General features: G+C 49.7%; 3 protein-coding genes across 5 annotated transcripts in view; 2 read left to right on the top strand and 1 right to left on the bottom strand.

The window, feature by feature from the left end:
- The window catches only part of PLCD3 (phospholipase C delta 3), a 17726-nt gene extending 12805 nt beyond the window's left edge, over positions 1 to 4921 (top strand). Inside the window, exons 8-15 of the mRNA XM_069481547.1 lie at positions 339 to 491; positions 1580 to 1723; positions 1852 to 2002; positions 2676 to 2792; positions 3457 to 3623; positions 3806 to 3941; positions 4037 to 4186; positions 4337 to 4921. Coding sequence (XP_069337648.1) covers positions 339 to 491; positions 1580 to 1723; positions 1852 to 2002; positions 2676 to 2792; positions 3457 to 3623; positions 3806 to 3941; positions 4037 to 4186; positions 4337 to 4425 — 1107 coding nt within the window. The 3' untranslated portion in view covers positions 4426 to 4921. The remainder of the gene's footprint in view (positions 1 to 338; positions 492 to 1579; positions 1724 to 1851; positions 2003 to 2675; positions 2793 to 3456; positions 3624 to 3805; positions 3942 to 4036; positions 4187 to 4336) is intronic.
- A 5256-nt stretch (positions 4922 to 10177) lies between these two features.
- On the bottom strand, positions 10178 to 41053 carry NMT1 (N-myristoyltransferase 1). The gene is made up of 12 exons (XM_069482721.1): positions 40918 to 41053; positions 28157 to 28265; positions 24405 to 24549; positions 19096 to 19214; positions 18098 to 18189; positions 17114 to 17230; positions 16147 to 16317; positions 15210 to 15318; positions 13137 to 13307; positions 12382 to 12549; positions 11254 to 11391; positions 10178 to 10530 (listed from the first exon to the last, which is right to left on the bottom strand). Exons 1-12 carry the CDS (start codon positions 41046 to 41048, stop codon positions 10510 to 10512), a joined length of 1491 nt encoding a protein of 496 aa, XP_069338822.1. The 5' UTR covers positions 41049 to 41053; the 3' UTR covers positions 10178 to 10509.
- A 240-nt stretch (positions 41054 to 41293) lies between these two features.
- DCAKD (dephospho-CoA kinase domain containing) lies at positions 41294 to 67289 on the top strand. Of its 3 annotated transcripts, XM_069481544.1 has the most exons (6): positions 41294 to 41505; positions 42900 to 43010; positions 59084 to 59313; positions 59699 to 59902; positions 63306 to 63393; positions 66001 to 67289. In XM_069481544.1, exons 3-6 carry the CDS (start codon positions 59202 to 59204, stop codon positions 66290 to 66292), a joined length of 696 nt encoding a protein of 231 aa, XP_069337645.1. In that variant the 5' UTR covers positions 41294 to 41505; positions 42900 to 43010; positions 59084 to 59201; the 3' UTR covers positions 66293 to 67289. The 3 variants fall into 3 exon arrangements, with proteins under 3 accessions (XP_069337645.1, XP_069337647.1, XP_069337646.1); XM_069481546.1 differs by lacking the exons at positions 41294 to 41505; positions 42900 to 43010 and adding an exon at positions 47454 to 47511 and having other exon boundaries at positions 59088 to 59313; XM_069481545.1 differs by lacking the exons at positions 41294 to 41505; positions 42900 to 43010 and adding an exon at positions 47460 to 47511.
- The last annotated feature ends 1998 nt before the right edge of the window (positions 67290 to 69287 follow it).

Below are 69287 nucleotides of genomic sequence, written 5' to 3'. Positions count from 1 at the left end.
AATTTCTGTCAAGGTGTACAAATCAACAAATGATAAGTTTGCAACATAACGGACAGGGTCAATGTCATTGACATGTAAAGAGCATTTATAAAAGAAAACCATGCCTGCAGCTGCCCTCAGCCTCCCAGCAGACCACGCCTGTCGAGGCCTCGGATCTGACCTCTGCCCTCCATGGACACACGGTGCCCACGTGTGTCCCACATCCCATCCACTCAGTCCCCCTCCAGTGGGTTCTCCAGAGCCCGGCCTTGCCTGCCTGTCCTGAAGGGGTTGGGGGCGGGGTGGGTACTGGCAGGGGAGGGAGGAGCGGCTCTGAGACTTTATCCCTCCCCCCACAGCTGTCCCCATACCCTGTCATCCTGTCCCTGGAGAACCACTGTGGACTGGAGCAGCAGGCTGTCATGGCCCGCCACCTCCGCACCATCCTGGGGGACATGCTGGTGACGCAGGTGCTGGACTCCCAGAACCCTGAGGAGCTGCCGTCTCCAGAGGTGATGTCCCCCAGGTCTCCAGCCTGAGTGGAGTCCCTGCTCGTGCCGCCTCTCTGTCCAGGACCCCTCACCTCTCTTTGCCTTGACCTTTCCCTGCTCCTCCATCACCTGACATCTGCCACCCCCAGTCTCGTCCCTCTGCTGCCCTCTGGCTCTCCATTCTTGTCTGGGCCCACCCCACACCCTTACCTGGCCTTCAAGGCCTTCCTCGACCTGGCCCTGCCCTGCCTGCTGTGTCCCTGCTCACAGAGTCCCTGCAGGCTCAGCCATTCCCCCTGCTGGTTGACACTGTCTTCTCCACCTGGAACTCCCCTCCCAGCCATCTACGTACGCCAAGTACCACCTGCTTAGGATTCCAGCTCAACTGAAACCGCCTCTTCCAGTGGCCTTACAAACTTCCCGAGCTCTCTGGCCCGAGGTGGCCTTCCTCCCTTCCTTCCCACCCCGGAACATTGTATCTGCCGTCTCAGGATGTTTATCCTGTTCAGACTCCTTGAGAAAACTCCCCTACCCCAGTCTCAAATGTGCAGGGAATGTTGCCTCACCCTTGTGAGATTTGGTTTCTGTTATCAGTATGAAAATCACATCCATATGGTAAAAAGCAAATCAAGCTGTACAAAGGGTGTGAAATGGAAAATGAGTTTCCTCCATTCAGGCTCACCCTGTCCCATTTTGCAAGAAGTAACCATCTTCGACAGTTTGTGCGTCCGTCCAGAATCGCACGGCATGTACACAACACACCCACGTGCAGAAACATCTTTTCTTGCAAATGTTGCCAGAAAGGGGCCTGTGATTGCATGTTCTACACTCCCTCCCTCCGTGTAAGCTTTTTGAAGAGGGCTTCTCCTCCTGCAGCCCCGAGCTGCCTCATTTATTTCAGCAGCTGCTGTGACTATTCTGATGTCTGAAGGGACAAACCTTATTAACCCTGCCCTGTTGGTGGCCTCCTAGGTTGTCCCCCACTTTTCCCTATGAGAAACACCCCTCGTCTGTGTGTCTCCTTCCTGCCTCTCACACGGTGGGGGGTGAATGACCCACCTGCTGCCATGGGGGCGAGAGGCCTTGACCCTCCCTATTGGCCTCTACAGCAGCTGAAGGGCCGGGTCCTGGTGAAGGGGAAGAAGCTACCAGCTGCTCGGAGTGAGGATGGCCGGGCTTTGTCAGACCGGGAAGAGGAGGAGGAAGAGGAGGAGGAAGAAGAGGAGGAGGCGGCTGCAGAGCAGAGAAGGCGGGTGAGTGGGCTAGAGGGCTGGGCCCGGGCTAGTCCCACTGCAGAGCTAGGGGCGGGGGGTGGGGAAGGGGAGGAGGGTAGGTGCCAGGGGGCTGGAGCCCGCTGACCCCGCTGGGGCTGGTCTCCCAGGCCAAGCAGATCTCCCCGGAGCTGTCAGCCCTGGCCGTGTACTGCTGCGCCAGCCGCCTGCGGACCCTGCAACCTGTCCCCGGCCCTGCCCAGCCCTGCCAGGTCAGCTCCCTCAGTGAGCGCAAGGCCAGGAAGCTCATTCGGGAGGCAGGTAGGCGCCGGGACGGAGGGCATCCGGAAGGCAGGAGGGTGGTGGGGGGGTCTCCTGAGGTGGTGTCGAAAGGAGATGGGGAGGGCTTTGGGGCTGGCCGGCCAGTGAAGAGGTCAGGGACCCGAGAGAGGGGCTTTTGGCGCAGGGAATGAGGGTCCAGGTGTGGCTGGAGGGGAGAGTCACAGGGATGAAAGCGGCCTGCTCTCTGCCCTCTCAAGGCTCACAGCCCAGTGGGGGCCAGACAGATAGGGGGGCCAGTCAGGGCCTGACAGGGGCAGGGGGAGTCCAGCAGAAGTGGGTGAGATCGGGGAAGGGTTCCCGGAGCAGGTGGTGCCCGGGAAGACACATCACTGGAAGGAAGAGGAGGGAGCAGCCAGGTGGGGCAGGGGATGGGGGCTCCTGGAGGGAGAAGTGGGCTGCAGGAAGGCCTGGAGGTGTGACCTATGAGCAGGGTTCCAGGCACCACCGTGTCACTGGAGGGGTGTGGGCAGGATGAGTGAGGAGTGGCAGGGAATGTCAGCCGGGGGCCAGGCTGTGTGGCCAGAGGGGTCGGGGGAGAGTGAGGAGGGGACGGGGAGCTAGGGATGGGACTTCAGCCTCTGCTCCCAGGAAGCCACAGGCATGGGTGAGGGACCCCGGGGGCCTGTCACAGTCCTGCCCCACTCCGCCCCAGGGAACAGCTTCGTCAGGCACAACACCCGCCAGCTGACCCGTGTGTACCCACTGGGGCTGCGGATGAACTCGGCCAACTACAGCCCCCAGGAGATGTGGAACTCGGGCTGTCAGCTGGGTGAGCAGGGCCGTGGGGACGTGGAGGGGGCCGGGTGCCTATGGGGGTGGCCTCTGGGAAGCCATGGGAGGCCTCAGCAGTGAGGGGGCCACACAGCCTTCCAGAAGGTGGAAAAGCGCATCTTGTTCCTAATAACTATTTAAAAAGCTGTCAGAATTTTGGTGGGGAAATGAGGTTTTCTTTGTTCTTGACAGTGTGGAAGTCTCATGTTTTAATGAGGTAGGAATGAAAACCTCCACTCCTATATGCCCGACACACTCACGCACACCCCTTAGTGGCAGCCCTGCCAAGTCTACACTGACGAGGGCTCTGGGGACACGAGCACTGCCCGAGGAGGGAGCGTGGTCCCCTTGGGCGGGTCCAGAAGCCCCAGGCTTCCTCAGCCCTGGCTGTGACCCCAGCTAGGCTGGGCCCTGAGGGTGAGGGCTTCTCCAGCACCCCTAGCCCAGCCCACGCTCCAGGGAAACCAGGGATAAGGTACAGCTGACAGTGAGGGCTGGGTCCCCTGGCTGCCATGACCCCCTCCCGATAAGTCACAGTGGGGACAGGTAGCACTAGCCAGACAGGAGGCCCGGGGCCCTCTGCAGAGAGGAGCTAAGTCCCCTGAAACTGCGCATGAGGCGAGGGCCACTAAGAGCCCTCTCTGGCCCTGCTGTGTCCACAGTGGCCCTGAACTTCCAGACGCCAGGCTACGAGATGGACCTCAATGCTGGGCGCTTCCTCGTCAATGGGCAGTGCGGCTACGTCCTGAAGCCTGCCTGCCTGCGGCAGCCCGACACAGCCTTTGACCCCGAGTGCCCTGGACTCCCTAGGACCACTCTCACCATCCAGGTCAGCAGCCCCGACCGTGCCCTCGGCTGGGGTCAGAGGTGGTTCTGGAGAGGCCCTTCCGAGCTGGAGGAGGACGGGAAGGTTGGGGATGGGCTTGTGCTGAGGGTGGTCCGAATGCCCACGGCAGGGGTGGGCGTGGGGCCTAGCGGGCCAGGCCGAAGCTCCCTCCCTTCCCCCCCCAGGTGCTGACCGCACAGCAGCTGCCCAAGCTGAACGCTGAGAAGCCACACTCCATCGTGGACCCCCTGGTGCGCATCGAGATCCACGGGGTGTCTGCCGACTGTGCCCGAAAGGAGACCAACTACGTGCTCAACAATGGTGGGGGCCCGCTGCTGGGAATGGGGGGCAGACAGCAGAGAGTGGAAGGGGTGCGGGCCGGGCGCCGGGCTCTGACTGCCACGCCTGCGCCCTAGGCTTCAACCCCCGCTGGGGGCAGACCCTGCAGTTCCAGCTGCGCGCTCCAGAGCTGGCGCTGGTCCGGTTCGTGGTAGAAGATTATGACACCACCTCCCCCAATGACTTTGTGGGCCAGTTCACGCTGCCCCTCAACAGCCTGAAGCAAGGTTGGTGGAGGCCGGTGGGGGTGGGAAGGGGCGGGGTCCGGCCTCCCTGTTCACCTCTGTGCTACCCGTTTCCTCTGAGTGCCCGGGCCTGGTTCAGGGCTGAGCCCGGGGCTGGGCAGAGGACCCAACACCTGGCTGCCCTCCTCACAGGGTACCGGCACATCCACCTGCTTTCCAAGGACGGGGCCTCGCTGTCACCAGCCACGCTCTTCGTCCACATCCGCATCCGGCGCTCCTGAAGGCCCCACTGACCTGCCTTGGGGGTCTGCGGATGCCGGTCTGCGTCCCCTGCAGAGCCCTCGCCCCCTCTGGAGTGGAGGGGTGGTGGGAGTACCAGCCACCCCCCCAGCCTGCCCACTGGGCCCGCTCACCTGGTGCTGGGCTCACCTGGGTGCTGACGGGTGCTGAGGGCTTCCTGGGTCCCTCCTGAAGAACAGGTATGATCTGTTCCCAGCATAGCTGCTCTCGTGACTTCAGTGAGCTCCAGCCCTGGGGCTCTGAGACAGCCCCAGCTCCTCTTGTCCTCAGCCCTCCTCCTCACCTCGGCTGATGAAGAGCCAGGCCTGTTGCTGCCAGGAGACTTGGGGAGCAGGACACCTGTGAGCCCCAGCCCCTCTCTGCCCGCCAGCAGGGCCATCCCCGCCTCCTTCCCCCAGAGGAGCACAGCTGCCCCCTTTCCCCCACCCGGGGCATTAGCCAGCTCCTGAGCCTCCTTTCCCCCCAGGCTTTCCTGGACTCCCCAGCTCTTGAACCTGAACTCCCCTTCCCTTCCCAAAGCAAGAAGGGAGCACCGATGCTCGGAGCCCTTGGGAACCTGGCAGTAGGTTTTTAACTTGTGTCCTACAAGAGTCCCGGAGAACAGTAGAAGGAGACTATCTATTTTAAAAAATAGACAGCCTGGCATGGTGGAAAGCCCTATAATCCCAGCTACTCGGGAGGCTGGGTAGGCACTGACCAGAGGCGGGAGGATTGCTTAAGCCCGGGAGTTCGAGTCCAGCCTGAGCAACGTAGTGAGACCCCACTCTAAAAAAAAAAAAAAGAAAAAATAAACAAGTTTATTTTACCACTGCCATCCCGAGTCCCTCTGTGATGCCACACCCACAGATCTATGGGGGGTGGCTTGGAGTGAGAGTCCCTTGGGCCTCTTCCCTCAGCAGGGCTTTGATTTAAGACAGCCAGAGAGTGGCAGGAGGAGATACCATAGCTCAAAATAGCCCTGACCCCTGCTCCCTGCTCTTGGCTTAAAGCTGCTGCCAGTATCACAAGACTGAGGACACCAATTCACAAGGTTACCCCTGCCCCTGAGAGCACGCACGCGCGCGCACACAGGCCTCGAATGGAGGGCAGGACTCAGGGACCCTCAGACAGACACCATTCCCCAGGCTCACCTGGGTGCAAGGCCCCTGTCTGCTCAGTAGGGCAAATCCCAGGGACTTGGGGCTCCCCTCCCACCAGCCAACCAGCCTTTTAAGCGAAGGTGGGAAAGCAGCAGGCCAAGCCAGGGTAGTGCCAGAGGGCGCATGGACACCAGATGACAGAATCCAGAGAAAGCCCTGGGCCCAGACCTGGCAGAAAGGTGACTTTATGGGGTTAAATGTGGAGCCTTGGCATTTTAGGTTCCATCAGGCAACAGCACCAGCACTGGACAAGGGCAGGGCTTGATGGCTGTCCCCACAGGGTGGCCCGGGATTAGGCAGGGCTAGGCCTTGAATTGGCCCCAAGCCCTGCAGGAACCCAAACCCAAGGCTGGAGCAGTCTCCCCCTTCCTGCAGCCCCATGACCTGACACAGAAAATGCCAGCCTCCCCTGCTCTCCGTTCATGCTGGGAGTGGCTCCTGGTTCTGATGAACTGGTGCGTCTGAAAGAGAACGATCATGGCTCTAAGGGCCCAGAAGGAACGGGCTGGGCAGCCCAGGCACCTGGCACACAGGGCTGTCAGGAGGGCCAGGCAGCCAAGCCGCAGCCCCAGGGGGAGGCACAACGAGGCTAAGTCCAGTTTTAGTGTGCAAAGAGCAATGAGTGTTATCCGGCCCCCACTGAGCCGGCTCCGGTCAGGGGCTGGCTGGGGTCCTATGTCAGGTGAGCACCAGACCCAGGACCTGGCCCCCATTCTGCTTTGCTTCTCCGGTTTGGTGTCACAAGAGGAAGGGCTGATGGCTAGGATGGGGGCCCAGCGCTGGGAAGACTGCCTTGAGAGGGCCATAGTCTTCAAGGCTAGGAAGCCGACAGGATCTGAATATGGGAGGTGGGAACAAGGGGGAAAGCACAGCTTTTAAGCCTGGAGGTCCCTGGGTGAAGAGTACCCACAGGGCTGTGTTCTCCCTGCCCAAAGCTCAGGGCAGGAAAGAAGGCATGAGCCTTCAGGAGCCAGGAGGGTGGGGTACCAAGGTGAGGGCTTAGCAGGGGTCTGGCAGGTCAAAGGGGCTCAAAGTCACCAGCCCCAGGGGCCTGAAAGGATCATGGGGTACAGAAATGGGCAAGTTAGAAAGGACAAGAACAGGAGCAATGGGCCCCAGCAATCTGCTGTGTTAAAATGCACCCCCTGGGGCCTCAACAGAACCACCTGGCCACAGTGCGAAGGCGCAGGGCCTGCACCCTGCATTGGAGCCACTGCTGACCTGGGCCGAGGGGGCTGCTCTGCTCCCAGCTGGGAAAGCCCAGTGGCCACCCTGCCAAGGTGCTCGGGTGCTGGCTCAGAGGCCCACCACTCCTGTTACGTGGAGTGAACCCGGGTCAGTACCGGCTCCTCTCTGGCATGTGGGAAAGGTTGGGGGGAAAGAGCCAAGTTTGCGCCAAAAGAAGGGCAGCCTTGCCAAAGGCAGGGCTTCCAAGGCTGGCCTGGCCCTATGGGCCCAAGGGCCCTTCTTGCAGGGCCCTGTTGACCTTGCTCCAGCCCAAGCCCCAGGACTCTGGCGGTCCGCTGTCACCTGCTGACCAGGAATACCAGGAGGGCAGAAGGGTTTGTTCAGCTGCTTCCTTTATTAGAAACAAGTGAGCTGTATTGAGCGGAACAACAATGCATTTGGTATTTCCTCCCCCACCCTGGAAATGGATGCCCCCCACAGCCCAAAGAAAAGGCAAGACAAAAAGGTGAAGCTCCCCGCTCCCTGTTCCCAGATGCGGCACCTGCCTACCCATCAGTCAATATTTTGGAATTTAATTGAATGAAATTGTCCTAAACAGCCTCCCTAGGAGCAGTCTGCTTGCAGGCCTGCCTTCGCCTTGCAGCAGGGCAAAACTGACGCCTTGGGGTCTCCTCTGGTTCTGCGGCAGGTGGGCCGGGCTGTAAGAAGGCTGCTCCCCAGGCCGGTAGGGGATGACCAGGGACATTGCTGCCCTCTCCCCTGACCTGACAGTTAGTCCCTCTCTCTCCTAGACAGCAGCTCCACGTAGCTGTCCAAGGTCTTTGGGTCCTTAGGTTGGTTAAATGCTGGTCATCTTTGGGGAAAGAATTCAAGACCAAAGGGACACCCACCTCTGGACTTCAGAGAGCCAGCAAGTAAGGGGGGCAGTGGCAGTTAGAAGGGAGCTGTAGGCAAGGCCTGAAATTTTCCATGAACCTTGGTGTTAAAGTAGCTTGGTGTAGCCTAGCCTTCAAACAGGACATCAGGCTCCGGAAATAGGCATGTGTGCGGAGAATGAGCCCCGTGTCGGCCCCAGTTAGGAGCTGAGGCCTCCTTTCTACCCAGCTCTCTCCCTCCACAGAGACTGGAGTCTGCGGTCAGATGCAGAGTCAATCCAAAGGCAGGGGGTTAAGGTGATCTTCAAAACACAGCAGCCAGGAGGACTGGGTGGCAGAGGGTGGGGCCACAGGGAGGTCGTCCAATAGCAGCTCCTTGAGGCAGGTCAGCTTGGAGGCGCTGGGGTCCTTCCCTTGTTTGGTTCAAGCCAGCCATGGTGCCACCATACTGCAAGGCTCCTGTGGGGAGGCCCTGAACCCCATGATGGTACTCTCTGACCTGAGGTCCCAGAAGGGGTTGAGTGATGAACCCAGGGGCTGTTTGGACAAAAACAAGACTAATAGCACCCCCGAGCCAACTCCTGCAGACCGGGTAGGGTCCTCACCATGAGACAACAGCAAGAGTCCAAGGAGCAGGCCATCTGGTTTGGGCAAGGGAGATGCCGGGGCCTTCGCTAGGAGATCTGTTTCTTCCAGAGCAGCCACCAGGGCCTCACCGTTTCCATTCCACAACCTGGGTCAACCAAAGCAAAGCTCGCTCCACAGATATGTGCAGCCCAAATCTCAAGAGGCAGCTCAAGCAGGGACCTGGCCCAGAACTGATCCAGACTAGGACAGGGAGCCTTTCCAAGTTCCAGGTCACCCCAAGGTAGGAAAGACTTGGGCACTTTGTTCTTTGATATCCTCAGAGGTCTGGACAGGGTGAGCCACTCTCGGGGCGTCGTGTGTGCCTGTTGTGAGGCTGTAAAAGCAAGCTCCTGCCTCTCCGACTCCTCCTGTCTGTGGAATGCAGTGCGTATCTCGCTAAGAACAGTAGCTTCTTTGGTCTGGATATCTCGGAGTCAAGGAGTCAAAGGTCAGCCGTGATGGCTAGTGCCTGCAGTTTGCAGCACAGGAACAGCTGGGAGAAGGGAGGCCCCTGGAGGCCTCTGATGACAATGCGCCACAGCAGAGTCGCTGGCTCTAGCAGCAGTCTGCAGAGAGCGGGCAGCATTCCCACCGGTGGCACAGCCCCCATCCCAAGCACACAATTTCCTCCAGCTTTGGAGACTCTACAGAATTAACCTCTACTCTAGCAAACCACACCAAAACCCACAGCCTGAAACAAACCCCTCTTGGCCTGTAGACGGTGGCTTCAGTTAGTGTGACAAGGCTGAGCCTGGCCTCCTGGCTAAGGCTTCATTCCTGTACAAGCCGAGCAGTGAAAGCAACAAGGAACCCCCCACATGCCACACATCACGCTACCCACCCATTCGCTTCCTCCTAGAGCAAAAGCTACACACAGCCCTGCATGTGGGTTGCTGACAACTCTGCAGCCCGATCCTCTTCCCCAGGCTGAACTGAAGAATGCCAACACGGACAGCCATGTGACCAGAGGCTTGACTACTTTTTGGGAAACCGGCAGCACTGATAACCATCACCACCACCACCACCACAAAAGTCCACAAAACGGCATCAGTGACAAACAGACTCAGACAATGGCAATGTGAAAGCCTTTCTGTTGCCAAGTCCAGATCTGTCTCTAATCACCATTTCCTGCTGCCACTTGCAGGCTGTGCGTCTTAGAAAGGAGCACAGAAATGGCTAATGGGCTGGAAGGCACAGGCCAGGTGGCTGAAGGGGTCTGGGCACTGGCTCCATGCCGTCTCTGCCCAGTCACCCTGGGGACACCCAGGTGCTGGCTCTTTGCTCTAAGATGAGCTAAGCAGGGCTTGCACTGACGTGGTCTTCACAGGTCCCAGACGCTACCAGGAGGTGCAAGGGCTCCTTCGCACCGCCTGTCACCCCAGGCAGTGGAAAAGCAAAACCACACAGAGGACTCATCCCTATAAGGTTGGCAACAGCTGGCTAGAGAGCCCTTTTAAATCAGTTGGCAGGATGACATCCTACAGGGAACAGGCCAAAGGGATGGAAGGGACTCGATCAATGAAATCTGTGTCCACACACTGTCCCCGTGGCTGTCTGAGCAGGCAGAAAGGCCTGGCCCTGCAGGGATCAGCCTCACCCGGGAGCTCGACCTGCCACTCTGTGAGGTCTGAGCCCGTTCCACCTTCCCTTCCTTCTCAAAACCAATCACTCCAGCCGATTCAGAAGGGGACCTGGACACGGCCCCCTAAAGCCTCTTCCTCCTTCTACCCCAAGAAAAGTCAATGCCTCCTTTTGGAGGAAACAATTAACTGTACCAATATGTCTGTCTGCCACTATCCTTGGGTCCTAATTTTGAGGAATGATCTGGATTCAGATTTTCATTAGAGACCAAACATCCTTGTACATTTGAAACATGAAAGATAGTTAAAATATTTATATATATATAATATATATATATACTTTTATTATTCACCCGTTAACTCCATAATATGCCAATCATGAGCTAGTTTTCAGCAGTTACATTCCCTTGATCACGGCTGCATGAGGATGTGATTAACTGGAAAACAGGGAGACCAGAGACACAGCCAAAGGTGACGTCACGCAGCCCACGCCATTGCAATACATTGTCAAGTTCGCTGGCGGTTTGGTAAAGCCGGTTCAGCTCTGTTCCCTTTGCCAGGGATTCTCACGTTTGTGAAAATTGGACCAATTTGTGGGGTTCCATTTCCTGGTTGGAATTCTCAGTGGCTTTATCCAGAATCTCACTGGCGACTGGTTATTGTAGCACCAGCCCCACCTAGAAGAGCCAACGAGGAGAGGCAGAGTTGAGTTGACAGTTGCCCTAAGACACTCCCACTCCCCCTAGGCCTGAAGTTCCAACTGACTGAGCCCGCAGCAGCGCCCACGCCAGGCCTCCACTCAGCCTCCACGCCAGGGTCCACACGTCCACCAGACCCTCCCAGGCAAGCAGCACTCAGCTTCCCAGGACAAGTGGCTCCAGCTCACCAGTCAGTAACGCTGCCCACGCCCATGCCCTGGGGCTGCCCTGTGGCGCTGAGGAGGAAGAGCTAAGCTCCTGCCCCGATGGCAGCAGCCCAGGAGAGGAAACACTCGTCAGATCCTCCGACCCTAACCTCCCAGCTAACCGTGGGCAGCTCCACTCCCACAGTTCCCTCAGGCAGTGCGAACGCTCGGCCCAGCCAGATGAGGCAGGCCAGCTGGTCGGGAGAGAAGCTGGAGACAACTTTCCAGCTCCTTTCCTTTGGGGAAGAACTCGGGGTGGGGGGACCTTCTAGCTCCCATGCGGCTCTGGGACCGTCTGCTATCCTCACACCAGGTGCTGAAAGGGGAACACAGACCTGCTGACCTGGCCATCAGAGGGAGGCATTGTCAAGGGCCCAACACCAGGTAACGAGGGCCTAGACTGTTCCAGTATCCCTGACCCATGAGCCTATTTCTGCTGGAGACACCAACTCCCTGAGCCAGGTGGGCCCAGACTCCAGGTGCTCACGGCACGTACCTTCTCTGCCCCCATGCTGGGGCATTTCCAATTGTAAAGGTAATACTGCAGGTTGCCGTCCCCGATGCCAAACTTGAGCTTCTCCAGGAAGGTTTTGTTCTCCATGAGATCCAGTGCATTGAACACGTCAAAGCCTTTCTGCATGGAGGCAGGGAGAAGCACGAACAGGTGAGGACAGGTGAGGGCTGCCTTGCCTTCCTGCCCCCTTTGCTACCATATCAAAACCGTCCTGCAGGTGGCCGCAGGAACAAGGTTTCTTCAGAAGCTCTGCTGCTTCTGCCTTACATCCAAACTCCAGCCGGCAGCCAGCTGTCCAGGTGCAGTTCTCAGGACACGGAGTGCCACCCCTCCAACCTGCCTATCCTCAGTGTCCCTCTGAGTCACACTTGTGTATTCAGTGTCCAGGCCACTGCTCTTGCTGTTCCTTTCTATGCCTCCCTGAAACTCTCTAGTAATTTCCAGTCCTCTCTGGGGACCAAGCCCTGAGCCCTTCCTCTGAGAAGCTGGCTCCTGTCAGCTACTTGGCATTTGTGTTGCTTCCTTACTCCACGGACACCCCAACTCTCAGGCCCTCGGTGTGTACCATGTGACTGTACGGCACCTGCTCCTAAATCTCATCAACTGGGTCGGAAGCTGTCACAGGGCAGGGATGGGCCTGCCCACAGTGGGCTGGGCTGGGCGCAGGAGGTCACCAGAACCCCACGATGAAGGACCGATGACCTCCCCGCCCCAGCCTCACTAGTCAGATGCTCCAGTGACTCACCAAGACAGAGACCAATCTCCCCTTTCCCACGCTGGGCAAGCTGTGAGGAGAACCCCTGTACTCCCAGAGCAGGCCTGGCTACTCAAGGCTCCTTGGCCACACCTCCTGTGAGAACGAAACTCACTGAAATAAATCAGGAGGCCTTCAATGCCTTCACTATGTCTGGACGCTCCTCTCTTCCTCCTAGTTTTGAGTTTTTGGCTGAAAACTGTGGGGACACTGCCTAAGTGGAGTGGGAGGGAGAGGCGGGCTCAAAGCCCCCCAGCCCCCTCCTGGGAGCTCTGCTCCCCACCGCTGCCCTGCCCTGCCCTGCCCTGCCCTGCCCTGCCCCCATGTCTCTGGAGACCCTCCGGCCTGCTCCTCACCATTTTGGCGAGAACAAGGGCGTCGCTCATAAGGTCTAGAAGAGGGGTCTGGGTGTGCACGTTGTAGAAAGAATAAGCAGCTTTTAGACTCTTGTGGGTTGGATGGTTCATGATGGTGGAGGGAAGCGTATAAAAGCTCAGGAAATCCGTCACCTCTCCATTTGCATTCTGAAGAGAAGATAATAAAGAGGCCGTGTCAAGCATGCACAGGGCACTGCAGCCGGGAACAAAATGTTTTCTCTTACTCCCATGCCACCTTCAGGCAGCTCTGCTCCGCCAGATAAATGGGTGGAAACACAACAGGATATGTAGGGAGGAGGAGACACACTGGCTAAGGGCACCTGAGAGCAAAGCCAGGCTGACCATGGGCTGAACCTGCAAGTCCTCTTGCCCAGCCTGGGCACTGCCAGGGACCTCCTCCTACAGCTCGCATCCCCCCAGACTGTGTCTTTGATGCGTGGCCAGCACTGGATTTAGCCGGGCCAGGCAGGGGATCGAAGGCTCGCTTGACTAGGACAGGCTGGATTCTCTCTATTCTGTTATCAAACGTGGGGGCAGGGACAGGAGGGCTCAAGACAGGCCCAAAGGGCATCTTTCCAGCAAATGCAAGATAAAACGTCCTGTGTTAGGGAGGACCAAACACAGGTGGTGAAGGAAGTCTAGGGTACCAACACTCGAGCCCTGGGAACCCGGTCACTTCAGGAGGATGCCTCTCTGGGAAGAGCCAGAGGCCCGCACGCTGCCCCCTGACTTACCTCCACCACGAAAGTGTCGATGATATTCTCCTGGGGGAAGAACCAGTGCTCTACCTCCTCCTGGTTCATGACTGGCGTGAGGTGAAACTGCTTCAAGTACCTGGTGAGGAGCTGGTGCACTACTGGAATGTCCTTTTTTTCCATTGGTCGCAGCCCAGCTGTCTTAGGAGTCTGGAAAAGACAGAAGAGGTGGCATCAGGTGTGCTGATCACCCTGGATCTATTCACCCAGGTCCTCAAGAGAGAGTCCTTAATCTTCCTGGGCACCTTCGGCACCTTCCTCCCACCCCCGTGCCTGTTTGCTCAGGGTAGGTCCTGCCCTGGGCTTTCTCCTGGCCCTTCCCCTCCCAGTCCAGGCTGTCATCCAGGCTCCATTATCCGCAGGGCCCCAGGCTGTCTTCCTAAGAAAACACACCCATCACCCCCAACCCTTGTTTCAGCTTCCCAGACCTAGAACACAAGACCCTCCATCCTTGGGCCAGTTGGCTATTCTAGCTGTACCTTCTGTCCTGTAGTCCAGAAGTTCTCAAAGGGGGCAATTTGCCCCTCAGGGTGAATTTCCTCTGAGCCTTCACAACCTCATCACACTTAACTATAGCTGATGTCTTCCTACACTCACTGGTCTCTCTTCTTAGAGCACCTCACAGACAGAGCCCAGGGCCAGCCAGGGTCTGTACTGGACGCATGCTTTGTCTGCTCACCCAGACAACACTGCACTGGTAGTGGCCCTGACAAGACACTGCTGCAAGTTACATTCAGAAAAAAAGCACCCAACTCCCACCAACTCCCACCAGCATCCCACCCCACAGCTGCTTTTCCTAGAAAAATAATGCTTCAGTGGAAGGAAATCACATGATATCGGCGCTGACAGAACATCCCCCAGGCGCTCAGATACGCAAAGGTGAGGTCAGGCCAAATCTGCAATCAGGGTGGTGTCACAGTTTATTGGCTTCAGCCACTGCCCAATATAACGCTTCCCAGCACAGGAAGTACTTTCAAAACTTCAGTTACAGGTCTTCTAGCCTCCAAGATTCCTTGCCAATCCTTGTCTCTCCAGGGAACTCACACTGACCCCTCTCTACATGGCGGCTCCCACAGCAACCCCTCAAGTCCTGACTGAAAACACAGCCATGCTGGGGTTCTCATCTCGACATGGGGAGACCCACACATTCTTCTGGCTGTTGCAGCACTTTGAGACTGCTGACGGCCGCCTAGAATGCAGGGCAAACCTGCCATGACAACAGAGTGAGACGGCAGCCACCAGGGCCCCCCAAACCTGTTTTGCAGCAGTGTCTAACTGCACTGCAGCAGTCTCTCGAGATGGGACACTTATGACCCCAATCCAATAGATTAGCCTGATTCCCGGGTGACTAATCCTGTTTGGTGGCTCAGGGACTCTGGAGGGCAGCCCTCTTATCAGCTGGCTCCCGTAACTGTTCGGACTGACAGCCAAGAGGGAGTGCTCGGAGGAAAGAGGAGAGATTTTAAGAATCCCTACCTTGGGATGCTGAAGCCAGGCATAACTGGAGAACAAGGAGCACTGGTTTTGGGAAAGCAGGAAAACTGAGACCCCAAACAGAAACCGACTCACTCAGGTTGCCCAGTCCTTCGGTGCCAAACCTGGGCTTCCCTCACAAGCTCAGGTCACCCCTCCTTTGCCTGACTTGCGGAGGGGTGCAGCAGACACTCTAGCGTCACTTGCACTGGGATCTGGAAAGTGCTGCCGTGTATATGTAGGTACAGTGAGTGAGTTCATCTTTCTATTTATGTTTCACTTGGGCTAAAATTACAGAGACTAGGTGTTCTCTGAGCCTATCAACAGATGGCAGGGAACTAGCCCAGGTGCAGACTCAGGGGAACTGAGAGAGTCAAACTAAAATAAAACCCTCGCTGTAGATAACAGAAGCAACAGAAATAGAAAGTATAGGAATCTGGAAACGATGAGCAGGTTCACTTTCCTGGTAAGAGAGACGCCGTCTCCCCACGCGAAGCCCTCCCTGCTTCTCTCCTACTGACAGCAAGGCTGTCCCGACCGTCCTCCGGCCCCTGCCCCTCGTCCCCAGCCACCACTGGCCTCTGGCAGTCGGTAGAGCTTCATGGTACGCTGCATGGTCATATTTCTGCTCAGGTGGGAGAACTTCACTTCAATCAACTTCCGTGGGTTTAGGGACCGATGCCAGTATCTGTGGGGACACAAATGTCCTATCCTCACGACTCTGGCCATTAAGAGGACAATGGCAGGGAGATCTCCAGATGGCCAGCAGGTGGCGTGAGAGACCCATGTCACCCTGCTCCCCAGCTTCCCCTTAGTGAATGCAGAGCTGCAGGGCTCCTGGATTTTCTCCCTGTTTTTCTTTCTCAATTTCAAAAAGCCACTCTTTTGCTATAACAGTTGTCTGGGGAGAACAATCCTCACCCTGAGAATCAAGTCAAAGGAAGAGTTAAAACCATGCCCAGAAGACTGAGGCAGACGTGTTCCCCCTCCTCCCTCCTCTTCTGCATTTATACCTGGTGTTTCTACTTTTAAAGGTCTCTAGGCAGAGATTATTCAATTATTTCAAACAACTTCCTAAGGCAGAGGCTGTCCTTGGATCAAACAGGGATCAGACATCTTCTCTTTGGCCCACATAATAGTCAAAACAAAATTGAGCCAACCATTTAACACTTTAGGACGTTTCCCACAACAAAGTCCAGATTTGGGCTCGTCCTTAAAAACAAAAACAAAACCCCCAGCAGACCGACACCCCTATATCCAAATGCCAGTGACCAGCAAATGCTGAGAATGGCTCAGCCCTCTGGACAAGAGAGACACTCTCCAGGCCGCCATCCCCACAACCCTCTCCCTTCAATCCCCATGCTCCCCGCCTGGCTCCCACCACCCACCTTACCAGACACTAGAGAAGCAAGGTGTTCAAGGGCATGCACTCAGCCTAGGGCACAGTTGTGACATAAGCTCCTAACTAGAGCAGGGGCACCAGTATTTCCAGGACTTTACAGGAAGAAATTTTTACCTGCAGGTGCCAACAGGCTTTGGTAGTACCACACCGGCAGTGTAAACAGCTTGGAAAATGCCCTCCAGGTGAACCCGCCTGGTTATCTCTCGGATCAGGACTGGAGCCACCCTCTTGGAGCGCAGCTTCTTGTGTACACACAGGAAGTTAATCTCCACCATCTTCTTCTCTCTGAAGGAGGAAAAACACAAAGACGGTAATGGTAATCCCATCAAGCATGGGAAGCCAAACCTGGGAGGCCAGGGCCTCCAGCACAGGTACGCATTTTGCGGCACCTGCACTCAGCACTCAGCACCAGGACTCAGTCCCGCTCCTCTACCAGCTTTGACCAGGCGAGGAGCCTGCCTGGCCACACCATAGCCTCCACTTCTAATGGAGAATGGGTGCCAAGCAAATGCCCTTGTTTGAAGGCACCACCAGCATGTCCCTAATAAATTCCCAGTAGTGGGCTGGGGAGCCCCCACTTTAGCATGCAAGGAAGCAGCATAGGGAAGCCCACAGAGCAGGCCAAGGCTACTCTAGGGTTTCAAGGGTTCTGATTCCCCCAGGAACACAGCCCATAAGCCCTGAAGACTGTGGCAGATGGTTCTGACACTTCCAGGGAGAACAAAGAGCAGAGACTGAAGGCCCCAAGGACTATCTGAATCTGGGTCGCTGGCTCTGGCCCATTTCTGATGCTGCTCAAGTACATCCACATGCGACTGGTACGGGAGTTCAAAGACGAGCTCCTGCTGAGTGGGCACACTGGGCTCCAGGTGGGCCCCCTCCCAGCCCAGGCCACAGACAAGGGAGCCAGCTCAACTCAAGTGCAGAACAGGTGGTTCCCCTATGATGAATTTCTATTCCCAGCACCAGGTGTCCTCCCTTCCTGAGGCCTTCTCTCTGTCATGCAACGTACATGTAGCTTTTTTCTTCTCCCTCCCAGACCAAGCAGCTTGGTGGTGACGTGGGGATCGTGGGTGCTTACGTGTCATAGACATGGATGTTTGCCGGGATGGCGCTAATAAACCCAACCAGTTTCCGACTTGAAACCACTCGAACCCCGCAGTGCCACTGGGGGAGCCAGCCGGGTGGCCGGAGAGCCCTGGAAAAGAGACAGGGGCCAGGGCTGTGGTGCTGCTTGCAGGCTGGCTGGACAGGCTGTGTGGGTTCCACAGCCAAGTCCTAATCTGGCACAACCACCTCCCTGAAGGTTAAAGCCTAATTCTCTTTAGGGCCAAGCCCTCCTGGACACAAATAAATCAAGCCATTGCCATCTCTGGCTACTCAGCCCACTGGCCTACTTACTCACCCAATGTAAGGCTGTCACACTGAGAATTCTATGCCTGATCTGATTTCTGTGTGTTCATTTTGATAGCCTGAATCAGGGGACTGACCTCTCTGGTTCAGAGACCAGGGGGTTCCATGGCTGGGAGCTGACTGTGGCACCCCTGGGGCTCTGGTCTCCTGTCTGTCCTCTGGGTATCATTCCCCTCCTTCTGCTTACAGATTATTCCTTTCCCACCCCTCTCAAGTAGTCTCTCTCCATGCATGCCTCTACCTTCCTGGATATTAAATGTGGCCCAGGCAAGTGGAAGGCTCGGCCAGGCCAGGCCATTTCCATACAACTGAGCACACTCAGGAACTACAGAGAAATGACCCTTTTTGTTCTTTTAAATCTTAGTGGGTCTCACCCCTCCTATACATTTCCCTTCTTGTGTAAAGTCACCATACAATATATGATCTTTTCTTCTGCATATCAAGTCTACAAAGGTCTCCCTCACCCCGTAAATCTTAAATAAGGTTTCAGCTCTAAGCACCACTGAAAGCAAGTCTCCTTCAGATGCAGAACTCAAAAATGACACACTAATTTGCCATTCAGAAGTTGGCAGGGATGAAAACTCTGGTGCCCCGTGGTGGTTCTGCTCTGTGCCTTGCCCTCAAGAGCCTTAAGAAAGCCCTTACAACTTACCACAAAAGAAATTCTGGGGAATAATCAAATCGGAACATATTGTCATCATCTTCCACATAGTTCTCATTCAGGAGGGTGTATAGTTCTTTCAGCTGCAGAGAAATAAGGAGCTTACTTAGAGGTTTAGAGGTGTTCGGCCAGGTGGAGGACCAACTCCAATACCCTGCGCCTCCAGGCTTTTCAGAAGGGCCAAGAAAACTACCAAAACCTGTGTCTAATCTCACAGATCTTTTTCATTCCGGGCATGGCAGGCACTCTTTTGGAACAAGCACCCTAGTTGTAATAGGAGAGTAAACCACCAAGGGGTAAAGTGGCAGACCAAGAATGCCACGTAGCTAACCAACCACTCCATCAGTCTGCTCCGCCAGCAGTGGAGAGCCACTGGACTCTACTGCTGTGACGATGCTCTGGAGAGATGACTCTTGGGACTGGCCAAGGAATTACTCTGAGGAGAGTCGCTGCCATTTCCTACCATGTTTGGTTTTTATCCTCTGGCCCAAACAAAGGCCTTTTGGCATTTTTCTGCCTTCCCAGCTATCTCCATCTCCTGGCCCAAGTTTGGTATTAAAAAATTCTGTTCGCATTTTCATCAGTTCTTACAGGGGAAACAAATCCCTCAGGTCAAAAGAAGAGGCGCTGGGTGCTGGGGTGGACAGAGGAGAAGAGACTCTCATTTAGCAGTCCTAGCTCATCAGTTAGGAGGCAGACTAGAAATCAGACAAGAGAATAAATGAATGAATGAACAAAAAAATGAAAATGAGTGGAAAAAGGAGGAGCTACAGAGACTAACTCTTAACCTGCCAGAACAGCCAAGTGCTATTTATTGGGAGCCTTGAGCAGGCCCCAGGAAGGAACAGATGGGGGACTATCCAGACCCTGTAGCTCAGCTCCCAAGAGTCTTGAGGAGGCCTGGCATACCCGCTGTCTTGGGATGACTGCAGGGCTTACTGTGAAAATGGTATCCAGTTGCACTTGTAACCTGCCAGGGGCCCACTCACCACACCACGGTCCCCCAGGTCCAAGGCATCCCAGGTGAAGCCCTGGGGCAGGGTATAGGGCTCCTGGCGGATGTTGTCTTTGTCAGGTTCCACGGGACCGTGGGTGTTCACCACTTCGCCTGGAAGAAGAGCACAGCCGTGAGCCTCACCCTCTGCCTCCTAGGGGAGAGAAAGGGCTCAGCTCAAAAACTGACCAGAGCAAATTCCTCCTGTCCCTAGGAGCCCTCCATCTGAAGAACATTCTGTGCTTGGCAGCTGCAAACCATCTCTCCAGCTACCCTGGCCCCTAATTGAGGGCCAATTCACAGCAAAACTTCAGAACAATCACTAGCATCCAAGGTGGTTCATTTTTTGGAAATCCTTTCAAATCTCCCTTGGGGTACTGAATGACAAACATTTATCTTTACTAATTTGGCTTCCTGCCTCCTAGTTGGTGTAAAAAGTGCCGGTTGGACCAGGCCAACCGATCTGCATGGATTTATAAGGAGTTGCAACAAGGCTGCTTTTGTGTCAACAGCAACAACAATGTCCTGGGCCCATTCCTGAACCAGATGATGGCTTCTAGGCGCCAGGCTCAACTGTGGCCCTGCCAGCCTTGGCTTTCAGCAGTGGGGGCCAGTTAATGGCTACTGCCAACTCAGGACTTCAGTGTTTAGAGTCCTACAAGTGCCTTTAGACTGAATCTCTGAGTCTACACAGTGCTGCCGGGAAGTCACCCACCGACCTGACATCCCCACCCTGAAGAGCATGCCCCTCCTCTGTGGGAATTTGTGAGGAGCGCTGGGGAGCGCTCAGAACATACAGCTCCCAATTCCTACCCAGAGCTAAACCACATCATACTCATTTGACAAATGTGGACAAATTAACCACTTAATTTTGGCCATTGGAATTATTTAGTTTCTACAATTCAGAGCTCATTCAGGTTCACAGTCTTCACAAGGGACCCACTCAGTATAGTGCTCCTAGCACAGGGATCTGCATACATACACTAGGCACTCAATTCATGCTTTCACTGACTTTCAGACTCCTGACTCAAATATTTCATTCTAATAGGTATCAGGCAGCTCTAGACCTTCCCAGAACGTATCCCTGGGGCAAGTGTGGAAATGGCTACATCGGGCTACAGCTGAGGACACCACCCCCAGGACTGACCATCTCACTCTCCTCCATTAGACACATCTACTGAACACCCACTGCATGTCATTGACCGTGATGGGCACTAGGATACAACCAGGTCCCTGTTCTCACAAGACATAGCATCTTCTGGGGAAACAGTAAATAAATGAGTCATCATCCAAATGCTAAGGCTCAAAAACTGGAACGTGCAGGCAACAATAGAGACACATAGCAGGGAAGCATCCAGCTACCTCTACTTATAATGTGATCCCTCCCAACAAGTTTGGCTAGGAGAGAGGTCATATTTTTCTCCCCTAGTTAAGAAACTGACCTTCTAATTTATTTACAAAGTAGCCCTTGTGAATTAGTTTAAGTCAATCTGCCATGTACATAAAAAAAATTTTTGAGCCCGCAAAACCAAGGGCCAGACCTTATAGTCTTGTCTAGGTGCTGGCCAATTTCCCATCTTGTATTGAATTTATACCTTTTCCAAAACATACTTCAGAACCTTTAAATCTTCTCATTTAGGCTGACTGCCAGGTCCTACATTAAAGAAGCATTTCCACTCACTTTCTCCTTCATCAAGTGTTCACTGAGTCCTACAACGTGCCAGTTCTGTGACAGGAGCTGGTGAATGAAATGGACACAGGTCCTCTCACCATCATAGACATCAAAGAGACAAGCAGGCAGGCACCTGCCACCCAGCATGGCATGGGGCTGTGAGAATGAAGCATGGGCTGCTACAGGACCTGTGTGTGCACGTGTGCATGTATGTGTAAGGGAAGACTTATCAGACGAAAATACAAAGGTAAGACATCAAGGATAATTAGGAATCAGCCAGCGGAGTGTGTGGGGCAGGGAGGGTGTGCACGAGGGAGCAGTACGTGTAAAGGAAAGGCCTGGAGATGAAGGGGCGGAACTGAAACTAGATGAGGCAGGAGAGGAAAGTTGGGGCCAGTCACAGAGGACCTTCAAGCACCATATTACTGAGGCCGAACTTTATCCTTAGGGCTATGGGATATCCTTAATGTATTTTTAAGGGGCCACTGGGGCATGTGGGAGATATCTTCAGATCTGCATTTTACAAAGACCACTCAGGAAGTGCTTGTCAACTGACTCTGAGTGAACTTTTATACAATATTCAAATGGCATGTATGTCTTAATCTATCTTTTGATAAACCAGCTCACAGGTTATCCTAAGACTGTTTGATATCTGCAAGACACAGCTGACAAATCAGAGTTACAGGAAACACTGAGAAAGCAGCAGCCGCGTTTAGCAGACTCCCACACTGGAGGGCCAACGAAGCGGAGAAGCAGCCCAAGCCCCTGCACTGTCCTCATCCCAGTGCCAACACCCAGGCTTCTGCCTGTCCTACTCTGGGGAGCGGCTGCCCTCTACCTTTTATAAGGGCTCTCGAGCACCTCCTGCTGAGGAGGTGCAGGAAGGCTGCTCTGCAGAGCACCGCAAGAATGCAGCCAATCCTCTCAAGGCCACCACCAACCAGTAACCCACTGAGGAGAAGGACACTTGGAACTTGCTTTAAAAGAACTTGGAACTTTAAAGAAAACCCTGGACTTCCAATGGGTTTCTTTCTGTACACTCTGCCCCCCTGAAATTCTTTCTCTGTCCTCCAACATCAAGGACCCAAAACTAAACACTGTGGTACAACTGTGAAGGACTTAGGGGTAAAGAGGATAAGATTTGGGAGACAATAAATGAAACAAGGGCAAGAGAGAGGGAGAAGACAGGGGAAGCTTCTCTCTTGGACCCACAGAAACCAAGTGAGTCCACATTCTCCCTTTTTAAACTAATCTGAAAGTGGCCAGATCCCAACCCACTAAAGTGAGGCAAAAAAGGATCCTACTCCCCCCAACAAGAAAAGGAAAGGGGGTAAATTTAAAAAGAATGATGCGTAGCACAGTGATGCACGCCTAGCTACTTGGGAGGCTGAGGCAGGAAGACTGCTTGAGCCCAGGAGTTCCAGTCCAGTCTAGGCAACATAACAAGACCCCATTTCTTTAAAAAAAAAAAAAAAAAAAAATTTAATTAATTTTACAAAATAAAAATAAGTCCAAAGAGGGGCATCAAAAGTTCATTTGGGGGCACAGACTAAAACACTTCTGCTTATAACGCCTTTGAATGGTGAATCTAGGGCAATTTTAAACTTCTAAAGAATTGTAGGTCTCTTTAGTGGACTACAATCTAATTAGAACTTCCCAAGAAGGTGGGGAGTGCTGTAAACACAGTACACTTGATACGCAGGAGTTTTACAATCATTCGTTCCCCCATTTAAGTGGAAAAAAATTAAGGCAAAAAGCTGTAGATGACACCACCCTAAGAATACTCAGAAGTAGAACTAGGGTGACACCTCAGCCATGCAGACTCACTTATGCCAGGTAAGGAGGCGCTTTCTGCAGGCTGACTCACTGAGACAAAGGAATCCTTAATTTGGGCTTGACTGACCATGAACCTAAAAGGCAGACTGGTCAGATGCTCAGGGCAATCACTCTTCCAAAGTCCCAGGCCATGTGCTGTACAGAAGGCACGTCCAGAAGTAAAACAGAACCTTGTTCCACCTCCCTGACAGTGTCAGGGCCACTGTAAATAACTGTGTGGCTTTCTCAAGAGCTTTTGGAGAACCAAACTGGAGTACTTCCTGTATTTACAGGTGAGACACAGAGGCAAGCAACAAAGTGTTGCCAGGCTGAAGAGGGAAAAAAGCCCATTAATCCTAATTCCCGTCTTCTCCAGGTCCTACCATCTATGAAGAATGGAGCAAGGTTACCCAGTCGCAAACTCCTAATGAAAAAATAAAATCAAACCCAAACACCAAACACCATCTGAAAACGGGGCCAAGATGTGTGGCGGCCACCTCAAAATGCCTCTCTATGGATTTCATTCAGAGGCAGAGCGTGTGGTCCTCCATATACTCCCTGCTCCTTACTGGGCGTGGTCACTGGGTCCCTACCCTAGTGGCAGCAATGCCGTGACCCAGTGCCTTCTGGAGGGCTTAGCCAGTGGGCCTGGGATCCGGAATCAGCACCACTCACATTCACCTGCTTTCCATCCCCCGTGGGGACACACCACCTCAGCTTGCTCCTGAGCTGTGAACAACCTGTCCGAGACCTACCTGCATCTGCTCTAGAGCAGAGCTTCTCAAACTTTCAAGTAGACACAAATCCCCTGCAAGCTCTGATTCTGAAGGTCTGGGAGCAGCCCGAGATACTGTTCCTCTACAAGCCCTTAAGCAATGCCCATCCTGCTGGTCCATGGACCACCCTGAGCAGTGAGGTTCTGCACTGCATGTGCCCCACTGCTGTAGGTGGAGCCCCTTGGCCACAGCTGCCTTCCTCCCCTCACTAGTCTTTGGCCCTTCCCTGTCCAACCCTCCTCATCCCCACCAAACATACTGGTCAAGTCTCACTGTGATCCTGAAGGGAAGCAGTAACATGGACAATTTGAAGGTCATTTACATTTGGTATTGGAACATGTTTTTCTCGACATACTTTCCTAGCCACACAGGAAATACAAATTTGGCCATCAATGGGTCCAGAATTATGATGCAACCATTCCAGAAACTTTTTGTCAACCGCAGAAGGTAGCCATCAAGGTTGGGTGTCACTCAATCTTGGCAGGCACCTCTAACTCTGTTAGGTCCAGTCCCTTCTAGAATCCATTTAGACATTCTGCCTGTCCCAACCCTTTAGGAGTTCATTATAGCTTTTTTCAAGGGGTGCTGACAAATCCTACACATGGTATTCCAGGTGGTAGACCATCACTGTTAAGCAAAATGTGAAATTCCTTCACATTTAGTAAGCATGCACTGGCTACGAGATAAAGGGAAGAGGCTGTGGACTCTGCCCATTCCAGGATTAAACATTTGTCCAGACAAACAAGACAGTCCCTCTATAAATCTAAATGGAAGGGCAGACATCCCTACTCATCATGTGCCAACACATGATGGACTAAAAGAATCATTATTTGTTCTCAGTGTGTGCTGCTGTGAAATGATAAGGTCTCTGAACAACAGTCTTTTTTTTATGCTGCATTTAAAAGACTCTCCTCTAAAATTAAACACTAAGGAACTCCAGGACTCTATCGCCCTCCCTCATAAATTCAGGGTGGAACTCCCACAGAGGCACAGCTGAGGCATGTCCCTCGTCCTCAGCTGGGGAAGAAAGCACATACATACCCAGTTTGGGGACGGGCTGCGTATCCCAGAACTGGTAGCTTCGCTTGCTAGCCTCCTCCATGGTTTTGGCAGGTCCCTGACCCACTGAGAACAGCTCAATGGCCTTCTGTATTTCCTGGATCCTCTCTGCTGGCAAGGAGTTCATCTGGGCAAGACAAATTTGGGGAGAAAAAAGGCCCATTATGTTGGTAAGACTCTGGATTAATTCTGAGTTCAAGAGTTAACTCAAAGAAGGGGTTTGGTTCCTCTGTCCTAATCCCAGAGGTCATATGTTCTTGTACAACAACTAGAGAAAGAGTGATTGACCATGGAACTCAGAATACACAGATGATGGGTCGGTGCTGCCTGCAGGGTTTCTCCCCTTATTTGTCTCGTGTTGTTTGATGGCAAAAGTAATAGAAGCTAGTGTAAAATTTCAAACAATGCAGAAATGTACAAGACATATAGAAAGTAAAAACCCAATAAACCCATCCCTCAATATAATCCTTGTCATCGACAGTCTTCACTTAGGAGGATGAGAAGAGGCAAAACACACATAACCCACTTTTCAAAAACTAAAATTGGATCATATAATATTATTCTACAAATTGCTCTTTAAACACTATACCTTAAACACCTTTCCAGGTGGGGACACATCTAACAACCAAGTCTATGGTATGCATAAACCACAGTATATTCAGGCAGTTCCCTGCTGATGGGTATTTGGTGATTTTGTTCTTCAGTTTTACAAGCAATGCTATAATGAACTTTCTTTTTTTTTTTTTTTTTTTTTTTTGAGACAGAGTCTCACTCTGTTGCCCAGGCTAGAGTGAGTGCCGTGGCGTCAGCCTAGCTCACAGCAACCTCAAACTCCTGAGCTCAAGTGATCCTCCTGTCTCAGCCTCCCGAGTAGCTGGGACTACAGGCATGCGCCACCATGCCCGGCTAATTTTTTCTATATATATTTTTAGCTGTCCATATAATTTCTTTCTATTTTTAGTAGAGGTGGGGTCTCGCTCTTGCTCAGGCTGGTCTCGAACTCCTGAGCTCAAACGATCCGCCCACCTCGGCCTCCCAGAGTGCTAGGATTACAGGCGTGAGCCACCGCGCCCGGCCTATAATGAACTTTCTTATCCATCTATTTTTACTCACTGGGATATGGATTTTTGCAGGATAAGGTTTAAGAAAGAGGCATGCTGGGTCAAAGGGTAGGCAAATTTGAAATTATGTATCATCAACTTGCTCTCTAAAATTCACTGATACATGTATTGCAAATATCTTCCCAGTTTGTTGTTTATCTGTTGACTTTTACAAAGAAGTTTTAAATCTGTCAATTTTTGTTTCATAGCTTTGGGCCCTATGGCTTAGCCATGACAAAAACACACATATTTTCTTTTGAGACAGAGTCTCGCTCTGTCGCTTCAGGTAGAGTGCAGCAGCATCATCATAGCTCACTGTAACCTCAAACTCCTGGGCTCAAATGATCCTCCTGCCTCAGCCTCCCAAGTAGCTGGGACTACAGGTGCACACCACGATGACCAGCTAATTTTCCTATTTTTAGTAGAGACTGGGCCTCACTCTTGCTCAGGCTGGTCTTGAACTCCTGAGCTCAAATGATCCTTCCACTTTGGCCTCCCACATATTTTCTTCTAACACTTTTCCTTTACTTTTTTTTCACTTAAATTGTGAAGGGAAGGACGAATATGAACCAGTATGTTTATACTGCTTATTCCTGGGACGTGAGACTGTAACTGATTTTAATTTTCTTCGTCTTGCTATGCTTTTCAAAATAAATTCTCTACAATGAACTACATCGTTCTTGTAAAGAGGAAAACAGAAGAGCTATGTGAATGGTGTTTTGTTAAAAATTTCTAATTTCATCACAGCACACCTGATGCATGAAAAAAAAAAAATTTCTAATTTCAAAGTGACCTATTTTGATATAGGCTTGAGCTCAAATCCCCATGAAGTCATCCAAACATCCACACCCAAACCAACAAACAAAAATCCCTAAAGCCAAAGCAAGGGCTTGAGCTAGAATTCTTGACTGAAAGGCTTGGGTAAGTCACCTCTATCATCTTTAAAATAGGAAGACCCCCCCACCTACCTTGTAGGGATGGTGAAGGTTTGGGGTTACTTTAATACATTGACTGCCACACTAGAAAAAAAAAAAGTTTCCTTGTGGCCATGGTGTTTTATTACGAAAACAGAATAAAAACTTTGAAAACAAAATGATCCTTTCTAATTTAATGAAAATGTTATTTTTTATTGTTTTCTGTGCATGAGTTATATGCAACTTGAAAAATAATTCTCGTGGCTCCCAAGGTGAAGAGATGTGAGTTACATATGCTTCACGAGGCCTCAGGCTCAAAATTAGTGTGAGTTAAATACAACTCACATGGCAGTTAATGTGTTAAATGAAATGAAGTGCCTGGTAAGCCAACATGGTGTTCAACATAATGGTATTTTTTTCACAGTGAGTTTGATATTGGAAATAGTCAAAAATTACTTGAAGACATGTCTCAATAAGGTAGGAGATTCAAACCAAAGCATAACATTTGAAGCATGAAGAAAAGTATGGGTATACTGGATTTCTCTAGAGGCTTGTAAACTGTTTTGGAGGGCATTCTAAGGGAGAATTATGAATGAGCTGAGCTGGCCCCCATACCAGGCCTGCTTTGTAGAACACAACACTTACCTAAAATAAAAGGTTTTCTTTGCAATGTTGTTTTATTTAAGAAACAAAACAATCCTTACCCATACCTCTGGGTTTCAGCCAGTGGGTCAGTCTTGGGTTGGAAGCTCTAGGCCAGTGGTTCTCAAGAGGTAGAACCCAGAAACAGACTCTGTGGGACTCATGGTTTTCATCCATGACTATGGCATTAAGAGAACCCTTGCAAATATATAAAAATCTGCCTTAAGAAGCAGAGGCCTTATGGCCAGGCATGGTGGCTCATGCCTGTAATCCTGGCACTCTGGGAAACTGAGGTGGTAGGATTGCTTGAGTTCAGGAGTTCAAGACCAGTCTGACCAAGAGTGAAAACCCAGCCCTACTAAAAACAGAAAAATTAGCCAGGCATTGTGGCAAGCACCTATAGTCCCCACTACTTGGGAGGCTGTGGCAAGAGGACTGCTAGAGCCCAGGAGTTTGAGGCTGCAGTGAGCTATGATGATGTCATTGCACTCTACCCAGGGTGACAGAGCAAGACTCTGTCTCAACAACCAAAAAAAAATAAAAAAGAAAGAAAAGAAAACTCGAATGGAGAAATGTGATATAACTATAAGCACTTAGACCAATTCATAGCAATTTGAAGGACTGTACCCAAAGGGCATTGATGAATGATGAATAAATCTGTGGCACCTGGAAAGCAAATCTTAAAAAAAAAAAAGAAAAGAAAAGCAAAGGCCTTTTATTCTCACAGTGGTGGGGACTTAAGATAGAAAAGGCCAAGAACCACTGCTCTAGGCACCAGGGGCCGTCACATGTAACTATTCCAGGGCACCTGGCACAGCAGCACATGCAATATGCACCAGTCCATTCTGATGGGCACCATGCTCAGGAGTCAGTGTCTAACCTACTGTGTCCTTTAAGGTACTGAGAGCAGTTTCATCACCTAAGTCTAGGACAGCAGAGGACAGCATTGGGATTCAGCTCTTCCATCTTGAATACCAGTGGAGAATGTCAATCTAAGTGGTTCCTATCCATTCACCTCCAAACTCTCTCATCTGAAAAAGTGACTCTCGGTCATAAGAAAACAGAGCCTCCTTGTTACCTTTACAGGCTGATCCTGCGTTGAATCTGTCTCACTGCCTTTTTCTTTCTTCTTTTTTTGTTTCTTTTTCTTCTTTTTGGCTCCAGTGTCATTGGCTGGACTCAAACCACTGTAAGACAAAGTAAATACTGATGCAGGGCTTTTAAAAAAAATCATCTGATTTCAGCTACACTGACAAAGAGCTTTCTGTGGAGCCAGACCTTCCTGAATCAACCCTGCTGGCTACAGAAGCGGCCGGGAGAACCCAGGTCCCAGAGGGGGCATTTGGAGGACACGAGCTCTCCTCCCTACTCCCACCTCCTCCACTTTCAGGGAGGGAGCGCTGGGCAAGGAATGTCCTATTTGTTTGAAAGGGGCTTTTCCATTCTTGCTTGTATTTTATGTACTTATTTTCTTTAAATTGTCAGGGTTATGGTACCAAAGGCACATGATAATTGTTTTGTTTTTTTTTTTTATTTCATCTTGTTATGGGGGATATAGAATTTCAGGTTACATACGTTGCTCCTGTACCGCCTTTCCCCCCAAGCCAGAGCTCCAGGCGTCTCTGTTCCCCAGGTCGTGCGCATTGCACCCATCATGTAGGTATATATCCCTCCCTTCCCCACCCCCCCCTCCCCGAGTCAGCAGGCACATGATAATTGTTAACAGGGCATCCATACCACCACCACTTCCCTGGAGCTCTGAATTTAAAAGGATGACAGCCAACAGGCAGTAGTGGTCTTTTTGGAGTGTTTTGCCCTTCCCTCTCCAACCCCCAAATACATGAGGCTACATGAGTTTCCCCAGCTGGATCTAAAGTACAAGTCAGCATGGGGAAGGGGAAAGGAATGAGGAAAAACACAATGTAACATTGCTGTGGAGCCCCCTGCAGTGGTCTAGACCCAGCTACTTAGGAGGCTGGGGCAGGAGGACTGTGTGAGCCCAAGAGTTCAAGACCAGCCTGGGCAACATAGTGAGACTCTGACTTAAAAAAAAAAAAAAACCCACAAACCAACACTACTGCTGCAATCTGTTCAAAATAGTCAACACTGAGAAATGCCTAAATCAGGCCTGTAGGATTGAGGACAACCATTGTCCAGCACTAGCAATCTTGGGAAAATAAAAAAAACAAAACAAAACCGACAATAACACCCAGCTACTCCTGCTCGGGAGCGATCACGTGCATGAGAATGGTAAAGGCGACTCCTCACGCTGCTTTCCCTCTACGTGACACACCCAATAGATGTGGCAAAAACAGCTTCTTAGCCACACTAAAAGTCGAAATTAGGAGTCCATGCCATGATAAGGCTACTACAAAAAAAATAAATTAATTAGGCGTCCAACCTGAGAGTACAGTGAAGCCTAATCTGCAGGATTAGCTAAGCACAGGGCATGATTTTAACTGTATATTCTAGATAGCCAGTTTTCAAAAAATTTAAAAAAACACATAAAAATACATTTTCTATTAACTTTATGGTAAATACCATTTATAATTCAGAAAGACTTCAGGGTCTCAAAACGCTTTGGGGTTACCATGAATATTACTATCGTCTCATAGCAAGTGGTACCATTTGCTGCCATTTCCTTTACAGAATGTCTTCAGATTTACCTCTTCCTATTCCTGACAGGCATGCTCGTGTCGGACTTCATGATCTTACCCTTGGACTAAAGTTACCTCCGGACTTTACTGGTTCTCCCTGGCTTCACTATCTTTTTGCATCATCCTAAACTCTGTATGTCGCTGAGATTTACCTCTGTGAAAACAGCTGTCCATGTGTCCCTCCCATGCTTAAAAGCTTACAGTGACAGCACGTTCTTAACTTGGAAGGTATCAAGCCGGACTCTTCCCTAGGCTGTCCACCCTTACCTCCCACAGCCCCCATCTCGCCAGGCCTCTCAGTGGCCCCTGATGCAGAAAGACTGTGCAGCCAGGGAGATCCAGGAAAGGCTGGCAGCTCCTTTAGTCCAAGCACAAGGTCATGAAGTCTGGATGCAAGTGCACCTACTAGGTATGATATTAATGAGACACAGAAGGCATAACATGGGGGAAAGACTGCGAACATTCAGAGGGGAAATACGGTGAACTCCTTAAAACCAGATAGCCAGTAAAACCCCCAACACCATGGCAGAGAACAGGAACCATAAAGTTAACTATGGCCTCAAGCTAACTTTTTCCTCTTACTAACTCAATTTTGTTATCACATACAGGGCACTTGCAGCCTGAAAACTCTGTGGTTTTCTTGTTCCAGATATCTCGCTACAGTCTCAGGATTATGTACAGCATTACAGGATTTAAAAACTGGTCGATTGGTGGGCACAATGGCTCATGCCTATAATCCCAGGACTCCAGGAGGCCGAGGCAGGAGGATCACTTGAGGTCAGGAATTCAAGACCAGCCTGAGCAGGAGCAAGACCCTCTCTCTACAAAAAATAGAAAAAAATTAGCAGGCCATGGTAGCATGTCTGTAGTTCCAGCTACTCTGGGAGGTTAAAGTAGGAGGATTACTTGAGCTCAGGAGTCTGAGGTTGCAGTGAGCTATGAGGACACCCCTGCACTCTAGCCTGTGCAACAAAGCGAGACTCAGGAAAAGAAAGGAAAAAAAAAAAAAAAAAAAAGCAAAAAACCCAAAAAACTGGTTGATGTTAGGAGATAAAGCAGCATCCCATTGTTGGATACAATTTATAAGTCCTTATTCATATCAACTGATGGAATGATTTATCTGGTCCCTGTATATGAATTACCATGAGAATCATTTTTTGTAATCCTATGGAATAAAGAATCAAAAAAGTCAAGGTGAAGAATTGCTGTATATTAACCAACTGGGTACTTACGAAGCACAATTTCATAGAAGGAAAACAGGAGAAATTTTTTTCTTTTTTTTATTTTAGCATATCACAGGAGTACAAATGTTTAGGTTACCTATATTGTCCTTGCCCCACCTGAGTCAGAGCTTCAAGCATGTCCATCCCCCAGACAGTGCACACTGCACCCATTAGGTGTGAATATACCCATCCCCTCCTCCCCACTCCCATCTGCCTGACACCCAATGAATGTTATTTACTATATGTGCACTTAAGTGTTGATCAGTTAATACCAATATGATGGTGAGTACATGTGGTGCTTGTTTTTCCAGTCTTGGGATACTTCACTTAGTAGAATGGGTTCCAGCTCTATCCAGGATAATACAAGAGGTGCTGCATCACCATTGTTTTTTGTGGCTGAGTAGTACTCCATGGTATACATATACTACATTTTATTAATCCACTCATGTATTGATGGGCACTTGGTTGTTTCCACATTTTTGCAATTGTGAATTGTGCTGCTATAAACATTCAAGTGCAGATGTATTTTTTATAGAATGTCTTTTGTTCTTTTGGATAGATGCCCAGTAATGGCATAGCTGGATCAAATGGTAGATCTACTTGTATCTCTTTGAGGTATCTCCATATTGCTTTCCACAGAGGTTATACTAATCAGAAGAAATTATTTCTTCCAATTTTAGAAGTGTTTACAAGTGTGAAAAATCACTATAAAAATTACCTTCCTGCCTTTGCTCTTGCTCTTCAGTGGAGATGCTTCTGTGCAGCCATAACCTCAGGGACCCCATTTTTTGTGGATGGATCTTGAGCTGAACTCTGTTCAATGTATTAGCAATACAAGTGCCTGGCAAACTCCAAAACCCAAGCTAAAACCTGAGAGCTAATTTTCATTTTCCTTATACTGGCTTCAATTTGTACAAGCAGCTACTGAGCAATAATCCTGTTTCAACTTGTATATCAAGCATACAGACAGCAGAACAAAGAAAAGTTTAGTGTTTTTTTTTTTTAATGAGCCATTTTCATTGAGCTACCTACCATCCATGAGAAAACATTATGAGTTCACCATGGTCAACACTTCCAAACAGGAAGATGACTAACTCAGGGAACAGACTTCTGAGGAGGCCACTAGGGTTAGCTTTCAAGGTAATTATAACGATTTTAGTTATTCATAAGAAACCAAGCTCAGAGGCCTTGAGAATAAGACTTCAAGAAGCATCCATGGAAGTTAATAGCATTTCACAGAAGAATGGCTTCAATCTGGATTCAGGGAGAACCAAACTAGAGGATCCCACAGAAGCCAAACTATTCCTTCTCTAAGAATTTGGCATTGTTTTTAAAGGGACTTGAAGTCCACATCCATAGGTGGGTACCCCAGGGCATGATGGGATTCACCAAATTGAAACAAAAATCTCCCAGAGATCTAAGCTGCTAGTCACCATAATAAACTTGAAACCGAGATTGGCCAGAACCAAAACCTTAGAATATAGCAAATCAAAGTCCAACTTGTTTCATTTGGTTCCAAAATAAACAGCAGAGAATTTAGGTGAAATTTGCCTTTCGGGGTGAGGGGGACACCTGCTATGGAAAGGGAGATGGCAGTTCACATAAAAATGTAGAAACTTACATTCTAAAGTAAGTTGATCAACTCACTAATGACCAACCTAGCAAATACAGGGTGAATTAGCACAATGGTCCCCAACCTTTCTGGCACCAGGGACCAGTTTCATGGAAGACAATTTTTCCATGGACAGGGGATGGGGTGGGGGCAGTGCAGTGGAGCTCTGCGGCCTGGTCCCTAACAGGCCATGGACCTGAGGGTTGGGAATCACAGAATTAGCAGAATGACAGATCCAGGAACAGGGAAGCAAAGCCATCAAGAAATGTCATCTTTTTTTTTTTTTGAGACAGAGTCTTGCCCTGTCACCCTGGGTAGAGTGCAGTGGCGTCATCATAGCTCACTGCAACCTCAAATTCCTGGGCTCAAGGGATCCTCTTGCCTCAGGCTCCTGAGTAGCTGGGACTACAAGCTTGCACTATAACACCTGGCTAATTTTTCTGTTTTTAGTAGAGACGGGGTCTCGCTTTGCTCAGGCTGGTCTCCAACTCCTGACCTCAAGCAATCCTCCCACCTCAGCCTCCCGGAGTGCTAGGATCACAGGCATGAGCCACCATGCCCGGCCAAGAAACGTCATCTTTTAATGAACGCCAAAATATTCCAAGTTCAAACATATAACAAATCCTGTGGATGCTCTTGTATAAAATCAGGGCCGGGGGAGGAGATGGAAAATGAACCCCAGCACTTACTTCCAGAAATAGAATGCAGCACCGGGTGTGTGAGCGGGTGGGAGGTAAGGGCAAGCTGACAGAGGAACAGCAGGAGCAGAGAACTTCCAGACAACACGAGCAGGGAGAGTCTACAAAGTGGCCTTCTCTCAATCTAACTGGATAACAAAACCCAGCTAAGCCTCCAGTGCCGGAAGGAATCTCAGGACCATCTGGGTTAACCTGTTGTTTACAGATGAGGAAACCAAGGCCCAGAGAAGTGAGGCAAACTGGTCATCAACTAACAAACTAGTACCCACGCACAAGCCTCTAATCTCTAAAGACGTGGGGCCATCTCCCCAAATGCTAAAGTCTCTTTCCCTGTAAGAAGCGACCCAAGAATTCTCCAAAGCCAAGAGAATATTAATTGTTTCACCACACTGGGCTCTAGAACAAAGTTTTAGCATTTGAGAGGAGTAAGGATCAGAGGTAACAAGGAAAGTGAGCCATGTTTTATCTAGAAAGCCTCCTCTGACTACTCTACCTCTCTGATGTTTGTTTTACAATTATGATCTCCTAAACAGTTTAATACTTTACATATAATAATGTGCTGTTTTCTTGGCATCCCAATGACATTAAAATTTTCCTGAGCATAAGGACCACATCTTATGCAGCTGTTTCCCACAGCGCCTCCAGTTGTGCTGAGCACACAGTTAGGGGTTCAACAAATATATGCTTGACTGACGCTTTCCAGGCATAACAGCCTAAAATAAAACCCTGAAAAGCTAGGGCCCAAAAGAGGGTCAGCAAAACATCTTTAGTACCATTTCCACAGGACAGCTGTGTCAATGTTCTATGGAAGCGGTGGAAATGCTGTGCTCTTCTGAGCCACTGATGAAGATTTTAAAATTATCAACTTTGTTATTCGTTGTCTTCTCCCTCCTTAGGATCTGTCCGATTCCTTTAAGAGTTAAAACAAAAAAGCCAGCCTGAGCAAGAGCGAGACCCCGTCTCTACTAAGAATAGAAAGAAATTATATGAACAACTAAAATTATTATAGAAAAAATTAGCCGGGCATGGTGGCGCATGCCTGTAGTCCCAGCTACTCGGGAGGCTGAGGCAGTAGGATCGCTTGAGCCCAGGAGTTTGAGGTTGCTGTGAGCTAGGCTGACGCCACGGCACTCACTCTAGCCAGGGCAACAAAGCAAAACTCTGTCTCAAAAAAAAACAAAAAAAGCTCCAGCTGGGCATGGTGGCACACACCTGTGGTCACAGCTACTGGGGAGGCTGAGGCTGGAGGATTGCTTGAACCCAGGAGTTCAAGGATGAAGTGCGAGATCCTGCCTGTGAATAGCCGCTGCACTTCAGCCCAGGCAACACAGCAAGACCCCATCTCTAAGTAATAAATAAACAAACCAACACAAAACAAAACGGTTCCACTGTAACTATTTCAAATGGTTTCAATGTCTTAAACACAGACAACAGTTTTATGATATCAGGAAAAAAAAGCTCAGAAAAGAAAATTCACAATTTTTGGTCACTTGTTTTCTACCTCTAAAAAACAGAAGTGAATTCTTCAGGCTAAAATTCAAATTTTCCAGAGAAACCTATTAAAATAAATCCTAACCTCTAATATCCTCTTGATTCTACTTTTAGACATCAGGAAATCCTTTGCAAATCAATTTACTCTTAAAGTATATATGTTCACTAGTAATCCTATTAGTAACTCAGAAAGCCCAAAGGAAGGTGACTGAAGTGGCAAGAATGCCCAGGAGGATCACACATGGTGTGAAGCGCTGTCAGCTGGCTACTCTCTGTACGTCTGTGGCTGTGGGATCACTTACTGCAACACGCCAAACTCTGCACATTCCTACCAGTTAGATATTTATATAAAAAACTGCTTGTGAATCCTAAATTATGGGACATATAAAAACACTTTAGTAGTGCCACCACGGTACCCTAGGAGGCCTGTGAAAAGAACAGCAGGTTATGGGAAGGGATTACAAAAGATTGCTTTTACTGCCGCCCCCTGCCCTCCCTCAGATAGTTACCCAGAGTTTTGAGGTGAACAAGCCAATTCCTATCATGAAGGATAACTGTTTTTTAGAGGGCACAAAAGCTCTGATACACTACACTGCTTAAAATGGAAATGAGATAAACATGTAAATTCCATCCATATCCTCTGAGTTTGTCTGGCGAGATAGACTGTGATCTGGCAACTCCAAGGTCAAATCAAATGCTCTTCAGAGACCGTTATCAGTAATGTTTTAAGCAATGACTCAATGCTGGCAGCAATTTCACCCACTGGAATGACCTCTGAAAAAGGAGAGTTTAAAGGGACCAGCCAAATAAATAAATAAATAAATAAAAATAAAGGGACCAGCCACCTCCATTACCAACTGGCTCTTGAGTTTGGGAAAGTCCATGGGTTGCTAAATGAATCCAAAGACAGGACTCACACTGCTGCAGATTCAGGATGCAGAAGTCAACTCAGCAGGGAAAAGAAATCCAGCAAGTTCAGGATGGATCCTCTGAGATGTCAAAGGGAGAGGTGGGAGGCAACTCTCAAGCTTCACTACAAAAACTAAACTAGTCTTTGTAAGTGAAATAGTGGATGATATGATTCATGTAAAGAGCTTAGCACAATACCCACTTACATCAGCAGTCCCCAGCCATTTTTGGGAGGTGGAGCTCAGGTGGTGATGCTCAGCCCTGTTTTTATAACAGGTCAGGGACTGGTACCGGGCCACAACCCGGGGATTGGGGACTGCAGCACTACATAGTAATAATAGTAACAGTTAACATTTATTGAACACTTAACAGTAGTGAATCCTCAGTTGCCTCCCAGTGAGCAGCACTAGAAAATTTTTGAAGCAAGTACTGACCCTGTCAAAGAATTCTGGTTCAGTGTTTTTGGTGCTTTCAATAGAGAACACCATATTTTGTATGCCTTAAGTACAACAATCATAAGGGCACCTTCTTTGAGGAATTAGAAGAGAGGCTTAAAGGATAGAGATTTCAGATAAAAAGTCAAAGAGATCAGAGCTAACGTTCTTCAATAAAAATAAAATATTTTTAAAAAGTCAAAGGTAAAAAGCTAAAGAAACATCTTCCTAAAGTTACTACATCTATAGTTTTTAATTCTATGGGCTCCATAGGGAAAGGGTTAACTGCCAACTTAGTAAAGCTGAGGAATTTTAGAGTGAGCACATTAGTTGAACAATGTGAAAAATCAGCAAAACTGCTTTGCCATGAGCAGCAATCTCCCTGAAATAGGCTCTCATTTACTTTTCATTTCTTCTGCTTTCCAGTCTCTTCTCTTTGAAGCAGCTCTTGATTAGTTTCTTTTTAATTGCCACTTAATTGGGAAACAAAATTAGAACACTTATTTGATATCAGTGATGAGGTTTTTCTTTTCATTTTTGCTTTGATCTAGTTTTGAAAAAGCAAAAGCTGAAGGGAGGAATTAAGAAAAATGGACTAAAAAGATTTCTTTCCAAGAGCTAGACGCAGCTATAAGCCATCAAATAAATAGGGAAAGAATGACTCGTGGAGAATCTGAAGAAGAAAACAAAGACAAGTAAGGACAGTTTTATGGGATTTACTTTCAAAAAGACTTTCTTAAGTTTTTTCGTAAGGGATAATGTCTCATGATCAGGAAGTGAGAAAAACTCATGAGGATTCATGTTACCCTGTCCCATGGATTAAGAGAGCAGGATACGGAACAAACATCCCCTACCAAAGGGCTCTTTACCCAGGGCTTACCAGCATGTCAAGGATACTGATGATACTATAAAATAAATTCCAAAAGAATCCTAGGAACACAAGAATCTAAAAATTCTTTCCTGTTCCAAAACACCCAGATAAACTTTACTTGTTACCCCCAAATTAAAATCCACTGCCAGCTGATGAGATTTATTCTTTAGCAATTATTTCTTGGAAAGCCTTTCATTCAAGAAAAACAAAAAAAAAACCCCAAACAAATTAAACCATATAATGAGTCATGAACTGCAGAGGGATACAGCATAAAGATTACCTTAGTTAGTCTGACTCTCCTCTCTATTGCTCAGCGTAATTTGTGTTAGGCAAGTAACTGGGGGAAATTAAGCACATTTAAAAATACTAATAGAAAAACTGTAGACAGATACATACATATATATGTGTATATTCATATGTATACATGAAGTTTTATATTCACCAAATGTTTATTCTTATTATTGAGGAAATACATGACTAGAAGAGTCAAGAACTAAACTCACACACAGAGAGACATAAGAAACTAGCATAACTGCATTCCCTATTAATCCAGGGCATGAATGTAGCTCATTTCATTAGTGTAAAGCACTATGAACTTTAGTTCCTAAAAGAAAGGCCTAAGAGAATAAGGATTAGTTTTAACCATTAACCTTTATTGCATATTGTACTTTATTTACTTTTAAAAAAATTTATTTGTTAGCAACAGTCTCGCTCTGTCACCCAGGCTAGAGTACAGTGGCACCATCATAGTTCACTACAACCTCAATCCCTGGGCTCAAGCAATCCTCGTACCTGACCCGTCCGAGTAGCTAGGACTACAGGCGCTCGCCACCGCACCCAGCTCATTTTTTAATTTTTTTGTAGAGACAGGGTCTCACTATGTTGCCCAGGCTGGTCTTGAACTCCCAAACTCAGGCGATCCTCCAGCCTTGGCCTCCCAAAGTACTGGGCTTATAGGCATGAGTCACCACACATGGCCTTGATTGTACTTCAGAATCTCTAGTGTTGAAAGGAGAAATTTCCTGTCAGTTTGTATATGACTTTTAAAGACATTTTATTTTATTACCTGCCACTTTAGGAAAGATGGAAAATATTTTAAATAATATCAAGTAAAGACAAGAAACATTTCGAGAAGCAAAAACAAGTGGAAAGCTTCGACAACAAATTGGAGGTTCTTTGATTTCTGTACGTATTTCACAAAAATTGTAATAAAGCTTACAATGAGATTTATTTGGAGGAAAAAAATGTGTATGTAAGAAAAATCTGACATCCTTCCACTAGATAGGGTGAAAGAAACTCCACTAACACTGGCCAGGGACTTTATCGTTTGCCATTCATTCATACAGCAAATACTCATTAATGCCCACTAAGCACCAGGCATCTTGAAGACACAATCCTGTTCTCATGCACCTTATAGTCAGGTGCCAGGTGCGGCAGGGATTGGACACAGTAAGCAAAATTATCAAATGTGTTATTTAACTATTGTTATGATAAAAGATACAAAAAATACAGTCTGTGATAAGAGCAGAAGGGCAAGCTGGGAGGTTAAGAAGGTGTGAAGAAAGAAGAGGGAGGAGGGCTGCATTCCAGATGTTATCTCATTTAATCCCTAAGACAACTCTAGGTTAAGTACCTTTCCCAAGGTCACAGGATTACTAAGTGTCAGAACCAGGCTTTGAAACCAGTTTTAAAAGACTCCAAGATCCATGCTTTCTCCACCATGCCATGCACCTTTTTCCCAAACCCACTGCTTCTTCCGAAAACTATTTTCTCTGAAAGTGAGTGGAAAAATGTTGACTCTACCCAGATTCTAAGTGCCAGAATTAGATTCTCTCCTCCAGATTAGGCCCTCTGTTTTTCACCTGCCACCTCCAAACTCATTTTGACATACCTCTAGACTGGGGATGCTAACAAACGTAATTTTTTCACTCAGACCATAACCACGTATAGGAACAACAAAAAACACTTCCAAAGTTTTTTACTTTATCACTTAGTTGTACTACAAATAAAACATAGAACTTTCTGGCAAACACTTTGCAAAGTGATTCATAGATTACAGGGAACAAAACCAATTATAGAGCTATGGACACTGGTCAGAACAGGAGTTAAGCAGAGAAAAATAAATGCAACTACCTAAAGAGCAAAGAAAATGCCACACTTTCACTTCTGAAATGACTTTCACATTCAACAACTCTCATCTATGATGCGGATCTCTACTCCGGAAGGCTGCACTTTCCCCTCTTCCTGTTCCTACTTCCTCTTTTTCAGCTATTCCATTTTTAGGAATATCAAACTTCAAAGCAAGATTTTTATTACATTAGCTGTGTTGTGAGTTATAGCAACAGAAGTCTTATAAGAACCAAATTTGGCAAGCTTACTTTTCCTCTACATTCTTCTTGTGATTTTTAATGCTGGTTGAAGAACAAAAAAGCTAAATCTTTTGACCTAGGATTCATCACAAGCAGATTATAAACCACTTAAACATAGTTATGTTTAGCTTAACAGTAGGGATACATTCTGAGAAATGCTCATTAGGTGATTTTGTTATAGTTCGAACATTATAATGTACTTATACAAACCTAGATGGTACAACCAACTACATGCCTAGGCTACATGGTATAGCCTATTGCTTCTAGGCCACAAACCTGCCCAGCACATTACTGCACTGAATACTGTAGGCAATTGTAACAAAATGGTACGTATTTGTCACTTACCATAGCATAGAAAAGGTACAGTAAAAATATGGTATTATAATCTTATGGAACCACCATCATACATGCAGTCTCTTGTTGACCCAAATGTTGTTATGCTGTACATGACTATAATCCCTTGCCCTCCCATCTCTACAAGGTAGCAAAATTAAAAAAAAAAAAAAAAAAAAGTTTATCCAAAAACCTCAACCTTCTACTTTTACCTCAGAGTCTACCTCCCATACTGCAAATGACAAGGTAGCTATGAAAAGCAGACTACCACAGACTCAGCAAGAGTTATATCCCAAAATTCTCTCACCCAGTTTAAAAATATATACATAAATACAGATAGGAAGATAGGAAGAGAGAGAGTGAGTACTGGGCCAGACGCTAACAATGTTAAGAAGGATGAATGGTAGACTGTGGCTTAAGGAAGTAAAAACTGATTTGAAGAAAGAACTCAACACTCAAACACCCGGTGCATCTCTTCATCCCTAGAAATAAACAATTACTAAAGGCAAGACTGTAAGGTACAGGATATGCAGTATTGAACCCACAAATTCAAAATACTGTCCAAGAAGCAACATTGCTCAAGTTCTTGAAGCTTGAGGCAACTTCGCAAAGTTAACAGAACAAAGATGTTGGAAGACCTAATTACATGTTGTTTAGGAAACTTATGGACTTGGAGCAACGGACACCGTATAAATCAAAACATTATCATATAGTTAATTACATAGGTTTTATAAGGTCAGTTTATATTTTGGTATTCTCTCGTAGTGATATTTTACAACATAATTATATATATAGTTTGCACAGCCTGATGAATTTCCTCGTTGAGGGTGAACTGTAGCGAAATGTTTTATTATTCGTTTATTGCTAGTCACGTTGTTCACACAACACCTCTGTAAGTAACGTCCCCTTTGAACTGTACTGTTACTATATTCCCCTGTGTTGTGCCATCGAAAACCATGGTCTAACATGCTCTTTTCTCCGGACGCGCCTTAAGCACACGAGTGGAACATTACACTGAAAAACTTTTATATAATAAAAGTACTGTCTCCAGCCCCTAATATACTGAGCACCCGCCCCTGGTAAGTGACAAAGGCAATAACCAATCACCAGGCAGGATCCCAACGCCTTAGCCAATAAGAATGTGGGGGTGGGGCTAGACTAAGCTCCCGGTGACTTCCCCGCACCCCAGAGACCCAGGTTGTGGGAGACTGGACGCAAATTGGACTCCGAGGATCTCGTTACCCTCGGTTGTAGCTGTTGTCGTCCTCGTTCTCGCAATCGCTGCAGTGCTCATGGCCGTTTCCGTTCCCTTCCATCATCTGAGGCAGCGGAGGTGCCGGCGGCTTCACTGCTGTCTCACTCTCGTCCGCCATCTTGAGTTGCTAGAGCCGGGCTCCGCGCCCCGCTACATGGGAGGTTCCTATTGGACGAGGGGGACTTGCGCTGTATTCTGGGCTTTGTAGTTTTTATGGCGACGCGAGCTGCCACCAGGAGCGGTTCTTTCCCGGGAAACCGAAACAAGATGGACTACAATACCCAGAAATCATGAGGGGAGGCTGTCCTGGCGTCGCTAGCGGGGAGAAGCAATACCCGGAAGCCTAGATGTTCGGCCACGCTTTGAGGAAAGAAGGGCCGCGAGGTTGGTGGGACCGAGACTCCCACCGACGCGAGCGGCCGCGTGGCGTGCTGGGAGTTGTAGTTCGATGCTGGTTTAGGGTTTCAGGCGTGGAGGCTCCAAAATCCAAGGTTTGACTTCAACCTCCCCTTGCTATTGTCTGGGCCACTGGTGAGCCGTTATTGGCTGCCGTTAAGGACCTTTACCTTTCCCGGGTAAGTGAGAGGGCCTGACGCCCGCAGGTGCGACCCGCCGGGAGCCTGATGCCCCGACCTTCTTGGAGGGGGCTTTTCTGCAAGAAGCCAGATTGGCTCTTGGCCGCCTTCCTCACTCGGGAGTCTGGGCAGCAACCCCAATCGCTGGCAGTTCAAGGCCTCATGAGAGGCGCCGGATTGTGGTGTGCGGAGCACTGACCCTGAGCCAGGAGATCAGACTACTCGGTAGGCAAGGTTCGCTGCCTCTTGGCCTCCAGGTCGTGGTCTCCTCCAAGCTCTTCCGCACACATGTCCCTTTCCTACAAGAGCCCTCCACAGTGACTCTTTAGTGAGCACTTATATGCAAGGCTCTGTAGTAAGGCTTTTCGTACATTATCTCATTTAATCCTCTTAACAAGCCTAGACTATAGGTAACCTTTTTCACGGATGAAAGAATGTGGTCCAGAGAGGTTGGTAAATTGCACGGTCACATAACTAGTGAGTGGCAAATCAGTATACAAATTCGGATCTGTCTGCCCCTGAGGCCTCAAAATCTTTACCACCAGGAAAATCCCATTGTCTGACACACTTATCCACCTGAGGAAGTCGGTTGTTGGAAGGTAACTGCAACTCCAGTGTGTATTCTGGATGTTAAAAAAAAAAAGGTAACTGCGACATTTTAATCTGTTTTTATCCTTGACTAAATGTTTCAGTCACTTGGTCTCACTCCTGTGATTGAGTAATCTCACCTGAGTCCTGAGAAGAGCACCCAAAGACATAGCTCCCATTCCTATTTCCTATTCAGGTTGGGTGTGGTGGTGGTGAGGGAAGGACTAGTTGTTACCATCAGAGAGCTCCATGGCCAAAAAGGGAAATGGTCTTTGCCTTTGGGAATCTCTCAACATGGGAATAAGGGTAGGATGGGAAGAAACAGTTCCCATCTGACTCAGGGAAAGAAAACACAAAGAAAACATAGGGCTAAATATAGTCAACTCTGGTTTTTTATCAGTGGCAGGAGCAGAAGTAAATATGATCCCAAGCAGCAAAAAATCCCCAATTATTTATATTTGACTTTGGAAGGCAGTCAAACATACCCATTCAGTCTGAGAGCTGTCACCACAGTCATCTCTCTAGGGCCCAGTCTGCCGTCAACACAGTGCCTTATTTGTAGCTGCAGGGGAAGGGGAGGTCAGAGATAATAAATCTTTCTTACATGTGTTAGAAGGACTTATCTCTTCTAAATGTTTCACCTGCTTTAGCACATATGACCTTGTGAAGTAGATAGGGAAGGGGACTTGAAGGAAACTGTACTAATAAAAAAAAAAAAAAATGATAGTGATACCCAGTTGCAGAGCTTGGACCAGAACTCACCTCTGGGTTTCTAATTCCCAGCCCTGTGTTTTCTTTCCCCACAGATATGCATGCAGAGGTTGAATGAACACTAATGAAGCAGGACCAGGGAAAAGTATGAAGGAATGAAGGTGCTGGCTTCTTTGGCCCTCTCGTTCTGTGGTTCAAAGCTTTAAGTAAGACACTTTGCCTTATATTAAAATGCAAACTGAGCAGTTTTGTTGTTGTTGTTTTGAGACAGAGCCCTGTTGCCAGGGCTAGCGTGCAGTGGCGTCAGCCTAGCTCACAGCAACCTCACACTCCTGAGTTCAAGTGATCCTCCTGCCTCAGCCTCCCCAGTAGCTGGGTCTACAGGCACGTGCCACGATGCCTGGCTAATTTTTCTATTTTTAGTAGAGACAGGGTCTTGCTCTTGCTCAGGCTGGTCTCCAACCCTTGAGCTCAAGCGATCTTTCTGCCTCGACCTTCCATAGTGCTAGGATTACAGGTGCAAACCACCGCGCCCAGCCACTGAGCAGTTTTTGTTCAGTGGAAAGCCTTTCTGGGACGTAGGCAAATAATATGGCTGTCATGACCAAGCTCAGAATGCAAGTACAAGTCCAAAGTTCTGGAATCCAGCACCTCTGAGAATTTCAGAGTTAGAAGGGAACTGAGAGGCACTTACTGAGGATTTTTCAAGTTAGAATCCTCACTTAGATTTTGCAAGATCCATATTTTTCTATAATAAGATTGAAATTGTATGTTTTTAAAAAGATATTGCATATCTGTATATGATCACCTTCTTAAAATGACCACTTGATAACTAAATATTGCCACATTTCATTTTGATGCTTAAGTTTACATTTGGGTTTAAAGTCACATTGATATGGAATGATTGCCCAAAGCAAAAGGATGTAGAGTTTCCTAAATTGGGTATACAGGTATTTTCTTGGGGTTCTAAGAGTTCTCCTATTTGCTCCATCACACTCCCCCATAAAAGAGAGCTTTCCATTTTCAGACAGCCGTAACTGGTAGAAAGTTGGCCAAGTTCTACCTTATAGAGTTATGCAGAAATATATTATCTCTTTCTACATTTTCTACGTTGTAGAAAATGTAACAACTATCTACCCTTTTAGATAGTTGTTACATTTTCTACAATTAGTATCTAGTTCCCTAAAATTCTTCTTTTTTCATTCCCAGCTTTCTGAGCTCCTCCTCACACTAGAATAGCAGGACTCTCCCATCTAGCTCCACTGGCTCTTCCTAGCCACCCATTCTACAGGAGCACCATATGAAGGTGGTGGGGCACAGCAGGGCCCAGAGGGTGACTGAGGATCACATCCATGAAGCTCTACAGATTCTGAAATTTGCTCCTAGTGTAGATACCTCCATCATCTCTTCATGGTTGTTACTGGAGGCAGTAGAATATAGTGAGTAAGAGGCTCCAGAGTATGATTCCCTGGGTTCTAAGTCCTGGCTCTGCCTCTGACTTAATGAATGACATTAGGCAAGTCACTTAACCTCTCTGTGCCTCTGTCCTCATCTGCAAAATGAGACGTGCATACATAGCACTTAATAAAATGTCCGGGAGAAAGTCAATACCCAATTAATTATTATTTCCCTTCCCAGGAAGTCACCATTACTACTATGATAACCAAAGGAAAACTTTCTCATTGTGTCCATCACAAATGTACTCCCAGCATATCAGAGATACCCTGTCTTCTAGTGGGCCTAGGAAGGCATAAGCCAGGTTGTGATTCACTTATTCACCACTTTGGAGTAATAACGGTGACATGTCAGGCTCTATGGCAGGAAATGGAGAATCAGGGATAGAACAACACCTTGTTCTATGAGGGCTGAGAACAGGTTGGATTTTCCTCATCCTGTATCCCTAATGCCAGCACATAATAGTCTTGTTGGATTAATTAACGTATGAGTGAGTAAATGAGTACATGGTGAGAAAGAAGACACAAGGTCTTCAGCGTGGAGAAATGTAACAAGCAAAGGGCAGAGGCAGGAACACATAGTATATTGAGTCCTTACGTTTGTGCAGTGCTTTATTGTTCACAAAATACACTAGCACACCATCTTGTTTAATCCCTACCATCAACTATCTTGTTTGACTCTGCCATGAGCAGGACAGCTGTTATTCCTGTTCTACAGTGAGAAAACAAAGTTCAGTGATTTGTCCAGTTTCATTGCTGCTTAGTATGGAGTTCAGACTCGAACCTGCATGTTTTAACACAAAGCCTAGTGCCATAACTAGCTTACATTCCTCCTTTCTCTTTCCCAAGGGGGAACATATGGTGAGATATATGTCTAGAGTGGTGATCTGGGCCAGGTCACAGAAGGCCTTAAGTTTCAGGCTCAGGAGTTTGGACGTCCAGCTGGTGAGGACTTGCCAGAGGGTGTTTTATGTTTGTTTGTTTTTTGGAATCTTTTAAATAAAGGATAAATATTAATGGTATTTGTGAAGTGTAGTGTAAATTGAATTGCATATTAATCTTTATTTAAAATAAATTTAAGAACCAGGAGTCAAAGGACTCATTTCTAATGGACTCAGAGGGTTGTTTGTCAAACAAAACTTGAAGCAGCACTATATTCCAGGCATCATGCTAGATGCTAAGGACACAAGTGACTGAGATGCAGGTCATGTCACGATGAAATGAGATCGAGTAAGCAGCTAGAGCTAGCTCAAAGTTTCTTATTGCTGTCCTGAATAATGAAGGATATTTGAGTTGAAAAAGCCCTTGATGGCATCTCATCAAAACTGCAAAGGCCAAGTCTCAGTACTGAGGAAGTCCCTGGTTGAAGCCCCTGCAGCAGCCCTTCAGCCTTTCCTCTGGGATCATCCCAGGGCATGGGTGCAGCTGCTGTTGGCAGATTGGACCACAAGGATACCTACTTAGAAGACAAGGCCCTCACTTGTACACCAGTAGTTACAATACTGTAAGGCAGAACCTGGGAAAAGTAGATCATTTGGAGGGGTTTCCTAACAATATGCCCCAGGATGATCCAGATAATTGGCGGGGAGGGGAAACAGGTAAAGGCCTGTTCCTGTCCTGTCACTGTCTTAGCCAGCCATGGTTACTGATGGGAGTCTGAGCATCCCTCTGATGTGTCAAGAGTAAAGAAAAGGTTGAGACCCACAGGACTAGGTTATCTGTAAGTTGTTAATACTGTTTGGATGTTTGTCCCTTCCAAATCTCATGTTGAAATTTGATCCCCAATGTTGGAGGAGGGAGGTGTTTGGGTCATGGAGGTGGGTCCCTCATGAACGGCTTGGTGCCCTCCCTGTGGTAATGAGTGAGTTCTAACTCTTATTAGTTCACCTTACAACTAGTTGTTTAAGAGTGTGGCACCACCCTCCCTGCTAGCGCTTTTGCTCACCACGTGACACACCTGCTTCCCTTTCACCTTGATTGGAAGTTCTCTGAAACCCTCACCAAAAGCAGATGCTGGCACCATGCTTCTTTGTACACCTTGCAGAACTGTGAGCCAAATAAACTTCTTTTCTTTATAAACTACCCAGTCTCAGTTACTCCTTTGTAGCAACACAAAAAGGGCTAACACAATTGTTTGATCAAAGAAGGGAACTGAGCTGGCTCTGTAGAATAGGAATTAGATTTGTCCTGCATGGCCACATGGCTTAGAACTAGGAGAAAGATTATCTAAGGAAGAACTTTCTAACTGCCAGGACTGGACTTCAAAAATAACAAACTGTCTAGAGAGGCAGTGAGTTCCCTGCGACTGGACATGTCCAAGTAAAGATGGCAGAGATGACGTTGAGATTCGGACACTGGCAGGGTGTTTGGATCAAATGGCCCTTGTGATCATAAGATGGAATCCTACTTATTGTAAGGTGATGGCAGTAGGTCTCCTTGACTGTTAAAGTCAAGGAGAAGCTTTTAGGGACTGAGCTGATCAGACAAAGATGTTAAACTACTTCATTCCCTAATATATTGAACCCCTACCGTGCCAGGCACTTGGTATTTGAGTCCTGTAGACAAGATTCCTACCTTAAAGGAAGTGGAGAACAGAGATGCACTTTAGGGAGAGGGAAGGGAGGCTGAGTCTAGAGTGAATTAAGGACCACCTACTATACGTGAGGCATAATTAGATGCTTTTTTGTATTTCTGATTCAACAACTCTGTATGGTAGTGATTATCCCCACTTTAAGAAAGGAGACAGGAAAAGAGGCTGACTTGCTAGGCTTGTATGGACAGAATGTGGTTTTACAGGCAAATGAGTTTATATGAAATGGCAAATGGATTAACCTCTAAACATAGTTTCCTGTTGTGTAAAATGGGGATGATGGCAAGTATCTACCTTAAGGGCGGTGAGGACCTGGCAGGTAGAATCGGCTCATGTAACTACTGTCGTTATCAGGGTCACCATTGCCAAGTGCACAAGTAGTAAGTGGCCGAGCCTGAATTTGAAGTTAGGACCCTGCAATTCCTCCCTCCTCCGTACCCCGAGCAATGGAAAAACTTGGGCTCCCGGGAAGCCCCGACCCACGCACCCCCCACGCTGTCCCACGCTCTTCCCCATCTACCTCCCGGGTCCCGCCCCTTCCGCCGGCCGGACGTCCGGTCCGCGTGCGCGCCCCCGAGGCCCCGCCTCGTCAACCGAGCGGGCCAGTAAGCGCCGCGGAGATTGGGCGAGCCGCGGTGGCCGAGGCCGGGTCAGAGGCGCCGGGTACGTAGCGCGCCGCGCGGGCGGGTGGGAACAGGCTGGCCCCGGGGAGGGGGCGGGCCGGGCGGCTGCTACGCGGGGTGCTTTGTTCCCGTCCAGCCTCCTGGAGCGGCTTCGCGCGCCCGAGCGCCCCACCTGTGTGCCTTGGGGTACGCGCCTTTTTAAAAGCCTGTATTACATTGTCTTGAGCACATACATACTCTGTAGCCGACCGTGGGGCAAGAGTTTTATTTCTATGCGTGGCTCATTGTCTTAACAGCAACCCTGCGAAGCAAGGTGCTATTTCCAGTTTTACAACTGTGGAGAAAGGTTTACAATTAGAAAAGGATGGAAATTGTGGATACAAACCCAGGTTCAGGCCAAAGCCACTGCTTTAGAACTGCGTGGGCAGACCTCCGTTTGATTTTTTGAATTTAGTCTCTGCCACTTCCAGTTGTGCGACCTTGGTACCTTTCCTACCCTGAGTTTGTTCGTCCGAAAAAATGGGAATGGTAATCTCATAGGGTGGATGTAAAGTGCTTTGCTGGGTAGCTGCTGTTTTGCTGAGTGATCATCTCCGATTTTCAGTCCTCTCTTCCCCGCTTCTATCTCCCCCGGAGGCTACACTGTCAAGTTTAGTGAAGACCCCCAGGACTGAGGGCGGCGTGGATCTCCCACCCATCCACAAGTAAAGAGGACTGTCAGACCACCTGCCTGTCTTCCCACCTTCCCAAAGGAGGCATTGGCATGTCTGGTGTTTGCTTATGGAGTTTTCAAAGATTATTCGCTCTCCCTTAGTTATGGAAAATTTATCACTGGAATGATCTTTGACATTAAGTCCTAGTTTTAAAAGTGAGGAAATGGAATCCTTTGAATATGTTTTATATTTTAAAGGTGTCTTTTGTTTGTTTTTGTGGGAGAGGGAGTGCTCATTTTACCTGAATAAATCAGATTGATTTGGCATGGCAGGGTGCAGGCATGGAGAAAGGGGTAAAATGCCAGAGAGATCTGGCTGATAAAATAGAAAGTGGACAGGCCGGTTGGGGTGGTTTTCCTCTTTGCAGGGCCCTAAATTCTCACCAAATCCTCTTCTATCTTGAGCAAGGCCTGAATCTGACCTCCTGGGGGATACATGTAAAGGGCTTCAGAGCCTCTCTTGGTGATTATGCCTTAGGGAGAAAAGATTAGGGCTGATAGCTTAAGTTAGGCAAGCAGTGAGTTTACTTTTGTTTTGGAAACTACTGCTGGCACGTTTTCAGATTGACAGCCAAAATTTTTTTTCTGAAAGTTTCAGTAGTTGCAAAGGATATGATTTCTGGCTAATTGTTGATATTTTAAAATAAAGCTGTTACATTACTAATTTAAATCTCTGCAATGGAATCCAAATACATACCATAGTGATTTGATTTTATTTCCCTCATCTTTTGAAAAATTATGAACCAGTGTTTATTTAACAGAAATTTCACATCATTCCTTTTTCTTTCTTGAATTCATATTTCCACTCTGTTTCCTCACAGAAGTTTTTTCTACAATAGATTTTATACCTGAAAGCCTTTGGTTTATCATCGTACTTCTCTTTTGTATGTAACAAAAATACATAAAAAACTAAAACATTTTAAATAATTGTGTTAATAGTATTAAACCTTTCTTTTGGTTTGAGGTTTTTGTTCTTTTGAGATTTTTTTCCATTCGATGGCTTATGCCTGTAATCCTAGCACTTTGGGAGGCTGAGGTGGAAAGATCACTTGAGACCAACAGTTTGAGACCAGCCTGGGCAACATAGTAAGACCCCGTCTCTACAAAAATTAAAAAAAGAAAACCATCCAGGCATGGTGGCATGGGCTTATAGTCCACTTGAGCCTAGGATTTTGAGGTTGCAATGAGCTCTGATCATGCCACTGCACTCCAGCCTGGGTGACAGAGCAAGAACCTGTCTCTTAAAAAAAAAAAAACTCACGCCTGTAATCCTAGCACTCTGGGAGGCTGAGGTGGGCAGATCGTTGGAGCTCAGGAGTTCGAGACCAGCCTGAGCAAGCCGAGACCCCATCTCTACTAAAAAAAAAAAATAGAAAGAAATTATCTGGCCAACTAAAAATATATATAGAAAAAATTGGCCGGGCATGGTGGCACATGCCTGTAGTCCCAGCTACTCAGGAGGCTGAGGCAGTAGGATCGTTTCAGCCCAGGAGTTTGAGGTTGCTGTGAGCTAGGCTGACGCCACGGCACTCACTCTAGCCTGGGCAACAGAGCGAGACTCTGTCTCAAAAAAAAAAAAAAAAAAAAATCACATAGTGATCTATCATCAGATCATTTGTTAATGATCTGTTAGTTGATAGCTCTTTTAGGTCCTCCTTTAACTTTGCTAAAGGCAAAGGTTTGGAAACCACCTGACTCAGGCAAGGATTTGTTACTTAGTCACATTCTCAGCTTTGACTCACCCCTTTGTGGTGCCCTGGGGATTGTTGCACTGTGGGACAATGCTCCTTAATAAGATTTGACATGGATGGCTAGTTATGCCTTTCTTTGAAACATGGGAGATGGGTGAGTATGAAGGGGGAGCTGCGTAGGAAAGCCGGTGGGAATTGAGGTAGAAATTTATTCCCCTTAAAATTCTGCTTTTGTGCCACTTGGAAAAAAATCTTCATGCATCCCCAAGGGATTCTCATTCCCCTGTGTGAAGACCACCTGCAACTACCTTGGGCAAATACCTAATTTCTTTTAACTTCCATTTTCTCACCTTTAGAAAGTGCTTGAACAGTGGATGTGTAGCTGTTTTCACACTCTAGTTCCTTTCTGCTGGGAAACTCATGTTCCTAGGCACTGTCTGCCTCAGTTTCCTCATCTTTGAGCCCAATATATTGTCAGACCAACAATAATGTGGGGGTGGGAAGTGATGTGGAAAGGTTTTGTGATTCTCATTGTAGGTTTTTTGGAACAAATATGTTCTTTTGGTTTTGTTTTGTTTTTTTTTTTTTTGAGACAAGAGTCTCTATCTGTTGCCCGAGTTAGAGTGCGGTGGCATCAGCGTAGCTCTCAACAACCTCAAACTCCTGGGATTAAGTGATCCTCCTGCCTCAGCCTCCTGAGTAGCTGGGAGTACAGGCACATGCCACCACGTCCAGCTAATCTTTTCTATGTTTAGTTGCCCAGCTAATTTTTTTTTTCTATTTTTATTTTTTTAGTAGAGACAGTATCTTGCTTTTGCTCAGGCTGGTCTCAAACTCCTGACCTCAAGCAATCCTCCCCCCTCGGCCTCCCAGAGTGCTAGGATTGTAGGCATGAGCCACAGTGCCCAGCCCAACAAATGTGTTCTTATTTTAAAATAGTTAATGTTGAGTTTCTGCTTATGCTTACCCATGAACTGGACATTTTGCTGCATGCTGTACATGTATTCATTCAACAAATGTCTTCTGAGGGCCTTCCACTTGTCAGGCCCTGTTTTAGGCACCTTGGATTTAGCAGTACCCAGATTCTAGGGAGAGAGGCAGATTACAGTAAAAAAACACATAGCCATATATGTTGATTAAGCACTGTGGAGTAAAGTGGACCAGTAAGGAGACTAGAAGGTGAGTGGGATGCTATTTTATATATCTCTGTAGTGTTCTTCAGTTCCCTGAACTTTCTTTCTGTGTCTTGACCATAGCTGCAGGTTTTTCCCAGCAGGCTTCAACCCAAACAAGGGCCTTGAGCATTCCCAGGCACTGATAAAGGTATCTAGGTTGTTGCCCAAAACACTGAAACAACCTGGCCCCAGCCCGGAGCCCATTCCTTAAGCCCTCATATAAACTGCATACCCTGACACCTCACTGTGGACATACATAGGTAGAATACCCCTTTTCTCTGTCTTGAGGATTGCTGCAGCCCTCTCTGCAAGTTCCCCTAATAAATATTGGAAACTGATCACCCTGGACCTTTAGTGCTTCTTTCTTTGGAATCCCAACTGCCCATCTCAGGACAGTCTAGGGCGCTCTCTTGTGTGGGAACTCCCTTGCTGCTGCTTTTGGGGCATTTCCTGCCCCAGGTTCAGCAGGATGAAACAGTCTCTGATAGGGGAACAATTGGGCAGAGAAGGGAGTGAGCTGTGCAGCCCCCTGGGGAAGAGCCTTGTATCAGATTGTGGGGACATTGGACATAGTCCCAAAATGGGAGTGTGCCAGGCATGGTGGAGGAGCAGTGAGGAGGCTGGTGTGTCTGGGGGGCAGTGACCTAGGGCGAGAGCTATGGTAGGAAATGCCTGGAGAAGACTTAGCCACATCAGTCAGGAGGCCCTCGTGGGACTCTCAGAGGACTTGGGTTGTGCTTATTGAGATGGGAGCTGTTGGAGGGTTTTGAGCAGAGGGCTGACATGATCTGATGCATTACAAAGGGTCACACTGGCTGCTTTGTTAGGAGGCAGAGGTACAGCAAGAAAGTCGCAGGGGGGCTCCTGCAGTGATCCAGGGTGAGATGATGGCAGCATGTGCACCAGGGGCATCTGGCCAGGCTGTGAGGGGCGGGGGATTGTGGGTTGAATGAAGGATGTGAGAGAGCAGCCAGGGGGATGCAAGGTTTTTGGTCTAAGCGAGTGGAAGGTAGGCGTGCTGTGTAGGGAAATGGAGTAGGCTGCAGTGGCTGTGACATGTCACACACTGAGTTGGCAAAGATGAGGTTACCGTGACCTGTGTCACCTCATTTAATCCTGACAAGACTCCTGTGAGTAGTCATTATTAATCCCATTTTATACTCAAGGAAAGAGAAGCTCAGAATGCTGAAATAAATTGCCCTAGGCCACACAGCTAGTTAAGGGACAGAGCTGAGATCGCAACCAAGGTCCCTCTGACTCCAAAGCCTCTGAGAGTGGGCATTCCCTGTGACACTTTCTGTATGAATGCCAGCAAAGTAGTCCAGTCCAAACAACCTCCTTGCCCACCCGTAAACGCTCCCTAGAGGGATGGTTTGTGCTTGGAGAGTGCCCAAGTAGAGGAGAGAGACCTGTTCCCTCCTTTGGTGCTGGCAAGGGGTGGAGGGAGAGGGAGGCTGCAGCCAGCACCCCATCTTGTGGCTCCCTCCAGGTTACTGGTAGCCTGGAGAGGGTGGTGGCTCAGTAGGCCTAGCAGACAAAGAGAACTTGGACTCAGGTTTAAACAGCAGCCTCTTACCAATAATGAAAGATTAGGAGTGGGGAAATCATATATAAAAATAGCACTTAATAGTTAACTAGAAAACAATATGTTTTTGCAACCACTGGTTCCACGGGAAAATAATTGGGTCCCATGTCAGGGAATGACTTGTTTTCAGGAATGATTATATTGATCATTGGAGCAAAATAGATGTCTCCCCTTCGGAAGCAGTTCAAAGGAGATGTGTCTGGCCAGTCAGGCGTACCCAGTGTGAAATCCCGAGAGGCCGTGGGAGGAGCCGGGAAGGAGCTGCAAGCTAATGAGGGAGCCAGGGCCTGGCCCGGTACACGCAGGTTTGGGTTGTCAATTGGAGGATGTGAATAGGACTTAAGTCCTGAGCTCTCCCAAGGGAAGAAAGTGAAAGTGTCCGTTCAAATATTGGTCCCTTATTATGTTTAACCCACTGGGTGTTTTATTTGTTTCCATTTTTTTCCCAGGAGAGATTGATTAGCAGCAAGCAGCATGTTCTAATGGAAAAAGGGACAGGCTGGTTCCAGCCTCCTTTTGCTACTAACAGGAGAATGTGACCCCAAGTATTTCCCTCTTCCCTGCACTGATACGTAGATCTGGTTATGGAGTCCTTTGGTCATTCATTCTATAAGAGTTGTCAAACACTCCCTCTAGTAACTAATAGGGGACATTGATTGAGTGCTTAGTGTGTGCCAGGCACTAAGCACTCTGTGTATTAACTCATTTACTTTTCACAGCAACTCAGAGAAGTACTTGCTGTTAGCTCCATTTTACAGATGAAGAAACTGAGTCAAAGAAAGGTTAAATAACTTGACCAATGTCACTCACCTGAGAAGTGACAGACAGCGGACACGATGTTAGATGCTGGAGACAGGTACAAACTAGATATGGCTTGTGGCTTCATGGAGGTTATTTTATCTAACATTTAAAACAGTCTCACATAGGAGTTGCTCTAAGCCTATTCTGGTTCAGGGGGCTGACAAGTGAAAATAAAAAAGTCATACAAACAGGCCAGGCATGGTGCCTCACGCCTGTAATTCCAGCACTTTGGGAGGCCTAGGTTGGAGGATCACTTGAGCCCAGGAGTCTGAGGCCAGTCTGGGCAACAAAGCAAGACCCTGTTTTCACAAAAAATAAAAAAATTAGCCGAGTGTAGCAGCTTTTGCCTGTAGTCCCAGCTACTCAAAGAGGCTGAAGCAGGAGGATTACTTGAGCCCAGCAGTTCAAGGCTGCAATGAGCTATGATGACGCCAGTGCACTCCAGCCTTGGAGGCAGAGTGAGACCCTGTCTCAAAAAAAAAAAAAAAAAAAAAAAAGAAGTCATACAAATGGAAATAAAAGTACAAATCGTGATGGGCACAGGGAGGGAAAGTAAGCAGGGTGGGAGCAATACCAGGGGCCTGACTTGTGCTGGGGGTTGGACAAGGCTGCTCAGAGAGGACTGTGACTTCCTTCCTGGCTGCTTTCAGGCCCTGGCTCAGAGACCTCCCTGGCCCCTCATTTATAGTGATGACCCCCCTTGCTCTTGCTACCCTTTGTCACTTTGCACCCCCACACGAACTGTGAGCTTATTGTTTATGCCCCTCCCCCCTCTCCATCCCTGCACTGGAGCGTCAGCTTCATGGGGCAGGCAGCTTGTGGAACAGTGCCTGGTATCTGATTGGGTGACAGGGTGAGGGCAGATAAATAAGGAGGAGCCAGCCATGAGGTGAGTGTGGGCAGAGGGAACAGCATGCTCGGAGGCTCTGAGATAGGAACAGCTTGCATGCTCAGGGACAGAAGGAAGGTCAGTGTGACAAGCAGAGGGCATGCACAGGGTGTGACTGAGGGGGTCACACAGGGGCTGGAGACCTTTGTGAAGGGCCAGCAGGAGGGGTAAGAAGGCAGTGAAGGTTTTAAGCAGGGAAGTGACATGATCAGGTGACCCCTTTAAGCCATGACCCTGGCTACCTTGGAGAGAAACAGGGCAGGGACTGAAGGGTTAGGTCTCGAGGCCACTACAGTGGTCTGGGCACAAGGTGCTGGTAGCTTAGGTAACAGTGTGAGCCTAGTGGAGTTAGAACTTGGTCAGACCTCACGAAGCAGTGGGGCTTTATGTCTGGAGGCCTGGAGCCCACTCTCATTTTTCCTTAAGAGAAATACTGCCAGAGGGGTTTCAAGGGAGACTGCTCTTCCCTGAAAGTACTTTGTCTTCTCTGGGCTATTGGGGCCCACGAGGTAAAAACTGAAAGGCAACGAGGCCGGGTGCAGTGGCTCATGCCTGTAATCCTAGCACTTTGAGAGGACGAGGCAGGAGGATCACTTGAGGCCAGGAGTTCAAGACCAGCTTGAGCAACATAGCGAGACCCCATCCCTACAAAAAAAATAAAAATGTGGCACACATGTGTAGTCCCAGCTACTCAGGAGGCTGAGGCAGGAGGATCACTTGAGCCCAGGAATTTGAGGTTGCAGTGAGTTGTAATGACACCACTACACTCTACCCCTGGCAACAGCGTGAGACCCTGTCTCAGAAAAAGAAAGAAAAAAAAACTGAAAGGCAATTTGCAGAAGTTCAATGAGAAGAGCTCATCATTTTTGGAGCACAATAGAATTTGAGCCTCAGTTCACAGCCTTTAGAGCTCACAACAGGTTTGGGGCGCAGATGCCACCTCTCTCACCTGTCCTTCCCTTTCCTTCACACCCTGAGGGCCTCCCACTGACATGGAGAAGGAGAGAAAAGGACTGGATGTGGCTTCCCTGGGATGCGAGTCCTGCTTTTCTTTCCGGTTGTACCTTGGCTGATGAATCCCCTGCCTGGGCTTAGTTCCAGAATCCAGCTTCCATTTCTCCTGCAGTGGGCATTAGCTCCTTCTCTGTTACCACGGGACTTGGTGTTGTCCCTCCTCCAGCCAAGCCAGCTCTGCGAACAGCTTTTGGTTTTGAGGAGGAAGATTGCCAGGCCACCAACAGTCAAGGCATCTTTGGTTCCGCAGGTGAGCATTTAGTGGCTGTTCCCGGAAGAGCGCTGCACCACGGACGGGGAGAAGGAAAGCACCAGCGTGCCTCAGCCTCTCCCGGGAACTGATGCCGTTGTTGGTGTTGGAAGTGCAGCCCCCCTCACTGACAGGTGTGGAGACTGAGGCCCAGAGGAGGGGAGGCATTCGGGCTCAGCTGTTCCTCATTTATGGAGTACATACCACCCTGGGCCAGGCTGGTGAGAAGGCGTCCTGCAGTGACACGGGGAGTTTTATGCAGTGCTCAGAGACTGGGGGTCAGGCCTCTCCATTTCCAGTCCACAGCCTTCCATTTGAGCCGTGGTTCTGGGCCTGGCTGGTTCAGATTCAGTAGGCCAGAGTACAGCCTGGCTTCCTGTCCCTTTTTTAAAGTTTGTCCGGGGATTCAGATCACTTGCTGTAAGGGACCTGCTACTTCTGCGTAAGTGGCAGTAGAATGACAGAAACAAGTGGATTCTGGAGAGTGATGACTTGAGCCGGAGCAGGAAGAGGGTCATGAACAGTGGTCGTCACTTGTCCATGTGTGCCTGGCGGGGGAGCTGCCGGGCAGGTCTAGGTGGGACGTGGAGGCCTCTGTTTCCTCCTTGCTGAGCCTTGAGAGGACAGTGGAGTCTCGCTTGCCGTAGCTTCCTCCCCCAGCAGGTCCGCAGATCCGTGAGCAGCAGGGTGAGTGGGAAGGTGCTCACACGCAGGCCCACCAGCAGCAGCCTGTTCATCTCAGCTGTTTTCATTTGTTACTGTCTGTCTCTTCCATTTTCCTGAAGGATGAGACCTGTTTTTTCCTTTAGTTACCCAAGAGGTCCCAGGCACTGTTGCCGCAAAGCACAGAGGAACGAGTTACAGAGGGGCTTGTTGGACAGGAACAGCTGTTATTTGTCCAGCCCTTGGAAGCCAGGGGCCCAGAGCCTCCCTGGGCATGTGTTCCTCCATCTCCTTGGCCTTCCTGATGGAGGCCAAGCAGCTGTGGGTCTGTGTCCACAGATGGTCATCCAAGACACTGAGCGGGGAAGATATTTATTAGGTTACCCCGGGAGCCTAGAATTGACTCTGTGCCCTGATTGCTCTTCACAAGCCTTCCATTCTGTAAGAAGAAAACAATATACTAATCAAGAAATCATTTCTCTTTGGCTCTGACTTGATTTGCCTACAGACAGATTTACCTTCCTTATTTTTTCTCATTAAAGGTAAATAAATTTTTCAGACCAGGTGCAGTGGCTCACGCCTGTAATCCTAGCACTTTGGGAGGCTAAGGCAGGAGGATCGCTTCAGGCTAGGAGTTCAAGACCAGCCTAAGCAAGAGCAGGACCCCCGCCTCTACAAAAAATAGAAAAATTAGCCAGGCATGGTGGTATGTACCTGTAGTCCCAGCTACTTGTGAGGCTGAGGCAGGAGGATCCTTCGAGCCCAGGAGTTTGAGGTTGTAGTGAGCTATGACAACCCACTGCACTCAAGTTTGGGTGATAGAGCAAGACTCTGTCTCAAAAAAAAAAAAAATCATTCCTTGAGTACATTAAAGGCAGGGATCTAGACTGGGGGTTACAAACCCTGAATTCCATCCGGCCTTTGCTAATAGAATGAGCTCCGGCAGATTTAAATTTCTGGATTCGTCCCCTGCTGCCCCAAGCCATGTACCTGCTCAGCCACATCCCAGTGGCTGCCTCTCCTGTCGCTTGGTGCATTCTCAGGGGAGGCAAACTCATTTCAGTATAAGCTCAAGCCAAGTGTAATTAGGACAGTAAATCTGCCATTTAACAAAAAAGGTCCTCTGACAGATTCCAAGGTTCTAGAGAAGTGACCTGAGGATGATGAAGGAAGGGTGAGAGACCTGGCTTTGATTTCATTGCTTCTAGCCTGGGAGCAAAGTCCAAGACATGGTAACCCCATTTACTACGGAAAATGCAACATGACCATTCTATTTCTTAGTCATCTGCCACTTACCGGGCAGTGTACCATGGGCTGTGTATACATTTTCTTTTTTTCTTTGTTTCGTTCTTTTTAATTTTTTAGAGATGGGGTCTTGCTCTGTCACCCAGGCTGGAGTGCAGTGGCACCATCATGGCTCACTGCAGCCTCCAACTCCTGGGCTCAAGTGACCCTCCTGCCTCAGCCTCCTGAGTTGCTGGGACTACAGGCGCACACCGCTGCGCCCAGCTCTGTGTGTGCATTTTCTCATTCAGTCTGCACAACAGCCCTGTGAGGCAGCCTCATGATCCATAAAACCTCATTTTATGGCTGAGAAAACAGGTCTAGAGAGGCAAGTAGCTTGCCCAGGGTTGCACAGCATATGAGTGGAAGAGCTGGATTGGAAGAGGTCATGCTTCTAGCCTTTGTGTTGTGCTACTGCTGCTTGGTCTGAGGGAGCCACAAGCCATGACACTGAGCTCAGAGTTACACTGCCACTACCACCCAGCCTGTCATCTTATTCCTTACATTCCTTCTTGGCTAGGCCTGTACTTCTCTAAACCTCAGGCTTAGTGGCCACCAAGACACTGCTTGCCACCACTGAGCTACCGTCTGGGCCACCTCTTGGCTAAGGAAAACAATTGTGCATGTCAGTCTAGACTAGCCACCCAGCTAGTCCTAGTGCCGGTGCTCAAGGTGCAGTGGGCAGTGGGACCTTCTGTGGGGAGGGGACTTTTGGGCAAAAGAGGGCCCAGACACCTGGACTCTATTTGTGGTCTCTCCTGCAACTCACTTGGGTGGCTGCAGGCAGGCCATTGCTTCCCCTGAGCCTCAGTGTTCCAGGCTAGAAAGTGGAGCCCGGGGCGGGGGCCTGTGGGAAACTGAAAAGTGCCTTGGGTTCCCCAGAGAGGGATAGGTGTCTGTCTCCTTTCCATACCTTTCCATAGGAAGTCTGCCTGCAGCGGGACACAGCCTCCTCCAGATAGCACCTGGCTTTGTTCTGCCTGGTCAGCATTTTCCTTGCTAAATTTATAGTGTTAGTTTGCCTTCTTTATGAATGTTTTTTAAAAAAAATACTGGATGCCGGCTGGGCGCGGTGGCTCACGCCTGTAATCCTAGCACTCTGGGAGGCCGAGGTGGGCGGATCGTTTGAGCTCAGGAGTTCGAGACCAGCCTGAGCAAGAGCGAGACCCCATCTCTACTAAAAATAGAAAGAAATTATATGGACAGCTAAAAATATATATAGAAAAAATTAGCCGGGCATGGTGGTGCATGCCTGTAGTCCCAACTACTCGGGAGGCTGAGACAGGAGGATCCCTTGAGCTCAGGAGTTTGAGGTTGCTGTGAGCTAGGCTGATGCCATGGCACTCACTCTAGCCTGGGCAACAAAGTGAGACTCTGTCTCAAAAAAAAAAAAAAAAAAATACTGGATGCCTTTCCTGAAGGGTTTCTCCTCTCCAGATGGCCGCAAAGCTCCTTAAACTCAGGGTATGACCCTGCCCCGCTGGGCTGTGGCTGCCTCTCTCCCAGTTGTTTTGGCCCAAACTAATCAGGCTCGCTCGCCTTCAACAGGCAGGTCCTGCTGGCTTTCTTCTGGTGACCATCCTGATCGGCTGAGCTTGCCCTACTCTGCAGTTGTTTCTCGGCTCTGGCCCCCGTAATCTCTCGGACCTCCCTCTTTCCTGGGAAGATGTTCCTGGTGGGCCTGACGGGGGGCATTGCCTCCGGCAAGAGCTCGGTGATCCAGGTGTTCCAGCAGCTGGGCTGTGCGGTGATTGACGTGGACATCATTGCCCGGCACGGTGAGTTGGAGGGGGCCGTTGGGAGCTGTACATGGCAGCTCCCCTGTGCTTCCTTTCTTCCGTTGCGCCTCCCTTTTTGTAAGTCTCAGAGGAGAGGAGGGCTCCTGTCGGCCCTGGTCTGACTTCCCATCCTGCCCCTGCCCTGCACTTGCCCACCCTGCCTGCTCTTTGCTCTTTCCTCTCTTTAGAAGCCCCACCCCCGCCCCATCTTGCCTTGTTACCTGTGCGCTGTTCTTTTCCTTAACTGCTTTCCTTCCCCTCATTTGTTTTTGCTTCACCTGAAAGAAGCACCCTGGGTTCCCATCATTTTGCCTCTACTCACTTGGGGTCCCCTGGCTGGCTGGAGGGCTCCAGAGAGTGACCCAGCTTCCTCTTTATACCACAGTCGTCCAGCCAGGATACCCCGCGCACCGGCGCATCGTGGAGGCCTTCGGCACTGAGGTCTTGCTGGAGAATGGTGACATCAATCGCAAGGTCCTGGGGGACATGATCTTTAACCAGCCTGACCGGCGGCAGCTGCTCAACGCCATCACTCACCCTGAGATCCAAAAGGAAATGATGAAGGAGACCTTCAAGTACTTCCTTAGGGGTAAGACCCAGGGACAGGGACAGGGGTGGGGGCAAAGCCCTCTCCTTCCAGGGCCAGGACCCCTCACCTCTGCAGAAAGTTTGGCCAGGGGAGGGAGCTGGTCATCCAGGCTGGTGAGTTCACACTGCTCATGGCAACCCCCTCCACGCAGAGCCCCGTGCCAGCCCCAGAGGAAAGAAGCACATGTCCCTCAACTCTTAAGGGGGTTGACAATTTAATGAGAAGAGACACATGAGGTTTTTGAGCCATGATCCCAGGAAGTAAGTTGGTTTTTCTAGCAGGGATGGGAGCAATAATAGCTGGGGAATAATGAAGTCAGAGACCTGCGTTCAAATCTTAACCCTGACATTTTCTAGCCTGTGACTTTGTCGAGGGATCCAACCCCACTTCTATGCTATGGGGATGATAATGCCAATGTGAAAATCTGTTAGGAGGACCGAGAGTCCACATCAGTGACAGTTGTTACACAATTATAAACTGCAGTCGGTCTGTTTTGGTGCTGGTTCAGCCACCTGGGAAAGCAAGTTTGTAGCCTGGAAGTTGCGGAGGGACCAAGATGGCCAAGGCAGGCAGAGGAGGGATTCCAAGTGGAGGATAATTCTCCAGGGCTAGAGCCCCAGGGAGAGGGTTAGCCTGGCAGGTGCAGGGACAGGCAGGTGATATGCCAAGACTGAAAGGAAGGAGAGTATTTGGAAAGCAGGGGTCTGGGGTCAGTTAGCAAGAACGTTCTCCCAAGCCATACGCCGTGGTTCAAGGCCTGTTCTTCAAGACGGTATTGAGCAGGGTGACCTGACTGGCCTGGATGGGTTGGTCACCAGGAGAAGTGGTAGGACATAGAGCAGTGTCTCAGGATCAGGCAGGAGGCTGGCCTAGGGCCCCTGGCGATCTGCCTGTCAGCCCTTGGCATACGTGGCCTCTAGCCTGAGCCTCCAAGTTGAAGGCCTGGCTGCCCGTCTCCCCACTGTCAGGCACGATGCTGAGACTTTCTTTCCTGGAGGATATGGGGGAGCCTTTTAGATTTTCCTTGGGCTTTTACACTGTGACCATGGACAAACCTCTCCCTTACTCTGTCATGCCTCAAGTGGGGAACCTCCCCCCACTCCTATTCCCCTCTGGCCAATGCCTCCCTCCAGAAGAGGGATGACTTGGCAGACATCCGTGATGGTGACCCTCCCCTTTCCCCTCCGGCCAGGGCTGGAGCTGGCTCCGGCATCCTCCCTGCTGGACCCACTTTGCTCTTCATCTCAGCACCTTGCCACAGGCCTCCTTCCCTCCCTCCACACTCACCAAGTCTCTGTCTCTTTCTGCCTTTGTCCTGCCTCCTGTGTCTGTGCCAGAACCCCTCCTGTCCCCCACCCAAGAGTGCAGCCTTCTGCCTTTCATTCCTGCCCTTTTGCATTCGCTCCCAGGCCGATGGCAAGTGCATCTGCAGGGCTTCAAGGCAGCAGCAGCTCTCCCCTTCTGAAATTAAGCATTGGATAATGTCACCCGCTCCAGAGCTCTCCCTCTGTGTCATCCACCCAGCCTCCCGCCTCCCCAACCACCACCACTTAAATAAAAGCCAGAAAGCGCTTTTCAGCTCGATAAGGTGAAAAATGGGGACGACAGCTGTGGCTTCCACAGTCCCAGTTTTCCCTGATGAGTATAACAAATACAACTGTCAAAGTTGGTATAATCAAACGTCAGATAAGATCACCAGCTGTTGGGGACTTCTCTGTGTAGGCAGGCGGATGTCTTAATAGAGTCAGGATGGTTTGCAGAGCTTATCAAGCAGGAGGGATGTGACAGCTGAATAGCCCTTTGCCGGTGACCCTGAGAGCTGGCCATGAGCTCCCAAGAGGGGCCTGAAAAAGGACAGTGATGGGAGAGGAGGCAGCGGGAGCGGAGCAGGAAAGGGAGATAAGAGTCCCGGAGAGGATCTGGTCTTAGCTCCTGCTCCAGGTTTGGGGGTAGGGGAGCTGGCCTCCCTCCTGTAGTAAAAGCCATCATTTAAGGTGCACTCAGGAGGGGCTGGGAGAGGGGTGCTGAGTAGTTTACATGCATTCAAAGCTTATTTCATCTTTACCCTCATCTGTGAAATAGATATTCTTTTTACTCATTTACAACGAGGTTTATTAAGGGGCACAAGGTCACATGGTGGGGAGGTGGGGGGCTGCCAACCAAGGCACACCATCAGAGCCATGCTCTAACCCCCTTGTTGAACTGCAGGCTTCTCTGGGCTTCCTGAGCAGCAGGTCCTGGGGACCAGGAAACCAAGCAGCTGGGGTTGTCACCCCCATTCCCTGCATCACCTTGAGTGCTGGTTTCCTGTGACATGCCTGGCATTGGTGTGATGTGTGTCTGCTTCTGTGGTTGGACGTGTTTGGAGTGGAACACTCCAGGGGTGCAGTCTCCTGTCCCTTACCCTCACTGCTCCCCCGGGCCCCTCCCAGCTTGGTACACACACAGGGGTCACTGATGTAAAGAGAACTAGGAGCATGTGGCCCACGGTGCTTCTGGGCAGCGCCTGTGGCTGTGCTCACTCACAGAGGGTGGGGGTGCTGCCTTTGGCCTTGGCTTACAGTGGGAGGGCCAGCCAGTGCCTTTGCCCCACTGGAGTGAGTTATGGAGGAGTAGTCGTGAGCACCCCCACTGCCTCCAGACCCAGGCCTTACAACTCCTGGCCGTAAGTCTGCCTCTGATAAGAGAGGCAGCCTCTTTCCTTTTAGGGCTGCTGCTGCCGCCACCCGAGTGAGCCTCTCATAGAGAGTTGGTAGAGCTAGCCAAACGTGACTCTTTACAGCAGGGGCCAGGCTTGGACCTGGCTCTGGGGGGAGAATCTATCCTTTTGGGGGTTTTTTTTTGAGCAAAAGTAGATGAAGTAGAGCTGAAAGGGCCCAGCTACTCCTGGAAACTCTCTCCAGTCTCCTACAACTCTGTGTCATTTCCCTGCTGAGAAATAACTCTTGGGTTCAAGATCAAGGTGAACTAAACCTTTTGTGCCTGCCCTGACCACCTCCTCAGCGTTGCCTCACACTGCCTGAGGCTTCTGCTTCAACCCGCACAGTAGAGCCTCCCAACTCCTTGTGCTTTGCAGGTCCTCCTTCCTGGAATGCTCGCCTCCACCTTCTCATTTTCTAGTATCAGAAGTCCTACCTACTTTCCAAGGCCAGCGTAAGTGCCAGCCCTACAAGGTCTTCCCTGATGAGCCAGCCTGACTGATTTCCTGCAGCATTCCGTGCTGAATGGCATTGGAACTGGCCAGTGTTCAGGGTCTGTCTGTCCTTGGAAGGTCTGCCCCTCTGCTGAGCCCCCTGGACAGTGGGAGCCAACAGTTTCATCTCTGTTCCCTCGCCCAGCACGTAATCACTTCTCAGTGTGCGCTTGCAGAATTGAACTTGTGGGTTCTCCAACCTCTGCGCAGGATACCGCTATGTGATTCTGGATATCCCCCTGCTGTTTGAGACCAAGAAGCTGCTCAAGTACATGAAGCACACAGTGGTGGTGTACTGGTGAGTGTGTAGCACGCTGAGGGTGGGAAGGAAGACCCCCCCAGGAAATGGCCCACATCACTTTTCACTTTGCCCTTTCCCCACGAGGCAGCCAGGAGGCACAGGGGTTTGGGCAGCACTGTCCAGAGTCTATGGAACCAACCTCTGCACCCAGATACTGCTGGGGGCAGGTGTGGGAAGCGATGGACCCCCAGGCTTCTCTAGCGTTTGGGGAGGGCTCCCCCTGCTGGCCGCTGGAGTCACTGCCAGCTGCCAGGCCGCACCCACGACCCTGTTGTTACCCAGTGGCTCCCTTCTCCCTCCTGCAGTGCTTCACAACTTTCCAAACAACTCCCGCACTTGTTACTTCACGCGGTTTACCTTTCAGCATGAGGCAGTCATTGTTATTGAAGATAAAATCAAAGGGGGGAGTTACGGAATTTGTGCAGGGTCACCCATTGGCAACACCTATGAACAGGAAGTTGCATGGAGGGGACTGTCAGAGCCCAGCTAAGAAAGGAGCTTTGTTCTCAGAGTCCCCCAGGATATGAAGCAAACCAGAATCCAGGTTTAGCAAACAGGAGGATCAAACCGTGGGAGAAAATGAGTCACAGCCCCAGTGGGTGAGAGAGTAGATGAGGCTACAGGGTGTCTTTGCCACCCAGAAACTTCCGGATGCCACCCACAAGTACAGCAGACACATAGGTGGGCACTGGCTTTGCAGGTATTTTGGGCACAGGGTAGCTCTCAAAAGATTCATGCGTTGGAGGCCCCTCTCCTCAGGTCCCCCATGGGCTGTCGTTGAAAGGCCAGTCTGAATCCCTTGAGCCTGGTCAGGGGGACTCCGGACGTCCTCTCAGCTCCCCTACTGGGTCATGTCTCCCTCTGTAAACCTGCTGCCTCTCTGCGTTCTTTGTTCCCTGTTTGTGAGACTATCCACTGAGGCCAAGTAGACCCCACAAAGACCTGGAATTCTCTTTGCCTTTGTAATACAATTGGAACTTTGTACCTAGGGATATAAATTTTTTTAAAAAGGATCTTAGGGCTTAGCGTGTAGGTGAGAAGACAGAATGGGGGCCGATTGCACCTGCAGTCACCAGTGCCCACCCCTGCCACCCTTCTCTTCCCGCACTTTCCTTTGAGGTCGGTCTGATTGCTGAGCAAAGAGATAGCTGTGGCTTCTGGTGGATGAGTGGGGCTGTGCTGGTCCTGCCTGCTCTCTGGGAGATCTGTAGCCCCACTCACTAGCCGGAGGAGCCTTGCTAGAATCCTGGGTGCCGTTCATGCCCCGCTTTCAGCACCTGTGGGTATACAAATGCCGAGAGATGCCAGAGAGAAGAGTAAGTGATTATTTGCTTTTCACCAAAGGGATCTATGCTTTACAAAGATAAGGATCCCCTCATGGATTTCTTTAACTGGCAAACTACTGGTGCATTTGGAATTATATAGGGCATTTCCCAAAGTGTGATTATACCAAAACATGATTACTCTTGTTTTTGAGGAATTTGTCAATTATAGAATAAGCATTTGGGTAAAAATCCCATTACCACGATAGCACCAAGCTTTAAACTAACTCTAATGGATCATTTCTCAGCCCTAGGAAGGGCTGTTCAAGGTGCTGTCTTCACATCCCAGGAGGCCCTGCGGTCTGGACCACACCTTCAGGAGGATGTGCACCCACAGGGACCCCCTAAGCCGTCTCCATTCTCTTAGCCCCTCCTGCTCTTGTTCCCATGGAGGGGCTGAGGAGTTCATTGAGGTAGGCAGGTGTCAGAGACGACCCCATGCCAGAGGACTGACTGGAGCCAGCCACGCCTGGCCGTTTCTGGGAAGCCAAAGGCAAGAAAAGGAGTTTCCTAAGGAAGGACCCAGATGGCAATATCAGGGTGGGTGAAGGAGGTGTTCTTTGAATTTCCCTTGGAGTGGGGAGACCAGGTGTTGTTCATCCTAATCTGCAATGCTTAATCATGTCCCAAGACTGAGGGGTCCAATTCTCGAGTCCTTGCTCCTCTTTGAAGCACCTTGGGCTCGCCCATCCCACGTCATCAGTGGCGTCAGGCACAGCAGCCCCTTTCTCAGCACCATCCTTCTGCTCTAGGTATGCAGGGGTGCAGGTGTAGAGGCAAGGAGAGGGGCTTTGTGGGGCCCAGAGAGCTATTTTTGATGTTGCAGGCCCAGGCCCCCAGGGGGACTGCAGGAAGCGTCTAGCTTGCAGGCACAGGCCTTTCAGTAAAGGTCACCCATCCAGGGATCCAGGATATAGCTAGTTCGGGTGATCAAATCCTCCCATCTTATGACTGGGAAATCTCAAGCCTAGTGGCAAAGCAGAGAGACCCCAAATGGCAAAAAACAACTACTGATCTTTCCTCTCCTTTTATAGTAAGGGGCTTAGGTGGCCCATAGAGCTATATGGTCCTCCCAAAGAGTGGAAGGACCTGGGAGCGAGCCAGTGAGCTTCCAGGCTTCCCTCCCTGGCTGTGGGACTCCAGCCCAGAGCAGGGTAGGATTCAAGGGAAGATCCAGACCCCAGGCTTTGTTCCTGGCTGGGCCTGACAGGGCTGCCCACCCCTGTGACTTGCTGGTGAGAGGTAGGTGGGGACCTACAGTGACCTTTTGCCCTGTCCTTAGTGACCAGGACACACAGCTGGTGCGGCTGATGCGGCGGAACAGCCTGAACCGTGAGGATGCAGAGGCCCGCATCAATGCACAGCTGCCCCTGACGGACAAGGCCCGCATGGCGCGCCACGTTCTAGACAACTCGGGCGAGTGGAGCATCACCAAACGCCAGATCATCCTCTTGCACGCTGAGCTGGAGCGCTCCCTGGAGTACCTGCCGCTGAGGCTCGGAGTCCTCACAGGTCTGGCTGGCATCGCCAGCCTCCTCTACATGCTCGTCCGCTACCTTTTGCCTTACCCCTAGCTGGGCACGCCAAGGTGGGAAGCCCCAGGCCTCCATCTCCTTGGAGGCCGAAGCCAGGTAACACATCCTGTTTCCTCCCAACCTCCTCAAAACACACACACACTTTCTCTCTCTCTCTCTCTCAATCTGGGCTGGGCCCCTGCGCTGGGCCGATCTTTCTTTGGAGCGCATCCTGTCTGAGGCAGAGAAACAGCCTGCTGGCAGTAGGCGCTCCTACCCACCTTTCCCAGGGCACCTTCCTGCTGTGGCACCACCCACAGAGCAGTGTCCATAACGGTGCATGAGAGCAGCGGTCAGAGGCTGCTGTGAATTTCTGTGGGCAGCTTGAGGAACACTGTCTCTCTGGCCCTCACCAGTGCTCACCAGAGCTGGGAGGCCAAGGGTTCCCTGGGCTTGAACCCCCTTTGAGGACGTGCCCAGTCATGGCCAAAACCTCCTTAGTGTGGACCATGGGAATCATTTTGGACCAAGGGTTTCTGCCGTTAAACAGGGTTCAACAGCGTCCTGCCCTAGGTTGGTGCCCTTGGCCAGGATGCAGTGAGGATTCCCTCGTGGGTGATGCTGGAGCCACCATCCCACCATGGGACTTCTCCAGTGCCACCCACCCCCTGCTCACTCCCTCCCACCACTCTGAACTCCTAGCCCTGAACTCTTGGTCCTCCTCACACACCACACTGTTTCTCACTTCTGTGCCTTTGCCCTGCTGCTCCCTTGCCTGGAATACCTTTTCTTTTCTTTTTTCCTACAACTGGCTAACTCCCAGCTCAGGTACCGTCTGAAGCCCCAGGCTGAGTTAGGTGCTTGGGATACCACCCCCATGTTTACTTTAATCCACGGTACCATCATCAGCCAAAAGCTGGTTGGTTTCTCCTAGTAGCCTGTAAGCCCTTTGAGGACAGGAGCAGTGTCGCATTCATCTCTGTGTTCCTAGTGCAGAGCCTGGCTCGCTGTTGGTGCTTAATAAAGTGCGTTGGTCTGAAATGCCCTGGACCAACCAAGGTTCCCAGACTTGGCTGATACCATTTGGGGTTACACTCGTCTTCTTCCCACACTGAGGCCTGGGCCCCTCACTTTCTGGGCCCCAGAAGGAACAGTAGTTGTCTGGCTTCTCCCTGGGCCCAAGGAAGACCCCAGCCAGGTCCTAGGACCATTTGTGGGAGGTGGGTGGAGGTGCCGGGCAGCATAACTCCCTCCTACCCCCCTGCTCCATCTGCCCTCCCCCACCCAATTAGACCAGTGCAGACATCAGCCTTCCCCTGCTGATGCGTTGATCCTGCAGCTTGCAGCCTATTAAGGCCAGAAGTGAGTGTGACAGATGCGAGTGCTGTGGTGGCCATATTTAGTGCCCCCTTTCCCAGAGCTGTTCGTACCTCAGAGATCAGCTCATTAACTTACTGCAGACTTTCAAGGGGCAAAGGAAGGGTTGGGCAAGGTGGTGGTGAGCTGGTGGGTGGGTGGCCAGACAAGATGAGAATGGCAGAAGCCTGCTGCTTCCTGGTTAGATGGGGCCTGGCAGGAGCGGGGAAAGGGGAGGGAAGGTATGGACCCCCACAGTGCTCTGTTACCCCAGTAATTGAGGAAATGGCTCTTCCTGAATGTCTGTGGTATGCCAAACGCTGCTGGGTGTGTAATACCCTAGAGAGTTAACAGCATCCATGATTCCCATCCTAGGCCTGGAGAGAGGGAGGGATTCGATCCAGTCAAGCCAGGCATCTGAACTTTGCCCCCTGTGCCCTGAGCCTCTTCTCAGGAGCAGGAGGCCTGAGACTGGGGCCTGGCCCTGTCTCCTGCTTGCTATGATACGACCTTCTGCGTTCAGCGTCTGTTCTCTAGTAGGCTTCGTGGTCCTGGTAAATGGACAAGATCAGTGGAGTACAGTGACAACTCCTTGCAAACTGCAACCTTCCCAAGAATTAACTTCGTCCCTGACCCAGTCTGCTGAGCTTGATGTGAGATTGTCAAGAGGATGGCCGCGCCGAAGGTGTGGAGAAGCCAGGAATCCAGTCCTGCCGTTGCCCTGGTGTCGCCACGGCCCCCACTCCCGCTCCTCCGGGCTCCCTTCCCAGGCGTGATGGTCAAGGCGGCCTTGAAAGAAGGCCTGTTTCCCTGCCCCTGGCGGACTCAGGGTCCCGGCCCGCCGGTTGAGTAAGCCCCCCGACCCCCCCACCGCCCGGGAGCCCAGCCCTGCCCGAGCGGGCGGCCTCCCCTCTGGCCGGCAGGTGGCAGCACCCGCCTGGCTCAGGGTCGGTCCTCCGCGGCGGCGCTCGCCCGGCGCTTCCTAACTTTCTCCCTCGGGGGCCGCGGCCGCCTCTGATCCCCGCCGAGCCGCTGCGGCGGGAGCGCTGCCTGGCCCCGGGCGCTAATTAAAAAGCTGCTTTGCTCGTCCGCGTCCTCTGCGCCCCAGCTCGCCTGGCGCCGCGGGGACTGAGGAATGTGTCCCCATCGCCATCTCATCCCCCGTGGGGGCTACGAGCTCGGGACCCCGGAGGCTCCAGCTCTCCACCCGCGCGCCGAGGGCCGGCGCTCCGTCCCCGCTTGGGGCCTTTCCACCCACAGCGAGGGCTGCACACGCGCCCGCCTTTTGGGCCCCTAAAACCATCCGCTCCCCAGGCCGGCCCGAGGGTAATTCGCAGTTTTAGTTTACAAAGCACATTCACGCGGTTATCTTCTGGAACTCTAGCTCTGTGAGGGAGACAGGGCCGGAATTTTACGGAGGCTCAGAGGTTGAGCCACGGGCCGGAGCTTCTCTCCCAGCACGGTGCTCCTCCCGCTACCTGCACTGCCTCCATTAATCACGCCTGGGCCCTCAGCTGGTAATTGACAACTCTTCTTCAGATGTGCAGTCTCCTGGGGGGGGGGCCGAGGGAGGGCCAGGGAGATTTGGGACACCCCATGATAAGCCTCCATGGCTAGAAATTGAATGGGAGAGGGACAGACCTGCTGAGTGTCCCTAGTTCTCCTAAAGGCACTTTGGGTCAGAAGGAAACAGCCCCAC

The sequence above is a fragment of the Eulemur rufifrons genome, chromosome 9, assembly GCF_041146395.1.
Source record: "Eulemur rufifrons isolate Redbay chromosome 9, OSU_ERuf_1, whole genome shotgun sequence".
NCBI lineage: Eukaryota > Metazoa > Chordata > Mammalia > Primates > Lemuridae > Eulemur > Eulemur rufifrons.
Note: the sequence above shows the minus strand (reverse complement) of the source record. Positions and strands in the feature narration are given on the sequence as shown.

What these genes read in the sequence shown, in the direction of transcription:
- NMT1 (XM_069482721.1), bottom strand. Translation starts at nt 41,048, where the DNA reads ATGGCGGACGAGAGTGAGACAGCAGTGAAGCCGCCGGCACCTCCGCTG. An exon ending in AACATCCATGTCTATGACAC is followed by an intron (nt 16,318 to 17,113) that starts GTAAGCACCCAC and finishes TTCCTCCTTCAG; the next exon opens with AGAGAAGAAGATGGTGGAGA. An exon ending in CCAGCATGGGGGCAGAGAAG is followed by an intron (nt 10,531 to 11,253) that starts GTACGTGCCGTG and finishes TGGCTCTTCTAG; the next exon opens with GTGGGGCTGGTGCTACAATA.
- DCAKD (XM_069481544.1), top strand. Translation starts at nt 59,202, where the DNA reads ATGTTCCTGGTGGGCCTGACGGGGGGCATTGCCTCCGGCAAGAGCTCG. An exon ending in CTTCAAGTACTTCCTTAGGG is followed by an intron (nt 59,903 to 63,305) that starts GTAAGACCCAGG and finishes ACCTCTGCGCAG; the next exon opens with GATACCGCTATGTGATTCTG. An exon ending in CACACAGTGGTGGTGTACTG is followed by an intron (nt 63,394 to 66,000) that starts GTGAGTGTGTAG and finishes CCCTGTCCTTAG; the next exon opens with TGACCAGGACACACAGCTGG.